Source organism: Aptenodytes patagonicus, chromosome 11 (genome assembly GCF_965638725.1).
Source record: "Aptenodytes patagonicus chromosome 11, bAptPat1.pri.cur, whole genome shotgun sequence".
NCBI classification, from domain to species: Eukaryota; Metazoa; Chordata; class Aves; order Sphenisciformes; family Spheniscidae; genus Aptenodytes; species Aptenodytes patagonicus.
This window is the reverse complement of record NC_134959.1, coordinates 19,878,099-19,939,046: the sequence shown is the minus strand read 5'-3', so window position 1 is coordinate 19,939,046 and position 60,948 is coordinate 19,878,099. Positions and strand designations below refer to the sequence as shown.

General features: G+C 39.9%; 2 protein-coding genes across 2 annotated transcripts; both read right to left on the bottom strand.

Moving 5' to 3' along the window:
* Positions 1–493: 493 nt before the first annotated feature.
* Positions 494–34,256, bottom strand: LPCAT2 (lysophosphatidylcholine acyltransferase 2). The gene is made up of 14 exons (XM_076349318.1): positions 34,146–34,256; positions 27,144–27,283; positions 25,832–26,049; positions 24,409–24,521; positions 21,193–21,253; positions 20,118–20,176; positions 18,775–18,809; positions 16,803–16,857; positions 13,423–13,505; positions 12,742–12,867; positions 11,443–11,596; positions 4,383–4,481; positions 2,409–2,550; positions 494–2,135 (listed from the first exon to the last, which is right to left on the bottom strand). Exons 1-14 carry the CDS (start codon positions 34,251–34,253, stop codon positions 1,888–1,890), a joined length of 1,641 nt encoding a protein of 546 aa, XP_076205433.1. The 5' UTR covers positions 34,254–34,256; the 3' UTR covers positions 494–1,887.
* Positions 8,722–9,964, bottom strand: CAPNS2 (calpain small subunit 2). Its single transcript, XM_076348913.1, has one exon. The coding sequence runs from the start codon at positions 9,888–9,890 to the stop codon at positions 9,144–9,146; it is 747 nt and encodes a 248-aa protein (XP_076205028.1). The 5' UTR covers positions 9,891–9,964; the 3' UTR covers positions 8,722–9,143.
* Positions 34,257–60,948: the final 26,692 nt, after the last annotated feature.

Sequence of the window (60,948 nt, the reverse complement as noted above, 5' to 3'; positions counted from 1 at the left end):
GTTAACGTGCTAGGCAAAAGCATCCTTGCCAAGGAATTAACATGTATTCCAGCTAACTGTATAGCCAGGTTAGGGTAACTCCTGCTTCTCCTTCTCTAAAGTGAAAGAAAATCCTCTCCTAATGTTCATATTACACAAAGCCATGATCGTTACTTCCTAACTATGGTTGAGATCACTCATTTTACCTGTAAATGGCAATGCTTTATTTTCCATCAGAAAACGGTGGTATCTCTCCACATACCTGCAAATCTTCTTTGTATCATATCCCCTCTTGCTGAGATAGCAGAAGTAACTCTTTGGAAGAGCATCCTACTTTTCTACCCTTACCATAAAGAAAAGTGCCATCACACTCAGAACTAAAAATGTCATCTTCAGGTTGCATTGCGTTTATCAAGGTAAGACATCATAAGGATGATTTCCGGGAAGTCCCCCCAGCCCCTTAAGGTAGACAGAGTACCCTTCCCACTGTACTAAAAAGACTTAGCTGTTCAAGTAAACTCTTTTAAAAATATAAATTTATTTTAAGCATGTGAAACATCAGGATAGGCACGATTATAAACACAGAAAGATTAAACATGGCAATGAACTTGCAGCCAGACAGCGCAAGCAATAACTTAGAGGCAGAGGTTACCATTTCACTTATGAAACCTGCTGAAAATTGGTTATTTTTGGGACTAGACATTCTAAACTTTGCTCATCTCAGTTTTAATTTGAAAATATCCTGTCATTCCACCCCTTCCAAGTTTTTATTTAGAAGTTACTTGCGTAAATACCTAGATATTTTAAATACAGTATAAAGTGCATTCAGATGAAGGACAGAAAAAGGTAAAGGCCCAATTTCTAGTGCACTAGAGGAGACTGAGGCAAAACATACTCAAATCATGGACTTAGAAAGAGCCTGGTTTTGAATCAAACTCTAAGAACACATTGAATAATGGCACAGCAATGCAAACACGGTTTCTAGGAGACAACTTTAGAGTAGATACTAACTACTAGAACTATGGCTTGACAGCATATTTGCCTTTTAAGTTTTGCAGAGCAAGGTCACATTCCTCTGTTGATAATCACTAGAATAAAAATATGCTGAAGTTTGAAATGTTCCTCCTAATGTGATCCTGAACAGTTGTTACTGTAAACAACAGTCTATTTATTTTGAAATAGTCCATTAATTCTTGGGTCTTACTGTCTGCATTTTCCTGTAGACTGTGAGCTGCTATCTTGGAATTCCAATTAGTTTTTTGTTGTTAGAAGTGCAGCCATTTCCATCTTTAACTCGCCTTTAAGCCTAAAGCTGTTTCTGTTAACATCAGTGAATCAGCACGTCTTGTTCAGAAGCTTAGGCTTTATAGTTCCCAAGTAGTTAAGGGAAATCTAAGGACAGCTAAAAGAAACTGCCAGCTTCAACTCTCAGCTTGTAACTCATTTGTGTGTCTCAGAAACTTGAGAAAGGCTATGGGATATTGCAAATTAAAACACACTGACGTCATTTTTTTCCCTTAAGACATGTTGAGGATGTAGAGGAATTGAGCAGCACCAAAAATTCCACTTGTTTTTACACAAGTGGACTCCTCAGTGTCCTTTCTGAGAGTTCACTGCAGTGCTGGAGCCTCTTACCCCTCTTAGGACATCTGTTACTTTTGTGGAAGCACAAACCTGGAAGACAGTGAACAACATTCCCAGTATTGTGATACTGACATCAAGGACAGAATAGTTACAGTAGTTTTTCCCTTACACTCAAACAGGAATAACTCCTCCTGATATGAAAGTAAAAAAAGAAACATTTTTTTTTAATTGTAACTTCCATCTCTCTTTTATATCAATTGTGCTTATGAATAGGTAGGGAAAAAAAATCCCGTAGAATTCAAAAGCTGAATTCTTTAACTCTTCTTAGTCATCCTTTTTGTCAGAGGTACTTGAGTTATCCTCTTCATTGCCTTCAGGACAGACTTTATTTCTTGCAATTGGTGTTGTTTCTGAGACTGGGATTGTACTCTTTCTAACTGGACTGTGTTTGACTTCAGGTGACTCAGTGTCATCCTCCTCCAACATATCTAACTGGTATCTCTGTAGCTCTAGGTATGTAGTAAACAACTTGGCATATTCTGGATGCTTGAGTGCAAAGTCCTTGAACTCATCTGAAAAATATAAAAAATACAGATACTATAGTGTAGCAACAGATTCAAAGAAAATTTCAGTGCTTGCTCCTTTTACTGAAGCTGATCTCCAGTTACTTTCCTCTGAAGCATCTCAGGCAAATCACACAAAGCATCCAGGTCTGTGCTTCAACAGTTTTCCCCAGAAACAGGGTATGAGAACCATCAGATAATTTCAGGGAGAAAAAAGGTAGGAAACTCTCACTGTCAATATGACTATCAGAGTGCTCTTTGTTACAAAAGTATGTAACTTACCATAGGACAGCTTCCCAGTTTCATCTGCATCTATTTCTTTAAAGAGCATAGAAACGTCAAGCTCAGGCACCCCCAGAGCTGACTGAATAATACAAGCAAACTCGTCTTCTGTTATAGTACCATCGTCATCCATGTCGAAGAGCTGGAAAAGACATTACGTGTAGAAATACTTTAGCATCAGTTTGCCTATGAACCTTCTGTGCACATCAGCCACCCATGTTAGGTTTCTAGTATTCAAGAGGTGATCTGCAAACGATGCCTGGGATTTGAAGAGATTTGTTGCATCTCAGCTACTTTCTCTTGCAAAAGATTTTATGTATTTTCTTTGGAATAAGACTAAGTAGACACTTAGCAAAGGAATGTACATGCTATAGTTGGGATTAGAATATTCTCTAATAGGAAAAGTATGTAGCAAACCTGCAACGACAAACAAACCTCACAGCATTAGTTCAGTAATAAAACTCATACAAAACTGGTAAAACCAAAACATAAACAAAGGTTTATGTTAATTGTCACCATGAGCTATGCTAAGGGTCTACTGGATTCAGCCACTGTACACTGGAACATCTTAGGTTTCAGTCTTCATTTTCATTAAGTTATGGTACATCTGCCATCAGATTAAACTTGCCATAGTTTATGCTCTGACATAAAATACCTAAATTTCAGTATATGTGATCTGTCACCCACTAAGGAATTATTGTAATTAACAAGGAATTTTGGTGACTGGAATGCAGGCAGTAGATGTACACTGATCATCCCATCCTTCCCAGCACAGTGACAGTAAGCATCTGCTATGAATCAACCCTTTGAGAAATACAAGGGATGGATGGCTGTAATTCTTAAGTATTTGCTACAGGCAAACTTTCCAATGGCAAAGGAAAGTACATTTAGTGGCAGAGAAAACAAGTAGCAAAAGGAAACCCATAGTTCCATTTTAGACTGAAACAGGCTTTTACCCACTGAACCAGTCATTTCCTGCTGAAACTGTGAATTAAAACAAATTACTAATTTTATAATCTGTGCAACTGTTAAGATACTGAAAAGTATAGTCGAGAAAACAAACCAATGAAACAGCAACAATAGCTGCTAGGCTTGCTTCTCCATAGCAATCTGTAGTGATAAAACATCCCTGAAAAAGCACAAATCACTTCGAACAGCTGTAGCGCTTATCTGTAAAGCAGCCAGTGGATATACCAGATTGCCATAAAAAGTCTGGTACTTCCCAAGTACACATCAGTACTAAAAAGTATCCAGTTTAAGATGAACATGATCCCCATATATCAATATATTGTTCAATATGGTTCATAAGAACAAATTAGTGGGTAAAATAAGTGAATCCGTGTCAAAGATCTACTAAAAAAAAGTCACTTGATCATTTTCCCATTCAGGGATTCACAACCTGGGCATCCCTGGTCACATATTGCCTGCTTGTACCTGAGATCTGAAAGGAGCTACTGCTTCTTGACTGCTTGTACTATCAGGACACCATAGTACAAGCCAATAGATGATCTTAGATGCAGCCCAATTTTGGATGTGCTAGTCCTGAATAGCCCTTCTTGATTTCTGCCCTCCTCCCCACCACCCCCCCCACCCCCCCCTTAACAACAGCGACTCTACTGAGCACTTGACCCACAAGAGGATATTGCTCCATCTATTGTCTACTTGTGACATTAAAGAATCACAGCAGAAAAACCTCAGGCGAAAAAACTGCAAGTGCTGCTGAATCATTTTTGGAGTTAGCCTGCCAAGTTACATATTCATTAGTGCCTTCACATGGCTTTTGAAACCCTTTTCTATGAAGCTGATGCCTGCAATTCTCTCCCTCCCCTTCACACTGTAAATGTCAATTGGTTTAAGAGTATTACTCGCATTTGCATAACAGATTGAAGCTATAAACTTATGATTTGAAAGCTAACAGATTTACAGTCAGTCTTGATTTGTCAGGTTTGTAGATTTACACTAAATTGAACTTACCTTAAAAGCCATCCGAATAGTATCTTCTGTGTTGGCTGGGTTACAAAGAATAGACAAACCAATTACATATTCTCTGAAGTCGATGGTGCCATCTCCATTCTGTAACCAAAATACATATGGCAGTAGTTATAGTTAATATAGCAAATCACATCAAAAGCTGTTGTATAAATCAACTATACAACATGCACTAAGATAGTTTACAACACTAGAGGTATTTGTTCTTCCTGGAAAAAATACTAACAGCTCACTAAATATATGTAATGCTAGGGCTGAAGAAGCAATATACATATTTTCAATAGCTAGGAATTGGGTATCAATTTCTATCTTATAAACACCCAAACAAAAAAGATTTAAAACAACTTACAAGTTTTTCTTTAGTATATGACCTCCGAGAAACCTCTAACAAGAATTGGAATACATGTGTTTAAGGTAACTGTAACAGTTCATGTAGCACTGGCACTTGCTAAAGTTCAGAGACCAATGCAACATCCTAGAATAAACAGGCCAACAGTGAGGCTGTTGCCTTGAGTTAATTCTTCCTAGGAACCTTCAGCAATAAAATATATGCCATTGAAAGTACAGCCTGATGATGCAGTAAATCTACATGGTCTATCTTAAGCCTTTCTTTGAAGCAAAGGCATTGCCCTACATGGTATTTTGAAGCCAACACATTGTCCTACCTTTTAAGCCAGAAATGCAATGAATTCATTGTAACAGCCTCTCTGGTAATTCCAGTTCTGATCTGAACAAACATTTCAATGTGTTAACTACAAAGCTACATCAACAAAACATTTGAAGCTTGCTTTGATGGGATTCATGATTAATTCTATGTAAAGTGCATTGTATTTGCAGATAGGGAAAATGGCAGATGCCCACTGAAATGTATGCTTAACTCAGCAGTGTTCCTGTGACGACACTGAAAGTTTCTTGAGAGTTTTGGGAAACATCCAGTCTGGGGAAGAAGCCATCTATAAGTGTTAGGTGAAAGGACACGGAGTAGTTAATGAAAGCATAGTAGAGTTGACTAGTAGCTCACAGTTTGGAACGTTCACAACAAGGGCATTAATCAAAACATTTTAAAAGCAAACAAAAGTGTAAAGTGGAGTTCCTTTTGTGGATAATGTGTGTACGTTTCAAGAAGAAAAAGATTTTTAAAAAAGTGGACTCCCTAAGTCTGAGGACAGCACAAAAACTTTTTCAGCCAAGCAAGGGAGGGGTAGTCTCCTGGGTAAATCTGTAGTGAGCCGCCAGATCTAGATTCTATTTCTGGCTCTCCTACCAACTTCTAATGCCCACTTGAGCATACCAACCTTAACCTTTCTGTTCTTGGCTTTCTACTGCTGAATAGTGGAATATGGAGCTTGCCAGTGGAGAAATGCTAAGGCCGCTCTGTAGAGCGCTTTGAAAAATCTTGGGTTCTATGAAATAGGGATTTCTGTTATTGAATTTAGGTCTTAAGATAGTCCTTGATTAAAAAAATATGTGTAACAATGGATTCAGTACTAACTTTTCTTTATCAAGCTATATATTTAACAGAATTTAAAACTGCTAAGATACAATTTTAATTAGCCTTCAAAACTAATTCAGGACTGTTTTGCATGGACAACTGTTATTTGCTTTATATTGATGGTCTAACCAATCTTTTCTGAAGACACGCAACCTTTGAAGATCTTGTACTTTAAAGGCCTGTGAATTTTAAGGAAACTTTTTAGCAAAAATATGAGTAGTCTTTAAGTTACTTTCGTGTGTGTCTAAGTGATATAACTTTTGACAGTTTTTAATCATTAGAAAAGGACAATGTTCTCTCATAAATGCTATTTTAATTACAAATCTGCTCTCGTGCTGCAGTTTGACTTTAAATATTTTAGCTACATCATAGTTCTCAACAATAACAGATCTAACTTTAAAATGTATCATTATAAATCTAAACTCTTAAAACAACTGAGGCAAGAGTGTAGATAATAATTGTTCAAAGTTCCATGGGATATTATTTTTGGACAGTTTTACAGACTGTATTCTTAGCAAAGGATTGTTCGATGCCATTAGAATATTTTTTTTAAATTTATTTTTAAAGTTAAGAATAAGTTTGACAGGAGAAGAATTGGGAAGTAAACTTTAAATAAAATAGTCTCATTTAAAAACAACTTCTGAAATCAGTTAACACAGCTTTGGCTGCACATGGAAAAATGACAAGAGCTAATAAGGGTCATACTATGTTCATTAAAGTGCTAAAACCCAGTAATCAAAACTGAGTGCAATGTGATACACAGAACTCCAGCCATCTAAGTAGGAAATAAATTTACTGTACTTGCAAGATCATGTTCTGACTAGCTTTACTAAACCCTAGGACGCTGGCTAACTTCCAAATACTCTGGCATTTTGGTTAAGGAGAAATGATAGGGTTGTTGCTTGGAAAAAGAGATGGGAGTTAAAATGCAGGAAAACATTCAATGCTTGTGTAGCACCACTGCAAACAAGCATTTGCAATAGTCTTTCTATGCATATCTAGCTGTGTTTGCAGCCTACGCACCCAAGAATATTTTAAGGAAGCAACATGAGAGCTGAGCTCCAATTCTCTAAATAGCAAAGTAGAACATCAATATTTATATATGTGTATTTATGTTACACAAAATAACCAAAACATAGCGTAACCTCAACAACCCTTGTTTTCTTTAAGGTAACTAGTTTTCTGCTACTATTTTCACTATAGCATGCTATGGTAACAAGGGTTTTGTTGTTTTTTTTTTAATATAATACAGTAAATCTTACACTTCAGGAAACAAAGTTTGCATTGTCATGAACAGTCTCCATTTAGAGTTCCACAAGGAGATTAGGGCTAGATAATCAGTTAGCTTTATGCAGTTGGCAAAGCTGTCTGCAAGACAGATGCAGTCAGTGAAGTTTAAAGTACTACTGCCCCAAAACTTTTTTCTCACTATGTAAGGCAACAGGAAAAATCAAGTGTGTGTGTGTGTGCGTGCGCTAGTCATTCCTGTTCTGATTTGCTAAGTAAACCCTGAGTCACTTAGAGGGCTACCACAGAGAAGCTACAACTGGACCACTTGAGGAGGAACTGCAGATGCACCTCTCGTGTTCATATCCAGGCTCATCATCTAAGAGGCTATTGCTGTAACTCCAAAATTTCCACCACCTGTTGCTACATGCAAGTTCTAACTAGTCCGAAAGGGAAATTCTGAAACAAACCTGGTAGGATGGTGCTCACCTAGAGGTATCACACTTGCCCTCGTGCTCAGTTTTCTATTGCTCAAGAGCCCAAATGCCAACTTTGTGCTTTTCCATTGAATAACTGGGAGGGGGGTGAATGCCATTAGGAAGGAATTGGACTAATATGAATATTTTTACTGCTTCTGTCACCCAGTTTGGTATTAAAAAGTGCAGGAGGAAAAAAGTCTGGGCAAAAGTTGTAAGTTACTTTTTCCTAAGTTGCAAGTAAAAGGCTTCTGCAGGCATACCAGGGAGGAGATTTCATCAGTTTGGAAAATACTATTTGCCAAGTGTAACTGCAAGATTTGGAAATCAAAGCTATGGAAATTTAGAAACAAAACCAAACCACAGTACCCCATTAGTACTCAGATGCCCCGCAGGTATTGTGTGGTATTTCTCAATTAGTCACTGATGTCTCCCTGGGGAGGGGCAGGGGCATGTGGACTCTTACGTCTGGAGACTGTGCTACTCCACTCCATCCTTTCGCATTCCAGTCAGCTAGTACACACCCTAGACAATTTTCTTTTAAAGCAGCAGAGCCCTGCTGAGAAATCTGCCTTGTTACATTGCAGTGCAAGAGCTGTTTTCATCAACTATGTAATCTTTGAATTAAATTCAAAGAAACATACCTTTGACAGTTCATGTTATTCCTTTTTCTTTTACTCAAAAATTGACATCTTGGACAGAACTGCGTAACTAGCCTGAATGGGACGCTGCACTCTGATAAAATTTAACTCAGATAGCCAGAGGTTGATTTTGGCTGGCTGGCTGCTATGTGACTGCATTATTACAGCAAGCTTCTCTAAACATAAATGTAGTATTTTAAGTTGTTTTTATTATAACTATAATAAGGTTTCAAGGAAAGAGAGAAAAGACTAGTTAATAGAATTGTCGGAAGGAGAAAGAGGTTGTAGAAGTAGCCTTATATAAGTCTTCAATTTTGTCCTGGCCAGCAGGTAGAACTGACAATACCACTCAGGTTTTGCTTCAGCAGACAAGCATGAAAAAGCAGAAGTAGGAAGGAAATTCAATATGATTATGTAAATTCATTGATCATTATAGTTATTGCAACTTTCATGTTTTTCCCCTTGTTAGAAATAATGGCACAACTCTCTTTACTAGCGATTGCCTTCAGGCAAGCAGAGCTTTATTCCAGCTTAGTGAATGCTGACAAATCGGAACAGTAACATCACAAAGCAACACCAAACTTACGAGCTTTGTATATAATAGTTATATACAAGCCACTTTACGTGAAGAACTAACTAAGCTTTGATCCTTCAACATATTCCTTTGCTTCAGAGTCTAGAGATAGTTTTCTGAGACAGACTTATGCAGCTGTCCAACTGACAACTTACACAAGCCCTTCATAAAAGCAGACTAATGCATGCACAACAGGAATTGCAACACTTTAAGCTGAGCTATCTACCACTAGCTACATCTGCCTTAGAACAAGGAAAAGACTACAGTTCTATAGTACAGGATTGTAGTCTTCCATGTATATCTTCCAGACGAAGCTTATTCTTCTCTGCTATGCCTTCACGAATACATGGTCAGCTGCAGCCAGTCTTCAATGGTCATTCTGATCTGTCCATCTCCATCTCGGTCCAGGGACTTGAAGGCCCGGAACATGCTGTCCAGTCGTACCAAGCAGCTAATGAAGTTGTTGAAATCCATGCTACCGTCCTCGTCAGCATACCGGCGCACAATTACCTGGCAGAGTTGTTCGTTCAGGTGGAACCCTGCAGCCTTCAAGGCATCCGGCAGCTGAGCTCTCCCAACAGTGCCTGACTGATCAGTATCATACTGCTTGTACACACATTGCCATTTCTTGATGTTGTTCCACAGGTACTTAAACTCTTCAAAGCCCAGTTTGCCATTTGTATCACTGTCCATGACGGCCACCATGCTACGGCATGTGTCTAAGCTGAAGCCATCTGTCTTCAAGTCTTGATGTCTGGAAACGACTTTGTTCAGGATGTCCCTTAGCTCTGTGGCACACACTTCCATATCATCTCCAGCCAGCTGGACAAAAAGGCGACGAAACTGTCTGATCTCATCACTCTCATAAGCTTCCACATTCGTAAAATGATTGTGAGGAGGTGGAGGTGGCTCTGGATTATACTGAGCTGCTGCTTCACTTATAAGATTGACAAGACCTCCAACAAGTCCTCCAAGATTCCCTCCACGTCCACCTCCTGTTAGGAGACCTCCAAGGCCACGTGCAAGGCTCCCTCCACGACCACTACCACTTCCTCCACTCAGCAAAGCTTTAGCAAGGAACATCGCGAAGATTTTTTGAAGGGAGTTACTCAGAGATCCAGTGCTTCTGTAACTCTCTGAAGGTGTATTGCGTCTGAGCTGGGTGTGGGCAAAACACAGCTTATCTGCGTGCTTAGACTTCACCATGTCTGTGCATGCCTCCAGCTGCCAGTTATCTCAGGTCTCAGTAGTTTCTGTCAATTGTTGATACGCCTCAATTTCTTTTTTCCTTCTCTGCATAGTTAGCTTTATGTGATTTGAGGAATCTTTTTAGAAAAAAAAAAGTAACGATGAGGCTGAAAGCCACAGAGCAGAAGTCTCAAAACACCTGTGCTCATAATTGAATCAATTTGAAAAGAGCCCGGCCACATTAGTGTGACTCAGTTAAGCTGATCTCCTTAAAGATGAATGCAGCGAAAGCTTACTAGAGTCTTGTCTGTTCTTGTAATCTTTTATGCCTTCAACTTTTTAGTGAATTGAGCATTACATTGCTAATTCTAGTCACTAACGCTGTTGTGCCAGATAGGGAAAGTGAAAAGAGTCTTGATTTCCCTTAATTATTTTGGTTGCTGCACCATATTTCTATTGTATGTACTGTGCTTCAGGACTCGGACTACATGTTCATACGAGCCAATGGTCCAAGATGGGGAGGCACAAATGAAGAAAGGATGAGTACCTAGCTCTGCTAGAGCTTCAATGCATTCAGCAATTAAGGAAATACATTTGACTCTTCTTTATTTTAGAGCTTGTAAAACCTTTTTATCTGGAAAAATCCTGAAACAGTTTTCATCGGCATATACAATGCAATGACCTGTCAAGGACAGGGGTACTGCTAAAGCTAACTTGATCAGGAAGAGTGATGCTGAGTTGGGAGAGCTCCTACAATAAGAAACAAACTCCAGCTCATAAGCACTTGCAGTACAACATGCTGCTTGCACTGCAGCACATATTGGATGCCTAGAAGTAAGATGAATTCTATGCTATGCTCTAATCATTTATGCTTCTGGTATAGTCAGAGGGGTGCATCCACAGAGCAATTTTTCTCATCTTCAGAGAGAAGTAGAAAATGGGAGAGATCACCACTGACTATGGAGGAAAGCCTAAATGATCAGATTAACACGTAGCCTCCTTTATGGCTGGAGATAGGCAAGAGGAGTCCTTATACTGTCTAATAGCACCCTTCACAAACACAGCAGGAACATACACTCTAGTCAGCTTCAATCTGCCTTAAATTATCTTCTTACAACTACATCAGTTAATTAAGCTGTCACAGTGTACGTAAACTCAAAATCTGGGGTAGGCAAAAGGAAATATTCAGCCATTACCAGCATGAAGATTATCATCTGATGGTGGTGCAGCAACTTGGTCCAAGAGATGGCTGTCATCTCACAAGCTACAAACTGACCAACCTTTTTCCATCGAAACTTAAGAAGGAAACTGTAAGAGTCACTTATCTTGCCTACAGGAATTGCTAACCAAGAAGCATTTACTAAGCTGGACATAATGAATTAAATATCCTTTTGGGATGTGATTTTTAACAAAACATTGTCAACAAGTCAGTTAACCAACTACTCACCCTGTCAAAGAGTAGAAACAGCTCTTTGAGGACATCTGAAATAGGCAGCTTCAAGTACCCCGCAAACTCCTCAATTCCAATTCTTCCCCCTTTGGAAGCACTCGCAATAGCAGCAAAGGTATCCAACTGCTCTCTGACATGACTCCATTTTAGGCTATGCAAACATGAGGGAGAGGAGATTATTTCTATACAGCAGATCTCGGACAGATGGAATTTCAGTAGGAGTCATTACAGTGTTCAAAGATGAACAATAGCCAAACAGAGCATGTGCATAAAGCATTAGAAATGCTGTACTTCCAACCTGATATTTTATGTGAAATCAGCAATTAAGGACTGCTCCCCCTGGTTATTAATATTAAAAGCAGGCAGTTCTATGCTTGGGTATATTAGACTTCCTTAGAGTAACTTCCCAAACCAAGAATCATCTGCCCAGTTACTAAGCTAATCTAGCAGAGAGCTTTTCATTACCATAAATTCAGGTACAGCATTATTTTGCTGCATCATGCTCTAGGGTGAATATTTCCTTAACAGAAGGGAATAGATCTCAGCTCTGTTAGCTAACTCTCTACCCAAACGCTAGTATTGCTACAGTCTGAGAAGTATCTGATCTCTCTGCAGAAATGCACCACTGCATCTCAGTAAGAATAATTAGGATTGACGTGTAACTATTGAAGATTGTTCCAGAGAGAGTTCTATAAATGGACATAATAGCAAATATGTAATAAGTCAAGATTCACTGCACACATACTTCAGATTTGACCACAGCCACGCCAGGTTATTTGATGGAGTTACTATATGATTAAGTGGTTCTGTCCTCAAACGCCATTGTATCCAGACAGAAAAAGTCAACACCACGAGGGAAACATGGCTGCACAGTACAACTAAGAACATTAAGCCACTGACTGAAGTCTCAGGCTGGAAAGAAGTTTTACTTCCTACCACACACTGCCTGTGTATCTCCACAAAGGCAATTTAAATTGGGCACCAAGATTACCATGAAGTGCCTAAAACAGGTACTGCTCTATCTTCCTCACCTTTTGGTGAGATAAATCCATAAAAGATTAGAAAAATGCATTTTTCCTCTTGTAACACTGCCCACAAAAATTACTTGGGATTAGTTCTTACTGGGATTTTCCTAATCTCTGATTTCCATATAGTTTATGTATGTAAGTTGTATGCATAAATACACTGTATTACACATGGCCAAGTCAGTTGTCAGGTAATTTATCCTTTTGTAGATGGCCATTAACACCTGCAGCACTGCAGTAATTATGCTGCCAATAGCCAAACTTCCCGTACTTGAGTTTCTTGCTAATTTTGGTGAACTCCACCAGCCCAGCTTCCATGGGTAAAGTCAGCTGTCCTGCTGAAATCATCAGTCTGCAATCTTCAAAAGTGTGATCAGTGACTGGCACATTCAAAGCACTGAAACAAAATTAAGGAAAAGAAAAATCAATTTCTTATATTAAAATGACTTTTAGTTGACTGTTTCCTTTTTCTTGTCTCAGTTTGGCTTTAATGCTAATACACAAAACAAATGATAATTCATACTTGCATTGCTGCAAGTAGGATAAAGTAATACGTATCATTTTGTGAAACTGTGAAACCATACTGTGAAACTACATTATGGCAGCATCATGATGTTTTAAGATTTATAGTTTTGTAAATGCAGCCCAGTAACCTTGGAGAACAAACCACCCACTTATTCTGGCCAAGCAAATAAGGGAGCAATTTATTCCAGCTTTCCATGAATTGAACATACTATGTTCCAATGTAAGACAACCTTCTTTATGCTCCATATAAAAGCAATCAGGGTGTTTCAGTATAGGAATTTGGCACCTCTTAGTGAAAATCTAGAGCAATTCCTATATATAGTACTGGGGACTTGACTAAATTGTACTTTATGGCTAGGATATATACGGAATTGCTGGATATAAAGGAAAAGTTCTCAAAGATTTTTATTTGTCACTGATTACGTACGTTGCCATGGTTTGCCGGACTCTGTTGGCAAAAAGAATGGGATCATTCTTTTCTTCCTCAGTAGGAACATGAACAGGCAGAAACTGAAAGAGATGAGTTATCCAATCAATTCAGTAGTCTCCACTTTATTAGCAACATGGACAATTTCTTGTTATTGTTTGGAATGGGGGAAAAACAGGAGGAAAAAAACCAGCCATGCAATGAAGGAACTGGACACTAGAGGTCTCAAGTGCCTTAGAAACCACTCGGGCTCTTCTGCCCTAGCCACACAAAGAAGATTTGGTCCAAAGCTGCCTCTTAAAGATTGGTAGGAACTGCATTAATATGAAAAATCAAACCCCCAAAGAAGGAAAGCATAATAAATGCATACTTAGTTAGAAAATTAAATGCTACATTGATAACAATGTGAGTCTGAAATACTGTACGCTCCTTTTCAAAGATCCTTTATAAGTTATATACTGGAATAGTGTATGTAAGATTTATACTGTTTTTAAATACACGCTGCAGTCCCACCTCATACCTGTTAATTGTATCTGTCAGCATGTGACTGATAAGTTTCCTGTAAGTTTTTCCTCCGTGATAAAAATGTTAAGGAATCTTAGTTCTGAATTTAAGTAGAGCACTAACCGGATACAAATACCATAAAATTTTGGAACTCCAAGCAGAGAGTAAAAAAACCCCAACAAAACAACCCCCTCTCCTCCCGAACCTAGAAAACACCCCAGGTATCTAAATTGCAACACATTTACTGTTAAGGATTTATTCAATGTTAATATGTAAGAAGTTGAAGTAGCATTACACTAAAAATGTACTCTAGGTGAATTACTATCTAACATGGCATGAATCGGCATCTGTTTGTTTGCAAAGCCATGTGTGTGGAAGAGTAGTTTGTTCTTTCTACTTCAGTCTACAGTGTTCGCTTGCAGCTCTGTTTACCATGCCTTTTCTCAGTTATGGTTATCATTTATCTCAGTTCTGCTACTCCCCATCCTGCAATCTTGCCCTTAAATCCTAGAATACAGCATTTCTAGAATAAGTATAAAGTGGTTCATGGTTCGTTGGAAGACACAGTTGCTAATTATGTGTCAATATGCTTCTTCAGTTATATTGCAGTTGCTGGTGGTGCACTAATACAGCAGTAACTGTCCCATATAAATGCAGTCCATCCTGAACAGCCTTTTTGTGTTTGTTTTTAAGGAATGCTGCCTCTTTATGATTAAAACCAGTACGTTTATGGAATTGGTTCTGTCAATCAATTGGTTATCTTGGGGACACAATAGCTAGAAGTTTTCTCCCCTGTAAGGACAGCAGGGGTCTAGCTGTTCACATGAAGGTTTGAGATTTCATTCCTTCTATAAGCAGTTGCCAGCTCTGTTCAAGTCTGACATATGTCCCTGCTTATACAACTCCCCTTCAGAAATCATGTAACTCTTAAATTGAGGAAGCACAGGCACACTGTACAGACACAGAAAACTGTGTCATCACTGGGTGAGATGAAGTCATAACTCTGAGAAGTTTATCTACACAAACGTGGGTCATGGTCTTGAAAGTGGCCATTACATCATTTGAGGCTGAGGTCTTGCTCAGACAGCAACCTAAATTTCTGGTAGGTTAAACACCACCTCCCTCCCCTTCAAAAAACCCACCTACAATTATTTATAAAACCAGTTTGCCGGAAACCACAGCTGGAGATGAAGAACTTGGTTTCTTGGCCTCCTGAGGTGGCATGCATGATCTCACACACACCCAGCTGCTTATCTGGTGAAGACTAGTAAGTATACCTTCCCTGTCAAATTGCAGTCCTGTAAGAAAAACTCTTCACAGCTCTTTCAGTAGCAAAAATACTTCTCTGATCCGCTTTTGACCTAGTCTCTCTTCTTACAGAATTTGCCAAATGCTTTATCTTTTGCAGCCCTAAAACTCACTGCCAGGTTCACTGTTTAATCTTCAATATCCACAGTTTGTTAGAATATGACTAGACATGCATGCACATACTCCCTTGGACTACAGGAGTACGTCACTGTTCATGCACAGTAGGCAGGAGCAGCGCAAGACTGATGGGAGTGGAGAGGCTACTTGCTCACAGTATGGGACAGCAACAGAAATGTCCACTCCTAAAAGGACTAGTCCGATTCCCTCCTTCCCCAGGCTTATCTGCCCCTTCTCTTTTTAGAAATGGAAGGGCTTTTGCATTGATGCTAAGAAATTAGTTCCACTTTGGGGACACATGCTGCTGTGAAAGCTGCATGTTTTCATGTTTCACTTTTATCTTTTAGAACATGAGATTCATTTTCTAACAGGCAAGTTTGAGTTCTGTTCTGAAGTAGGGGAAAATAAACCTTCTACTGGAAGGGCTACGTTGACTATTTCTTGCTCCCACATATATGTAAATTACATAGATACGTCCTTCTGTACAAAATCATTAGGAGAATTGTCTCTTTAGTACACCTTCTACAAATATGTTTCTACTGCATGTACTATACAGTAACAAGGTACTCTCTTAAAATGAATTTCATTGTTTCACAACAAAGACCATACTGCTATTTGTTAGCAACACTGCTTGTATTCACAAAGCTTTGCACAGCTTTGCTGAATTCTGTGTTTTGCAAATAAACAGCAAAACCTGTCTGAAATTCTTCCGTTCCTCAGGTCCCTAAACCAACTTCATCCACGCTGACACTCCTTTGTGCTCTGGTGAGGAGTGTGAAGTACAACACCGAAACAAACTGATTGCACCTCAGTTATGTGGCTCCTCGCTACTGTGTTTTGAACGTAGACGCTTTGACAGGGAGCAGTTAGACTAAGTGTACTGATATTATGAAGTGTGTATGTTGTTTCAGTTCTCATTCATCTGTCTTTGTGCTGTGCAGCTGATTTTAATGATCAAGGGAACAGGTTCAAGATACAAGGCTCAGCTTTCTCCCCCAGTGCAAGTACTAGAGTCCTTCAGTAAGCTCTTAGTTGCAGAAACCTTTTAGAGTTCAGTCTGGGAAGATGGTGAGGAAGACAAGGATACTTTGAAGGGAGCAGGGAAATGAGAAGGTGGGAAAAAGAGAAGTTGTTACCTTTAACAGAATGTATTATAATTCTTAGGTTTAACATCTGTAAAATGCATGTGGCGATAATTAGCAATGATTTTACAATGCTTTAAAAATAAAGGCATTTCTGACAGCTTTCTTCTAGGAACTCATCAGATTAAGTGATACAGCAGATATGGACAACAAGTCTAGATATATTATTCACCATGATTCTGTTCTTGTTTCTGAGACATTTGTTTATTTTTCATTAACAGTGACTAATAATGTGAATAATGCATTTATATTAAAGTATAAATTCCCTGGTTGCTGAATCTTTGTACAAAAATATTTCTAAATTCTTACCTCAACTTCTACTCTTGTGTAGAGCTGACACAGCGTCATTACACACAGCTGTTTTCTGCAGGCAAGGAAGAAAGAAGAAAAATACATTTTACTTATTTAAAAACAAAGTATTTGCATGTCAGTAGATGAAGCTTTTTAAAGCACTGACAAAAAAACAGCCAATACTGGGTAAGGTTTTTAAGTACCTTGCAGTGAAATTCCCTGAAATGTTGCTTTCAACATTTTTTCCACAGGGCTTCTGCATATACCTGCTGCTTGCTCATTGGGCAGGCAAGTTGTTGTCTGCTGTAACGCATATTAACAATACTATACAGTTCTTTGGCCAGCAAAATGTATATAAGTTACTTTATCTTTAAAGATAAATGCTTGATTTTCCAACACGTAACATTAGGTTTTCCTCCCAGTGAGGCACAAAAGTAAAAAAGTAGTAAGTGAAAGCAGAAACTGGGTCAGGAGGTTTCTGAGAAGGGGACTGGTACTGTCCCATCCTGGTTGCAATATCCAGGAAGTTTTACAAAGAGTGTGATAGTTCTGCATTTTGTGATCTGCAGGTTTGTGGGGGGGATGTTCTTCTCCTGGTTCCAGTTATTTTTGTTAAGAATCTCGAGATTCTACCCCATCCATCCCTTCTCTTCCCATGATTTTGCCAAGCTGTTCCTTTCATCTTCTCACAGGTTTTGATCCGAGTCTTCATCATCCAGCCACCAGCCTTAAAGCAGTTCTCAATTTTTAGTGAACGGGCAGCCTCCTCCCTTCCACAAGAATACCTCTGATTTCATTTCTTTCTTCACCTATTCCTACACCATCTCTCATAACTGAAGACATAGCTCCTTTTCAATCTTCCAGCATAAATCCTTCATAGGGGAAATCTGTAGTCTGCTACTGAATTTGCAATATCCGTTACTCTCAGTATGCTGACAACTGTAATGGCAGTAATAATAATAGCAAAAAATTCTTGGGAAACTAAATAAGATGGGCATTTTCATCTAGGTCAGCTTTCATAATGTCTATTCTACAAGTGTGCAGGTGCTAGGATTAACTAATGATAGCTTAAAAGGCGCTTATGACTGCTCCACTAGTTCAGACATGTTTCAAAATTAGTTGCCTTAAAAATCTTAGTCACTTAGTAAATCAGTACTACTGTACCTAGATATACTACCTATTCCACATGAAAATGTCGTGTATGGATTCTGCAAATCCACATTTTAATGAATGTTTATAAGGTGAAAAGTATTTTCCAGACATACTTTCAGTGCAGCTGTAAAGGTTTCTTAATACTTTAATAAAGTATTTTAGCATATTAGAAGGCCACCTGTGTTGAGAAATGGATCAATGGATCTGTGATAAGATCCACTGCCTAAATGGTTTATTGAAATATTTTTCATTATTTCAATGTCAGATACTATATATATAGCCTCTTCACTGGGATCTCAAAACAATTGATTTTGTTGAGTCAGGCAAAAATAAAAATCTAAAGAAGAATCCTAGATGTTAGAATGGGAAAAGATGGGGAAAATTAATACTTGTTTTGCCCATCTTCATTTAATCTCATATGACTCTTCAAATGAGATGGAGGAATGAATAAACAGAGGCGATAACATTTATTTTTTCTTGTTTGTATACCATGTAGGAAACGGTAAACATCTATGGGTTTTGATGACTATGATTGTTCAGCAAAGAAAACGAATTTCAAATCTTTCTTTTGCTCTAGTGTAATGTGCAAAATGTAGGAGAAAATTAAACAAAACGGTGGCAGAGCTGGAAGTAATGCTTCCCCATTTGCAAACCCTTTCTCTAGCCATTCATATATGAAATCTACTGCATGACAGCATTATCCCCAAGTATTTCCCTCTCATAAAAACAGATCTAGAAGAACATGTGTCTTGGTTTAGCTGAATCTGTTTGGCAGACTGTTTAGCAATGGGGGGAAAAAAATTCTATATGTAATTTTTAGCAGGATTAAGAAACTTACAATGAATAGCCCTGCCATGTCCAGGTCACAGTATCCTAAGGAAAAAAATAAAACACAGAAATGTATGACAAAACCAGGTGAAAGTTAGGAAAGCAGATAAGTTACAATATAAACCAGGCACAAGTTTAGTAAAAGCAGATGATGGTTTTATAGTCCTGTAGTGAAAATAAATAAAGGTGTCAAGGTGACTAGGATTCCTTGCCTTAAAAATCTGGAAATAAGCATGACAGACTTTTGATAATATCAATTGGGAATAAAATGTATATAGTTACTTAGATATTTTAAATCATTCATTCTGATCCAAACAGCAGAAGTAAGAAAAAAATAATCTAGTAAGACTTTCCCAGAGGGCTTCACCAGTCCCTTTAGAAAGGCACCCTCATAAATATGTTTGATTTAGTTTTTGAGGACATTTCTGCATAGGTAAGCTATCATGCTTTTTCTTTGCTTTTTTTGCTTTGCTTTCTTTTCTTATTCTATGTTTATTAGTTCCTATGTATGATTTTTACAAGGTATACTGCAGATCCTTAAATCCTATCAGTGAAATGTGATACCAATCCCCTTTAGTGGTTCATGTCGCTGTTTTGAAATTGATCTGTAAAAGGATTTTACAAAGGAATCTTTGTAAATAGCAACAATAACAATCACTTGTTTTTCATCTTAAAAACCATTAGGAGTGAAAAGTTTGATCTTTTCTGGATTTGCTGGATGACCAAATAATTAAAAAAAAAAAAGTTAACAAGTTGCTAGACTGATGTCCCAGCATTACACCTGTCAGTGAAGCAGAGCCATACGTCTGGACCCCTATACTTGGCAGAAAGTGTAAACATTTACTTGGCAAAACAAGGGAAAGCTGTGTGAAAAGAACCATCTGCAAAGCTGCCCTCCTGAGGTGCCTGAAGGAAGGGGTTGTTGGAGGTACTGCATGGCTCAGCTTTGCTTTGTTCAGAAACTTTGCAAGCCCCTTTGCAGTAAGATTATTTTGAGCTTAAACAAAAAATGATGACTAGTAGGGAAGTTGTGCACATTTTAGACTTCAAAGTACGGGCTCTGTGGCTTTGCAGGAAGTTTCTAACTTCCGCTGCAATACTTGCCCATGCTCCCTCTTACTTCAACTATAGCTAAGAAGCCCAGCAGCAAGTTTTTCACAATGAGACTAGCAACTACACCATGGTGACACTTGGGAAGCCCGGCTGCTTCCAGGAGCTCTCCAATGCCACAGCTCAGGACAATAGATTCTTCAGTGACAATTCAAAATATTTATCGTAGGTACTGTTTAAGTCAGGATTTTGACTTCCGTATTGTTAGTTTACTAGTTAGTGATAGAAGAATGTTCTGCTTACCAGCTTGTTGGGGTATCGGAGCAACACAGGTTGTACAGGGACTCGTGGAACAAAGGCACCTGCAACCACAAATTAGAATTGATTGTTAAGACTAAGCTTAATACAGCTGTTGGGAGTTTTAAGTGATTTGTGTAAGATGGTATCTGGAAGGAGAAATTTTTAAAAAGGTGAGAAGAATGGGAAATGTTCTTTTTGTTGTGGTTTGTTTGGTTTGGGTTTTTTGGGGGGTGTTGGTTTTTTGGTTTTGCTTTTTTTAAATCAGCAGCGCAACTAGCAAGATGTCAGGACAGAAAAGGGTTAGTCTCCATTTCAAGGAGAAAGCTGCCTAAGATTCCTGGACTGTTCAAACTAATTTTCTGTGTATTATCTCCCCATTGATTTGCATTCATTTCAAAGGATTAGATGCTCACAAGGCTGTTGAGCATTTCCTGAACCGTTCTCTGTTCTGATAATCTTCATAAGTAATATGGATCTGAGCATGTAGTACTGGTTTTGTAACTTTGCTACCCAAGACACTGTACAACAGTAAGAAAGGAGAACAACATGGCTTTAACTGAAGTGCCAACACAACAATCTAATGATCAGTGATGCTATCGCGTACCTTTCTGTGTTGCAAATAATCTATTGGTCTGCCTTGCTTGAGCACTAAGCAAAGAGATTTCATAACTTGGTTGCTAAGTCTTGCATGGCAAAATTTACAGGAATCTACGATGGCATGACTGTAAGTTGAGCTAAAAGAACATCATAAGTAGCATGTATTTTGGTAGTTCATGTCATAATAATCACAGTCAAGTTTCTGGGTAAATAAATTAGATCAAAACTGTACTCAGAAAAACCCCCAACCAACTAACCGTATACATCATAGGTATTTTGCATCCTACAAAATACAAAAATCAGAAAAGTAAACTGACTAGTATGAAATAGTGGGTTTAATGCCACTGAAACTTTAATGATGTAAGATATTACTACAGTGCTGTTGTGGATGATGTACCTACAGAAGTATAGGCCTTACTAGAACTACCAAATTAGTATTTCACACATTATTTTCCAACAACAATGCGACAAAATCTCTCACCTTGTTTAAATGTGATCAGGCAAGATCGGTTTGTGCAGGTGCCTTCTGGGAAAATCAGTATCTTGGATTTAAAGAGAAAGAAATACATTTATACACACACATTTCATAAAAAGATTATACTTCAGCATCAGTTACGTAAAGGCTGACTTTTTATGCAAGCTCTGTGACATGTTACACTGCATCACAAGAATTATCATTCATTTCAAAAGGAAATGAACAAGTAAGTGAAGGATGCTCACAGTAATATTAACCTGTTAACCTGATCCATCTTGATTTGGAAACAAATGCTTTGTAAGAGAGGAGTTCTGGGGAAAGGCTTTTATCAGTTCAGAAATATGATACAAAAGGCTTTAAGTGTTTCACTTGAAATGTTTAGTGTTGGTAATGATATGAGAATTGTTCCTCTGCTGGCAGCTCCTTACTGAACTGCTGAGTGTATAAACATCAAGAGTCTGGGCTGACATGAAGTGCATAAGGTACTTGAGCCTTTACAGGCACAGATGCTATCAACATGAGTCGAGATGCCAGCTGTGATGAGAAGATCACAGCTTGAGGGGTAGCAGCAAAAGGCAGAGAGAGTATGTGCATCTGTGATGCAGAGCTCTGAAGGCATTACACACCACTGCATAGCCTCTGAACCCGAATGACTCAGACACACCAAATACCCAGAAGGTTTCTGAATTAGTGTCTGAAAGATTAACTAGATTAGATGCGCAGTGAGCTGCAATGTGACACACCAAATCCAGCCCCCTATGGAATACAAAGAAGCTTTATGTTTCTCGTATCACTACAGGATCATAAGCAGCATTCCAAAAAAACCTCAGCACAAGAACTGGTCTGGATCAAAAGAGCGTTCAAGGTGTGCTCCCACTTCAGTCCAAGTGAACAGGTCAAGGCTAGATGAAAGAGGGCATCGTTAGGTCATACCCAAGAGATACAGGCTCATATCCAAGGCTGTTCTAAAGTGTGATAGAGACAGCTGCGCATACTGATTTACAGTTAGTCTCTGACTATGCATTCTGTAATGAGAAATTGTTCACTAGTGCTATGGACACAAAAATGGGTATGTTTCTCCTTAGCATATGTCATAAGCCCCAGAAAACATATTAGTGACTGACCAAAGGGTAAGTAATCATTCCCTCCTTCCCCTTTGTTTTGGTACAGGGTTGGGAGAAGCACTAATCAGAATGTCATGCTATTAATAAGCACAAGTGCTGCACAGCCTGTTGTGTTTTGGTTTTAGGCAGAGGGAATGGGGAATCCAGCTACTCCTCCTTTTCTGTTGTGCTGAGAGAATGCAGCCCAGGCACTCTGAAGAGGATATGACAGACATCATCTTGTGGTCGTTTCTCAAAAAAAAAAAAAAAAAACACAAGTAGGAGGAAGGTGTGGCCAGGGCACAGGACTAGGAATTACCCAAGGACACTCCAAGTAGTACTGCTGATTTAGTCTTGGAGATTCCCAGATTACTTGACTCATAGAGTATTTATGCTATAATATAGATCTGGTTTTTATCCCAAGCGCAGAATTGGTGTAGAGCCAATTCCCCTTTCCTCCCCATGCTGTTTTCAGCAGAGATTAGGTGTACCAGGGCTTTGTTGGAATCACTTAATCTGTAACAGTTTAGCAAATCATAAGCATCAGTGTAGTTTGTAAGCACAGTATTACAAAAAAAGCCTTCCTATCTTTGACATGTGCATATTTAAAATCCTCCATCTAACTGACAAGGTGAAAAAAATAATGGAGGCTCTAAAAATATTTATGGCAGCTTAGAAAAATGCATGTATAAGTCAAATTAAAATAGCCTAAACACTAACTAAAAAGCCTTTTGTAAGGTGCTTGCCAAGTAAAAATGATGCATGAAATGTCTAAATAATGCCATTTCAAAAAAAGTGGCAAGTGTTGGTCTTCCCTCAGGATGAGAAGCAGTTATGCTTGAATGTTCTCTGTTTCTAGAGACTATTCACAGAGCAGAGCAGTGCATTCAGGTCTAGCTGCCATAGAGATACCTGCTACCGAAGTCTGTATTTTCACTAGCCTCTTTTAATTTTCCTCAAGAGCCATTCATTGGAACAAAAGTGAAGGAAAAGGCAACTCTTCTCAGTCATTTAGGAGGTAGCCAACTATGACTAAACAGATCATGTGACTTTAGCTGCTTAACCAGTCATTTCTTTGAGGTTTTAATTTTTTACTTTAAGCAAATTAACCCTTAAGAAAACAAGTTAAGAACTAGTTCAAAACACAAAGCATGAATTTATACACAAATCCACACAGGATATCTTTGAAGAAAGGTTTTATATCACTGACTGTATTTGTCCAGCAGCATGGCAATGATACTGTAGTTGTAGTATCTGAAGGCAACATCAGACTATGGTCAATGCAACAGAAGAAAGCAGAGAAGCACTGCCAAATGAGATGTTAGTAGGTTCACAACTGTTCCAGGTTTTTCTTCTTGCAAAGGATGTGATTTCCACCCCAGCCCTCTGCCTGTAGTAAGAGCAGCAGAGTTGCTGCCTCAACATTTTTCTCCTTCCAGAGCAACCCCTGCTCCATTAGCTCTTAAGGATGGAAAGCCATCCAAGACCTAGAAGCGCAACAGCAGCTTCCTGCTGAGGAATAACCACAGGAAACAGTGTGCAGAATCAGTAACTATTGCTTTCGTGTTAAAATCTTACCACAATTCAGACCAATCTAAAAGTCTTGTTTTTACTGCATTATTAACCTAAAGACTGAACTGAGTTTCACCTCAGCTATTCTTCACGTGTGAAATTGATGTTTTAAGCTTAAGTACTGTTCATGCTGGAGCTCAGACAGCCTGGGTTACTCATCTCATCAACTGCTCATCCCCGAATCGTTGTGAGCACAGCTCTGCAATAGCTTCTCACACATGAGCTAGCTTGAGAATACTGATTCACATATACCAATCCAAGTCATCTGCTACGCTGAAGACAGCATGTTAAGACTCAATTAAGGAAAAGAGAAGGCCAGGAGTATCTGCATTTTGGAACAGCAATTGGTACTGGCTGGATTTTAACTGACAAAACTTTTTGGGCACCAGCCTCTCGTCTTCCTTTCCTAAACCAGTCATATACCTGAGAGCTGACTTCATCTTTGTACATCAACAGAACCCTATTCAGCTGGGCACTTGTGATATTATGATGCACAGTGAGTATGGAATATGAATATATGACAGAATAATAGTAGTATATTTATTACCTGTGGCCACTGGCCTCTTGATAATGCCCGCTTAGTTATCTCGGTGACCGTATTCTTTCGTGAATCAGGGTCTTGACGAGAAACTGATACAGGCTGAAGGGAACTTAAAATTGCTGTGAAAGAGAGAAAAAATTTTATTTGTCTTACGCTAATGTTTAGAAAACACCTGGGTTCAAGGCTTCCTTGTAGCAAAAACTTGTTATTCTCATACTAGGAGACAGACTCCACACAAACAGCTTTCAGACTAAACAGATAAGAGTAGTATTATTGTCCTCATTCTGCAAAATGAGAAGTAAGACACAGAAGATGTATCTACACTGCCAGCTGAGGAGCTTTACAGTAGGTATAAACATGCCAAATTCATCCAAACACATTCTGCTAATATTGCTGTTATCTTTCACTGAGCATTTCCACACGATTCTAAGGAAAAGACCTGATCGGGTCTCTGGTCATGAGCCACACTCGGGCCTAACTCATGCAGACTGCAATCAACAAGTAGTTTGAGCCTATGCTGAAGAAGTAAGATGTCCCTTTTCAGTTACAAAGCCTACACACCTTGTGAACCCCCCTCATTTTGTCAGAAGTCTACATCAGAATGTGTGGACCTATTGATACATGATGAGAAACTTGGGGAAGAATTATCTTCTATATCCCACTCCTGTGCTTTTAAGAGAAGGCCAATATATTATCAGTTAGTTTATTTCCTTCAAAGACACTTTCCTGTGTTGCCTGCCGAGCTTAGTTTTGGATTACTGTTGGCTTGTTCTTTTAAGAGTCCTACAGAGATAAGAGACATAGTCAGCAGAAAGTCTACAGCTGATTCTAGTAATAACGCAAACAGGAATTCTTTTTGTGCCAAAAGGAGGGGAAAATAATAGAAGCATGAGTCATCTGATCTTTTCCATTCTCTGTATTTCCTTTTTGAGTAACTTCTCTTTTATTCTTTCCTAGTTTGACGCCCATTAAAAAAAATCTGTAACAGTGCCTGCAAGTTTAAATTTATAAATATGGTATTTTCCAGACTGCTGTAGTTTGGGTCTGTTTTGAAGTAACCTTCACTAATCCGTGTTCTACATTTGTGGGCCACACTGTTAAAAGACAGCAGTGGAACAGATTTCTCAAGCTACCTACTGGGAGAATTTTAAGAGAAAGCCTCTAGCCTGAGCAGTTACGAAATATGCTTTCAGTATAAGGCAAATTTAAAGTGATATTTCATATCTGAAAAGAAACAGCATACTTTTAGACATTTTGACCAATTCAGAAAGATGACTTATCCCAGGGATTTCACTGGAAATAATCTGTCAGTATCTTTGGAACCTAAGGATTTAAAAAAGTCTGCCCCTAAATCACTTTCAGAGATCAGATTTTCGGCCTCATGTCAAATTGCTGACTTTTAACATTTTATTTTTTCAGAAATACTTACTGCCAAATACCGGGGTTGACAGGTTCTCTGCTCTAGACACTATTGATGGCATTCCAGTTAGGGCAGAAATAATGGCATCAAAAAAACTTGAATGAGGAGCTGCAACAAAGATTGGGGCTTCCAGTAGACTTGCTACTTTCCCTTTTACTTTAACTTGGAAACCCATTACGAAGAACAAGGTACGAGTTAGGCATGAGAGCGTTGTCTGGATCATCCTCCTTGTAAACAGAAACACAAAAATATCATCCATCTTACAGTTAGTATTTCTTTTGTACTTTAAAACAGAAGCCCATGAAAGATTTTCTAGTTCTCACCAGCACTGGGGCCATGCACAGGGTAGCAAATACTACTCACCAGGACAGTGTAGGGCTAAAGGGGAAGAAGTAGAAGTAGGGAAAGGAACATCACCTTTTCATGTTGAAACAGATTATAATTTTAAAGATAAGGCAATGTAGAGCACCTTACTAAACCCTCCTTCCAGGTACGCTATTTCTCTTGCCATATCTTATAGCATTGTAGCATAACACTATTGCGAGGGGAGGGTGGGTCATTAGCAGATTCAGTGTCCTTTTTGTAAAAACTTAAACTTAACTCTGATACTGTTTGTTTACTATCAGTTTTAACAAGTAAGATTAAATGACAATGTTCCCTTACTGGAACATGTTCCCTCAACAGGGTACATGTTCCCTTCATGGGACTCTCCGTAATCTCTCAGCCTTGTTAGAATTCAGTTCCTGTGTCATCTCCTCCTGTGTGCAGCTGCAGTGCATCGCAACTAGAAGGGAACTTCATTACTATGAGGTCGGAAGCTGAGCAATTGAAACCCAGAACCCACAGAGGCAGCTGTAAAATACTCCTTCAAGGGCAACGTAGCTAAGAGAGGAGCTGTCAAAGCTAATTTTGTCATAAATTATAGCACAGCAGGAATGACAAAGGCTACACAGAAACTCAGCCTATGTAATATTACCAAATACTTTTCTTAATGAGTTTCTTTTCTCAAATTTTCCTATCAGTATTATTACTAAAATAAGTCCTGTCTTACAAATAGTCTATAAAGATTTTCATACAGATTTGTTTTAGCCTCAAGACAACTGAAAATCTACCTGTTTAAAAAGCTGCACTATTGTTGTAAAACACACTCATCAAAAAGTTGCTTCACCTAAATCGGTAAAACTAAGATTTCACTGAGGACTCCTCTTTAATCAAAAGGAGGAAAGGAGTGTGTGGGGGGGAAGCTTTAGACCCTGGCTTTGCGTTATTTAAAAAAAAAAAAAAAAGCACAGAGTTTTCACAAGTATTGGTCACTTTTTACCTTCTCCATCCTTTAAGTGGCACAGATCCTTTTCCACGGTGACGGAAAGTTGCAATTGATGCAAACAGCCATGCTAGCAGTAAAATGAATGCAATGCATATAGCACGGAGGGGTAGCAAAATAATACCCTGAAGAACAGTCTAGAAAAAAAGAGGGGAAAAATCTTAAGAAATGATATCAACAGGAATGACACTGATATCAGTGGTTATATTATATAACTACTATTATATTATATATATAACATTACTGCTATGTGATTTAGCAAGGAAAGTGTTAATGATTCCAGTGTTCATATGGGGAAGTCAGTCATTCACAGCATTTCATTTTCACTTTTGGGTTCCCATTTCAGGTAGAACTGGAACATCTGAGTATTTGAATTTTTGGCTCGGATGCTGTTAGACAGAGAGGGTAAACAGAGTTTGTTGGCTTTAGTTTATACCTCGACTTGGTCTGCCGCATACAACCAGCTCAGATGAGTCTGCCCAGCTGATAGATATCTCCACTACAGAGCCTTCTGTAACTAGCTGCCTGTCTAGAAGCCAAGTGGGATTGTTAAGATGACTAAAATGTAGTCTTGCCCTTTCAAAATGGCAAATCTTGTGTTGAGTCACACTATTGCTGCAAGTGATCCTCACTACTACTGCTTGGAGTAGTGCACACACAACACAATTTCATTTCCCCTAGTTGGGACTTAAGCAAAATGGAGTTTTCAGTAAAACTGAACCTGTGTGGTTTAAGGCAAAGGTTCAGACTTTACAGTGCTGTTGAAGCTGCTGTAGCAGCTCTTGACTCATTGTCTTTGGAAGTAAACATACAGCAGAACCCTTCTGATTATGAACATTAACTTGTTGCGTCCTGTTTGAAGCATCTTGGATATTAACCTCTGTGCTAGGACCTTCTTCAATTTTTCAGAATAAATTGAGGAAGCTTAGTTCCCTTTCCTCTCTGCAGTCAGGAAACTGTTACTAGCTTGCTTTAACTTGAAGCAAAAGAAACTATTGATAGAGTTCTGCTATAGTCACAGATAGCTAAGCTAGGTAGCAAAACTAGTATAAAACAGATCCAAGCCAACACAGCGGTTCACCACTTCTTCAGTTCTTCATATGTATTTGTAAAAGGAGTGGGGTGAAGGAGAAACACTAACATGCCCTGGTTGCGAATAATCCTCAAATATTACCCCCAGCCCTCCCTAAGGAAGTTTTAGCTTGCATTTTTTTGTGCACGGCTCTGGGAAACAGGTGTATTGGCACAAGGTTGTTAACAGGCAGCTGTGGTACTGGGCAGGGCAGGAAGAAATTCTTAATTATTTTACCCCAGTAAATTAGGTTAGAAACTATATCCTGAAGGTTGGCCTTTATGGTGCAACACAGCACTATGCAGATTGAGCAAGCTCAAGTCCGGGAGGCAGGTAAGCTGTGTTAGCATGCGGAAGTCATAGCCTAGCATTCCTGGTAAGCTAGTAAACGGTTCAACTCCTTTTGGCACCTAATCCAGCTCAGCTACCACTCACTGATGAGGATCAGCGCTGTGTGCATACATATGCACAAAACAATATACACCCAAGCAGAATTGTAATAGTGAGTATTTTTTTTATCGGGCTGTTTCTGAAAGTCCCTCAAAACTTAGTATGAGAGTGCATCAGTGGTCGCAGACTGACAGCTCTACCAGTTCAGAAGTATGGTAGAAGTTACTGATGGAGAGTTATGCTTATGCTTGTGAGCTTTCTATTTTTTATGCTTTACTTTTTTTTTTTTTAAGAAAAGCAACAGCTGAACAACAGTGTTCCTCTCAAAATCAGCCTTTCTAGTCAGCTCTTTAGCAATGACTACTTACTGTACAGGAAAAGTAAGGCTTTTACCAATGAGTAAGTTTTACAAAATAGTTTGCAACTTATACACTTGAGCTATGATTATTAAGCAACACAATGGATTTTAATTTATCTCTTTTCTTCAAAAAGGAACAAATGTTTGTAGTACATTTGGGATATAAGTATCTTTGAATACTATTTATCCAAGTCTTTAATGCAGTGTCGTGGTTTAACCCCAGCCAGCAACTGAGCACCACACAGCCGCTCGCTCACTACCCCCCTGCCCCGGTTGGATGGGGAAGAGAATTGGAAGAGTAAAAGTGAGAAAACTCGTGGGTTGAGATAAAAACAGTTTAATAATTGAAATAAAATAATAACAATAATAATAAGAAAAGAATATACAAAGCAAGTGATGCACAATGCAATTGCTCACCACCTGCCAACCGATGCCCAGCCAGTCCCTGAGCAGCAGCTCCCCCAGCCAGCTTTCCTCCAGTTTATGTACTGAGCGTGACGTCCCATGGTATGGAATGTCCTTTTGGCCAGTTTGGGTCAGCTGTCCTGGCTGTGCCCCCTCCCAGCTTCTTGTGCACCTCCAGCCTTCTCAGTCGGTAGAGCATGGGAAGCTGAAAAGTCCTTGACTAGTGTAAGCACTGCTCAGCAACAACTAAGCCATCGGTGTGTTATCAACATTATTCTCATGCTAAACCCAAAACACAGCACTGTACCAGCTACTAGGAAGACAATTAACTCTGTCCCAGCCAAAACCAGTACATGCAGTAAGTTGGTTCTAATTGTCCTTTCATCAACATGGACCTTTCCCTCCCCACCAAATTCCTTCCATCTTCACATAATGTCCTCTTACTGTCCTCTTATAAATATTCAGGAGAGGCTCTGGCCTCTGGCTTTAAAACCTGTGACACTGACGAGGATTAACAGGAATTTTGGGCCTTTGGGACTCAGTTCTGTGCTACAAAAGGCACAGTGACAACAGATCAAACACGACAGTGGATACACAGTGTAAATTAGGATAAGGATGAGAAGGAGGTACATGGTGTTGCTGCTTATGTTCTGTAAGCACTGCCACATAACATGTCTCTAGGAGAGATCTGAACATTCAGGTATGACTATTTCCTTCTTGAAGCATACAATGTTTTTTTATAGAAAAGTTGTATATAACTAGCTATGGAATTTTAACCATAACTTCATGGACAACAGGAAAAGGGCTGCTCTGGATCACAGAAATGGATTCAGTAGCTGGGTATGAGAGATTTGGCCCTGGAGATCTATTGCTGCCATTCTCTTTGGTGCCAGTTGTGGCAAATCTGAAAATGTCAGGTATCAAGTTAAACCAAACAAGACTCCTTTCTTGTCTGCCAAAATCAGATGTGTCTTTTTTTCTCCATATGTGTCCTCTTGTACTATGACGTATAGTCCCAGTTCAGCATTTCAGCTGTATTCAGTTATGCAGAACGGGCAGTGTGTTTTGACTTAAAGTAACTTTTTTCTTTATGAAAAAAAGACTATTTATGCACTGACCTACAATGAAAAATAAAGGATGCAATAGCAAAAGCAAAAAAAATCCCTTCCTCAAAACTTTAATAAATTCATTAATCTATTTTAGGCAGATGCGCAGGTGGTACTGATTTGCTGATGCAAGCTGTTGGCTTTCTAGGTCACTGTGTAATGAGGCAGAGTTGATTTCTGCTTCATCAGCTGCAGAGCAGGGTAAGAAAAGGACAGAAAAGAGAAAGGTCAAGGTAGGCTAGAAACAAAAAAGTATAGGAGAAAAATATACAGAAGAAAATACAGGTTCAAAGTTTAGTAACTACGAAGTAGGATCAGAGCCACTCCAGCTTCTGTATACAGTAATCACGAAGGGGGAATTATTCTGAGTCATCCAAAGAACCTTTTCCCACACTTGGAATCACCTGTGTACTTTCTATTTAAGGTACCTGCAACAACTGCATAGCCTGTCACTGCAGTTGTTGCAGACACCTGCAGTAGTCCTTGCTGTCCAGGTCACACTCCCACAGCTGACTGACCCTTAAGCAATACATGGGATTACACTGTCACTGATGTCATGGGGAAGGGGAAAAGGAGGTCTATCAGAAAGCCACAGAATCTAGTCTGAAATTTTGTTCAACTTCAGCTGCTGGCAAGTTGTCTAGGAAGCAGCAGAAGAGCAGGCTGGGGACCAGAATGAAGCCCAACTCCAACTGAACTCCCCTGACATCTGAAACTGTGAGCAGATGGACTGTCTCCTAAAGCAGTACATGCATAGCGAGACAGGGTCTTCCATGAGTGTCCAGAGTATGTCACAGCTCTCTGCCAGGCAGTCTAGCTGCTTACTTCCATGCAAAGGGTTAAAAATAATCTTGCTTTTAGCGTGCTGGTTGTGCCACTACATAGTTTACCATTACATAAATCCTCTGAGCATCTCTTCTGAATAAAGAAAAATCTAGTCATGACTTAACTAGTATTTGTGCTTTGCAGTGCAGTTCAGAAGTTAAGAGGGCAAGTGAGCAATCAGGATGAACAGAACTAAAACTAAAAAATGAAAAAATCCCAACAATGAATTGCAGCCAGCTTCAGTCAGAGGATAGAAACCAAAAGTATTTGAACAACTGTTTTAAACTCGTTTGGCACATGCAGATGTTTAGCACAGCACAATTGATCCTTGTTTTGCACATTCTAAAGACAGACAAAAACCTCATTGGCTGGTAAACTATTAGCAATACAAGGACTGGCAAAAAATTGTAAAATCTTCTCACTCCACTTTTCAGTCTGGCTAGAGCCTATTTTTATATTTGAAGCTGAATGAAATGCAAACAGCTAGCCTGTCTGAGTTTCAAGCTCCATTCATCAGGGGACAGCAGCCTTTACATTCAAGGAGTTCACCAACATATGAAAATCCAGCTTTGGGCTCCCAGAGAGGGTTTTGAAATTTTGTCTGTTTTTATCAGTGTATGTTAAAGGAACAGTATAGAATAGGGGGAATATAACAAAACAATCCTTTAAACATGAAAGAATGGAGATACACGACACTTGATTTAAATGGAAAGAGAAGGGACACGTCCCTTTTTTGAAGTTTATAGTAACACTGATAAGGCTCTGATTCCAAGCTGGTCCGATACGCAGTGCTGGGCAAGAGAGGAGCAGACGTTTACAGGACAAAGTAGACAGTAGGAAGTATCCTAGTCTCTTTGACTATAGGGGAAAAAGAACAGAAGGGAGCAACACACAATACAAAATGGGTGTCTCTTTTGTGTCTGTCTTCTTTAAAATTCTGTGACTACTGCAATTTTGCTTCAAAGCTCACTAGCACCGGGCCCTGACCCAGCCAGGTGCTTTTCCTTCCAGGTGCATTGTGGAGTTATGTATGGAGTGTATCTTGCTTTAAGACGTACCATGTTTTTCATTCCTTCCTCCTGAAGGAAAAAAAGTAGGATATATTTATTATAGCTAAAATGGTAATTGTAGCTTAAAATAGCAAGCTTTTGAAAGTAGTCTGTGCATCCTCTACAAAGAACAGCCAGCACAGAAAGCTGTCCATTTCTGGAACCTCATTAAGAAACTGGTTTCTTTACCTCGGGGTTCATGCCTACAGCTACTGATTCAGATGCACTTGAAATGTGTTTCAGGCTGCTAGTAAAACATAGGGGATAAAAGGATTTGAAATTGTTTTCCAGGTTTCTCACATTTCCTCCACCCAGCTACCTTCAGGGCAAACAGTGTTTATAACTTGAGGAAGAGCTATATGAAACATAAAATATTTAGTTGCAGATATTTATAATAATCAGCAGAAAATGCTCTAAGTTCACCTACACAGTGATGTACATCCTCATTGTCCTCACTGAGATGTCAGTTTGTGTTTGGTTCATCAGCTCAATTTTTAAAGACAATGTTTTTAAAAATCAAAGGCCAGAAATACTGTTTGCTTTCTTAATTGTAAAAGTACCCTGTACATCTTGTGTGTGCTTGTACACAAGCTGAACTAGGACAGTATTCAGCTCAGAAGCCTAATTCAGTTCACCCAGTGACACCGGTCAGTAACCCAGTGGAATTGGGGATACCTTTTTTGTTGTCCACACTGCAATATGGAACCAAGAGATTAAATGCGTCCCCCCGTCTCCCCCCCGGCTTAAAATCAGCCTAAAGTGAGTTAAGTGTCTGAAACAGGATTACTGTAAAAAGTTATTTTCTGTTTTAGCTTATCCTATCAGCGAGAAGTTATCATCTTCACTCTAGAGCTGAGGCATCTGACACAATGGATAGATGGACAGTATTTCATTCTTGCGATTCAAACAGGATGCAAAATGGAGTCAAACAGGACTCCTGCGTTCTCTAGGAGTAATGTGTTAACCTGTAACGATCGTGCAAATCTTTTCAAAAGCTTGTTGCAAATCTTGTGTTAGAAGTTTAAGTTTGAAGTCGATAAGCCTGTGTGTAGAGCAAGCATGCAGTTTGTGGACTCTGAGGAGCGATGGCTTGAAGAACTTCATTTCAAAAACAGTGGACTTTTTTACACTGAGCACCTTTTGCATCTTTGCTTTGACCATTTACATAACCTATTCATTTTCTGTTCTCTAAGAGAGAGAGCAGAACACTCTCTAAAAGAGCTTCCTAATCTAGTCAGGAAGCAAACTCTGCCGTACTTGGGAAGGAAGTATTCTTACTAGATGCCTTTTCCTGGAAAAGGTAAGAGCTGTAGATGTTCAACTGAGTGACAGGTTCGCTACTGTCCCTTCACGGCTCGGCACTGGGGTGTAACCGCGGTGCTGCGGCGGGGCCGGGCTGCAGGGTAGGCCCCAGCAGCGCCCGTGCTCCTGTCAGACAGGAGAGCGGTTTCGGCGGAGCAAGCGGCAGTTCTAAACGGTATTTATTCACACAGTCGCATTCTCCCATCAGAAGGCGGTCTTTTTAAAACGACCATTGACCTTCCCACCGCACTGGTGACAATCCCTTGGTTCAGAGCGGCGAAAGTAACGCTAGTTTAGACAAGTTGGCAGAAAACCGCGCCCGGCGCAGCACAGCCAGCCTGCGCTGGGGGTGACAGCCTCCCCCGCCGCTCTGCCGGCTGGGCTCCCGTCCGCACTGATGCGCATCCGAACACCGGGCAGCACCAGCCCGGCCCCGGCCCGCCGGGCAGGGTGCGACCCGGCGCCCTCTCACGCGCGCGCCGCCAGCCTTACCCGCAGCTTGTCCCCGGCGCTCAGGCGCCCCGGGTGGACGAAGGGGTTGGGGACGGTGGGCGGGCAGAAGGACTGCTGCCTGGGCAGCGGCAGCACCCGCTGCGCCATGCTCCCGCCGCCGTCGCCACCCCGGGCGAATGCGCATGAGCCGCCGGGGGGGGGCCGCGGCACGCGGCCCGGCCCTGCCCAGCTCGGGGAGCCCCGCCTCGGGGCAGGGCCCCTCAGGGCAGGTGAGGGCGGGCTAGGCTGCCCTTGGCCGCGCTCGGTGCAGGCGGCGCCGCACCCGCCCCGCCGTGCGTCTCCTGAGGAGGCGGTGCTGAGGCGGGAGCTGCCAGGCGGAAACCCGAGGGAGGCGCTGGGGTTCCTGCTCGCTGCCATGGCCGGGCAGCCCCGGGAGCCCTGCCCGGCCTCTCCTCCCCCTCCGCGGCTGCTCCGCGCTGACCATTGTCATGTATGCCTCTTATAAACATGACAGCGTCGGTCGCTGAGGCGATGTTTGCTGTGTGATGTCGCAGTTGCGTTGTTTATAAGCACTGACTACTCAGGATCAACGCAGTCTGTTATCTGAGAGAGAAAAGAGGCAAACGCAGTCATGGCATACAACTGAAGTAGTTTCTAGGAGAAGGATGCATTTCCACCACTGCAGAAGGCTGATACGGAGACTCTGGTCTTGAGTAGGTGAGGTCTAGAGATCTGCTGCAGCCTTTCTTCACGTGCTGGGTTCACATGGGATCTCTTCCTGCACGTCTGCCCTGTAGGGATGTGCCACGAGCTGCCTCTGCAGAGACAGCTGCTGCCCGAGGGCCACCTCAGGTGGGCAGGCGTGGGGGGCAGTTCAGGCTGAAGAGTGCTGTAAAACACACCGTTCTCCAGCGCCTTCTGCCAGTCATGCACCTTCGAACGCAAATGCTGCTGCTTCTGGTTTCAACCCAAAAGGAAGTTTCAGCCTGACCATATCGAGGAAACATGCTTTTCAGGTCTCACGGTAATCCACTACAACAGTGGGGGTGAGCCACCAGTCTCTGCCTGCGCAGAGAGCACTGGTCTAAGACTACTGGCTCCTGGCCTCTTACATGACGTTGGTTCTGATGCTTTGTTTTGTTATGGAGCTTTTCCCTTTCTCAGATCTGTCCTTCACAAGAAAATATTGGTACTTCCTAACACAACATTAGTCTGTATGTTGCTGGACTGTTTGTATTGCTGTAACGAAAATAATTAAACGTCTCATGGTTCAGTTCCCAGTTTGACGTGACTGCTTCCACAAAGATATCATCAGAATTAATAAAACAATTATTATAAAATTATTACTTGTGTTTTGCAACTGCAGGTGCTTAAGGAGTAATCATAATGATATATTTGGGCTAACTGAAGCCTGTGTATAATGGAAGCTTGAGGAGTGTAGGATTTCCCTTGGCTGGTTTCCAGGGTCTCCCTGTGATTGCCAGTCCTTGCAAGCAGGACTGTGCTCTGAAAAACCCGAGAGCTGTGTACAAACCAGATCAGCATAATTGTCACAGAAAAGTAAGCCTGGGGGGAACTCCAGAGGAGAAAGAACAATTCTACCTCCATCATTCTCGACAGGTGATTGTACAAGGTCTTCTTAAAACCCCATGACTTTCCTAGCTGATCTGTGCCAGCACTTCTCTAGTAATATCATGAAATAATTTTTTCTGTATCTGAGCAGAGTCTTTCTCATTGCAGCTTATATCCATTCTCGGTAGACATAAGAACTGTTTGCTTTCCTCTTTGCAGCTACTTTTTGCATGCTTGTATAGTGTTATGATTCTTTCAAGCCTTCGCTAGACTAAACAATCTAGTGTTTGCAGGTTTTCTTTCCTAGGTCATAGTTTCTAGATATCTGATCATTCTTAATGCTTTCCTGTGGCGTTTTTCCAGTAAGTCCACACCTTTCTTGAAGTACCCAAACTGGAAATACTACTCCCTAGGAGGACTGACCAGTGCTACTGAGTAGGCAGGAAGGATTAATTTGTGTCTAACACATGTTATTTATAAACCTCTATATAGTCTCTGCTTTTTTGTCACTAGCCTGACCCTGTAAACTCATACTGCGATTCACAATAACACTTAGATCCATTTCTGAACGATGACTTGTCATTTACAATACAGAGTTCTAAGAAATACTGCATTTGTCCTTATCAAATGGTGATAGCGATCTTATCTCTAGAACTGGGAAGTACTAAGACGTCTGTTTTTACAGACATGATGCTTTGATTATGTAGAATAATGTTTCTGGTGACTTGTATGTTTGTTAAAAACAATGATATTGATTATAAATATTTTACTCTTCTAAGGCTGATTAGCTATAGCACCATCAAAAAGGCTTAACATCGCAGGCACCAAGGTAGAAAAACTGCAAAAGAAGTTTTAATGTTCAGAACACGTGAGAAGGTGCGATCACATGCAATTCTTTTGTCTAAATTGGTGTCAGCATCTCTTTTGAATAATAATTCCTTTTTAATCTGTGAATCTGTGGTAAATGAACCTTGATCAATGGTCCACTAACACCACCACCAAGCTTTTGTGAAACTGATGTCTGGAATCACCTCAGTATCTTTCCTTCACCAGAAGGTGCCTATGGTGCCAGAGACAGGCATTGAGGGAACAGTAGCATCAGCTTGCTACTAATTATTTTTCTAGGTTGAAGTTACAGCTTTAGTTCTGCAGGTCACTGGAAAGAGGTATGCTTTCCCTGAAGAGCTTTACCCTATATTGTCTTGATTCTGCCTAGAAACTGTAAGAATAGTGGCTCTGGAGCAGGTGTAGCTTCCATATACAATCCAGGTGAATCATATTAGTGATACATGAAAACCCAGTAAACATTTTCGTAGTGTAAGACAGGGATTCTTCTTTCATATAAACAGACACAGCTTTATAGTTTTTAATATCAATTACATATACAGTTTAAATTGGACTAAGATCTTTGCCCATCATAGCTGCCTTTGGGATAGTTTACTCTCTCTTCCTGGCATTTGTAAAAATATAGTCCAACATATCTTCTTATCATAATGATTTTAATAAAGCTATAGTAATTTCAAGGTAATTCCAGTATATATTAATTCTATAAAACGTGGAGTAGACAAAACCATATACTGCAGAATATGAAATCCTTGCAAACATTTTTTTAAAATCTTCTGTCAGTAATTCCTAGCTGAACCAGAAGCTAAAAGAAGTTGCCCTTTTTAGCATTTCCCTATTTAATTCTTCTGATTAGGGCTGTTTGTCTTACCTTTATAAAACACGCTCACAAAGGCATTTTTTGATACAGGAACTGAAAACCTGCTCTGTATTTGAATTGCTCCCTGCTTGCATTTGACAAAAATCTGCCATCTCGTGGCCACAGTCGTGTAATACTGCTGCACAGAAAAGTTCGGGCAGCATCATGTTAACTGCTTCTAAGAAAAACAACGACCTTTCCTCAAGGACTAGCTACAAAACTTCTTCATGCAAAGTACCATTCTGATTTTCCTCTTTCCTTCTGCGATATTAAATGTGAACTACTTGTGCAAAATGGGTGTGAGAACAGAAATGGATTCCCAATGTGTTTCATAGAATCATAGTGTTTCCATTGTCAGTTCAACTTCTTTCTTTCTTTCTTTCTTTCCAGGCCATGGTGCCCTAATGCCGGTTCAGCCTCTGCTTCCCTCCTGGAACAATGCCAACTAATGTCTTCCAAGAGGAAATCTAGGCGCAGCTGACAGCATGTTCTCTCCAGGGACCAGTGCAGCTAAAAAGTGTAATGCAAGTCACATCAAGTTTGTCTTTCTCCACCCGGGACAGTCTTCCAGTGTTATCCTGGTAAGCCATATACCCTCAAAGGTCTTTGTGCCTTGGCCATGCAACATGCAACCTCAGTATCATGCTGTGTAAATGGCACTGTGGCAGGCTGCCACAGGTGTTTTGAACTAAAAAGCCACAAACATTTTTGATAGCTGTATCTCAGAATCAGAAAGGCATTGTGTGGGGCTCTGAGGAGATACAGGCTTAGTGCTAAGCAGTGTGGACATACTTGTCTTCTTATGAAGTCCACAGGGATAAATGTGGTCTGTTGTGCAGACAGTATCAGCTTCAATAGTAGACAAAATACTTACTGTGGAAGAGGAATTAGAATCACCCTGTACTGTTTCAAGATCTGTACTGATAAAGGACAAATTAAATGACAGACCTTGGGGGAAAAAAGATCCGACTATAGAAGGTAACTGAAACAAACATTACTTAACAGTCTTTAGAACTAATATCTTTTTAGTATTGAATAAAAAATGCCATCTATGGGAATGTTCAATGGGCTGGATAACACATGGTGTAATTCATTAGGGCTCCATCAGTCAATTTCAGTCTGCTGGGAATCTAGCTCTGCACTCCCCTCAGTAGAATTTATTGTTTTAGTGTGACTTCAAACAAGAAAAGCAGTTCTGGACTGTTCATTTCACAGTGCTCAGGTACTTGTGGACTGGAGGATGCACTGACTGGCATACATGTATCCAGCCAAGCAGGCACACATGTGTGCATGCATGTATACACAAATCCAGACATACTTTCTCTTTTCTTCTAAGACAGTTGCAGAGATACATGTATCTTGGAGTTTTCATTTAACGTTAAGTAGAACTGAAACACCCCTAAAGCTAAGCTTTCTCCTGGGTCTTCCTAGATGTTTTGTCTTACAGCAATTTCTTTCTCTGCCTCTTTCCCTTCTTCCCTAAATGTTAGACTTTCTGTGCTAGTGTTACATCCCTTATATTGGTGCACATAGGGTTCACACAGTGTTTGCCTGGTAAGTTTCCAAATTATTTGCTCCACTTGAGAGTTGTTTCTAGCTGTTTTTATTAGAGGGAAGTTGCTGTTCCCAGTCTGTTAAGTATGAGAATCCGGCCCATAGGTATAGATAAAATAGTCCAAGAATATGTCCTAGGATGCTGCACCAGAGAGGAAAACTTCATGCTAAGAGTTCCCTGAAGCTGCTTCTGCTGAATTCCTTTCTCTTTGCACTGCTTAACAGACAGAAGGCAAGTAAAATCAGAGGCAAGAACCTAGTCACTTCAGTTGGCAAGTCATACCTGATAATGACCTCCACAAAGGGGGGTACTTAAGGAAATGCTTAGCTTGCATGTTGTTAGTCCCAGCGGAATAAGTAGGACTTGTGTTAGATTTTTGGTCCTAGACAGGCAGATAGATTGCTGAGCTAGCTCTGTTAACAAATTAGGAAAAAATAACATTGGGTCTTGCTGATGCTGAGTGAAAATAAAGGTAGTATTATCTCAGGGAATCCACTGGGTATGTCCCCTTGGAGAATCCTCCTGTTAAAGTTCCTCACCTGAGCTGGCTGCAGAACTGGACAACTTGACAAGAATTTCTCTTGTGTTTCTCTGGGTAAGGAAAGCTCTAGACTGATGATAGGGGATCTCCCAACTCCCAGTGCTTGCAAACTGGCACCTTCCCTGATCGTTGAATTTCACTTGAAAACAAAAGAAAAAAGTAGATTTACAAGAAAAAGAGAGACTCCAGTGAATTGTGTGGGAATGAGATATAAAATTAACTGGTTTGTTTTTTCCTTTGAACTGAACCCAGGAGCCTCAGTAAAGTTTACCCTATTTAAAGCATTAATTAGGGAGCTGACTGTACATAAAGATAAAACAGAACTCTTAAAGAAGTCTCCAGGGACTCCAAAAAAAACAGTTTTGTCTACATGAGGCAAAAGAATTTTAATTAGAAGCAACGGAATTGAAGTGAACTGATATGAGCAACAAAAGGAGAATTTATCCCACAATGTATTCAGGGAACATAATTGAATGTTCACTAGCTAAGAGTTATATACTGACTGTTAATGAGCAGAAATGAATATGTATTATTTCTTATTAAGCTGGAAATGTATGGAACTAATTGCATTTAAATATAGTAGCTATAAAGCTGTGTTTATTAAGTGTCACTACTAAGAACAGGAAAGACAGGTGAATTTGTATTCTCTACTGCAGTATTGTTTTAAATATTTATTACGCTAAGTGGTATTAATACATAGCTTTTTGTGGAAATGGTTATTATGTTGTGCTGGTAGGACTCGGTGATGCCTTCATTTGGATAGGATTTATGCTTTGTTTATTATAAATTAAGGAAGGCAGCATAACCAAGACAGAAGCTCTCAGATTACTGTAAGACAGTGTTATTCTTGCTTCTCGTAATGAGAGTCCTCTGTTACTCATGATCAAATGGCACTTGGCTTCTTGATATTATGGCTTGATAATAATCTCAGGAGAGAGTTTTGGTAAAGTGTCTTTGTTGAAGAGCTACAGGAGAAAGCCATCTTGTTATTAGATGTGGTGATAGAAGAACAGGATTAATTTGTATTAACACAGTGGATGTGCTGTGCATGCATCCAGGAAGGGCCTATGCCTGCCTGGAAAAGCCTACAGTTATGTGATACACTGAGCCTAAGAGGAAGCTGGTAGCGGATAGTGGCTGCTTCATCTTATGAGGGAACGTAGAGAAGCACATGGGAGTAAGAAATCACAAAATTGTTTAGGCTGGAAGGGTTCTCTTAAGATCATTTAGTCCAGCCCCCCCAAATGTTAGTAAAGGGTGCATGAAGAAGGGTAAAGCAGAGGGAAGGGATGATGTACCTGGCCAGAGACTTAGGGCAAGGCATGAAATGGAAACCCTGGTGTCCAACAGCTGGTGCTGACCCTTGCTTTTTCTCATCTTTGGAGTTTTCTGAGATGAGGGGTGGTGGCTTTGCCTGAACATTTTATGGCTTTTACCATGATTTCAATGGTCTTTTGGGAAAGGAGAGGGACAGGAGAGGGAGAGGGAGAAGGAAAGGAGCAGCATTACCCTGAGTGGGTGCAGAGCAGCAGGGAAGAAAGAAGTCCCACAAAGAGGAAGATCCTTAAAAATAACTTAGTCGAGGTCTGATGGCTTCCCAGTGTTGAGTTAGCCTGTTTTCTTCTGGAGCTGCTGTGGAGTGCTGGACCAAGACACACCTAGTCCTGACTGTGGGAACTTCACTGGGGTCTGCAAACAAAGTTGGACTTAGACCCATGATTATTCATTGCAGCTGAAAGGCCACCTCTTCTCCTGCATGGCAAAAATAGATGTTTTCATCCTACTGCTCCCTTTGAAATTGCAGGATATTTTGGGAGTGCAGTCAGGGAGGATGAGCACACCTTTGAGCTAGTCTGTGCCATTTGGCATCAGTGCTGTAGGCAGTGATTTTGTGGAAGTTAGATTGCTGTCTTCCTGCTTAAATGGAAAAAATACCTTGTTTGGTCTGATTTGAATTTAAATTATTTTTAATTTTGCAATTTATCCTTTTCTGATAAAATTCTTATAGATTATTACAGTAGCCAGTGGTTCTACCTTTAGTAATCCAAATTTATGTTTAGTAAATGTACAGATATGCTTTTACTACAGGATTCTTTAGTAGCAGCAACAACTGCACGTTCATTTTCTGAAAGATTGCAACATTTTTCCTGTTCACAAGAGGGCGATAAATCCCCAGTCATTTTTTTCTGGCCTCTTTATTATGAAATGATCAGTATGTTACTGCAAGATGTCATAAAAAGCAGCTTGCTGTCAGATAACTCGTATATATATATACTGATGTGTATAAAATATTGTGACTCCTTTTGTTTTACAGGATGTTTAGGCTAGGCTCTGTTCATTTCATGCCACTGTAGATCCTATTGTCAGTAGAAACTAGATGTGGAAAAGTTACTTATAATATTCCCCCCACTACAAGTGCAAGCGTTTTCTTCATGGTACACTTACAAGTATTAAATTCAGATGAATGTCAAATGCCTCAAATAATGCGATTTTTAGCATACTCTTTGGGAGAATTTCCCATAGCCTAAAGGTTCTTGTATATGTTTATTTCTTCCTCATAGTGAAACTGTTTCTTTAGTAATCAGAATTTTCCATTTCTTAATTTTAATCCTTTGCTTCAATTAAAGTACCTCTCCTCTTGAGCCTCCTCTTTAAATGCAATGTTATTTCATCTAAATACAAGGACCACAACTTTAAGCCTTTTTGTGCTGATAATATCAGTATGGGAAGCTGCCATTAGCACAGTGATTTCTCTATTTGTGTAGGCAATTTTATAATTTATTAGTACACTATTATATTTTTAAATATTTAATTTATTCACTTTCACATCCATTGTCTCTCTTAAATAGCTTCTGTTTTGCATTGTATAGTAAGAATAATTTCAGGAGTTTTACATGGAATAAGGAATAAGGGAAAGAAAAATGAACAACTGGTTCAGTATACTAAATTATTTTATATCTCTGTTGATGTTACCTGAGTTCACTCCAGCTCCTGTGTTTGAAGGAGCTGGATTCCTTCCAGCTCTGAAGTTCCACGACCCAGCCCATGCAATTTTTAAGCTGTCAGTATTAGAACAAATTCTTAATAATTTATGGTATAGTATAGCCTCTGAAGAATGTTTTCACTCTGTGTCTTAATATGAAAAATAAATAAATGGCCAAAGTCTCTAGCAACGCACTGAGGCATTTGCTCAAGGTGTTAGTACAGTGTCCAACTGAGTTTAAGAGCCTCAAATGATGTGATTTCCAATATATCCCTTAAATAATAAGACAAGTCTATGATCCTTGAGGCTTCTTCTACTATCTGAATGGCGTTCTGGGGCTGTCTCAGATGGCTGAGACAAAAACACCTTTATATTGTCTTTCAACAACTTCAGCAGTCTTTGGTTGCAGAGATTCAGTCTTGCCTGGCCCCTTGCCCAGTCTCTGATTAGCTGAGGCCTGTGGTAGGATGGAGCTGTTAGAAAGCAGGGCTACCCTTACCTTATTTATTTTGATATTCTCTTGCCTGTAACAACCTTCACAATTCACCTCCACCCGCTCCTCACCACTGGTTTCTGCAGGGGCTGCACCAGCGCAAGGGCAGAGTTGTCCTTGAGTGTAGCACCAGTTCTCCAGCACTACTGGCAACTGTAATGCAACCAGGAGCGTGACTGGGCAACAAGCAGAGCTTGGAAGAGATGCAGATTGGAGTTTTTGGGAGAAAAGCTTTATCTTGCTTAGGTTGTTTAAGTGACATTAGAGTCTGCTCCGTTCCTTTCCTAATCACCAGACAAGGTCTATGGCCTCTTCACTGTTTTTTCTCAATGCCAAAGCCAAAGGGTTTTAATGGGCGTCTTGCCACAGCCAGTAGTTCCTAGGTTGGGAGATCCACTTTAAACACAAGCTCCTTTGCAGAGATTTTCTCAGTACAGTCAGGCATTTTGGCTATTTTAGTTAAGACCAAAATTATATAACAAAACCATGTGACTGTGTCTGTTGCTTCACCATCAGCTTTCCTCTGGACAGCAGCAGAGTTCTATGTGCTTCATTAACGTCTCCTAGCTTATTTGGCAGATGCAGCCCCAGTTCTGCTATGCATCCAAGGGTATGAAAGTCTTAATAGGGCAAATTCAATTGTAAATATGATACGCCTCGCTGTAATGTATAACTCATGTGTATCCAGCTAAGGAAAACAAACCCTTCTTACCACAACTCCATCCATATGTCAGAAAGATACTTGAGTCATGTTTCTGTTATGTTATTTAAAGTTTTAAGTACACCACAATAGTAGGAGAGCAAGTATGCAGACGGGCTAATTCTTTTTATATATTTGCAAGAAATAAAGAGGAGTTAAGAGTGAAAAAGCAAGAGCAAGTGAGGCATTTCCAACCAACTCACTAACTGTGACTCAGCTTAGGTATCGGAGGAAAGTAAGACATTGGTAACTATAATTAAGGGGGGAAAGAAAAGCATGCAATAAACCTTTTTTATCTAGCAACTGTAGGAAGATGTTCTCCAACTTCAGATAATTTTGTTGAAATCTATGGGCTTCTTACAGTGGGTAGGATGAGAAAATCATCAAGAACTTGCTTTAGCAGTAGAAAGCTGAAGATTATGGTATCACTGACTGAAAAAAAACAGTGGGAAGCCCAGGACACGGTGTGGGTTGTGTCAAACCATGAAGTCCATTTTACCTTGTGTGTTGATGTAAGTCTGGACATGACCAAAGATTGTCAGTTCTGTAGCATTAACAGATAGCTGCTTTGCTCAAACAAGTGTCTGGATGCCCTTTTAAGTGCTATTACTGAAGCCATCCTAATGCTGTTAATAAGACAGGTGTGGCTGCAAGATTTTAAGGAGAGCAGCAACATTCAGGTGTGTGAGCTCAATTAATGCTAATGTAATCTGCCCTGAACCACACTGTCTTTTCAAATGCTGCAGATTTGTTGAGCTGGGTAATTTAAAGCAAGACCAAGTATTCATACTGTTTGGCAGTCAAGACCCATGAAGACCATGGCAGGGTCTCTTCTACACAGGTACTCACAGATAAGGTTGATAAGATATGGGGAGCAGCCTAGAATTTTGCTATGAAGTACGTAACAGAGATGTATTGTGGGCATTGGAGTATAGATTAAAAGAAATATTTTTTTAGAGGAAAAGGACAGGAAGAGTAGAAGCAATGACAGCCTTGCAAAAAAGGAGTGAACACTAGGGAAAAGGCTTGATATAACTTGGTGATTTTCAGGGACCTGCTGCTAGTTGTGCATTAAGAATAAACATTCTGCTTTTTCTGCTGACTATAGCCAAAGTTGGTGGCAAGCCAAAAGGCAGGGGAAGCTCTGAGGAAGAGCATGCCTGTAACAGGGAAATTTCAGATGCTGAATACACGTGCTTTGCCCAGGTGTTGGAACTCCTTATTTCAAAGAAGGTTTGAGTCTGGAAATGTGCTTGAAGATTAGAAACACTGCCTAAGCTCTACCCAGCTGGCTTGGAGAAGCTTTTGGACACTGATATGCAAGGCAGGTTCAACAGACTGGGATTGGGCCTTGAACAGTAAAACAATAACCTCTTTTTCTTCTGTGGAATCAGATCACAGATGCGGATGTTAACAAAGGATTATGGAGCTGTAGCTCAGTTCTCAAAAAGATAAATGGTGATTAGTTACAGAGACATGTGAGCTTACTTCTTCCCAGCAGCAGAGGGGCATGGACCCGGAGGGGCTGGGTGTTGGAATTTCACCCATGCTTCACTGGGCAAATGACAGCAACTCTGTGCTGGTTTTTCAGTCTCTAGTATGATGCAGTTATCTTACTGAAGGGATTGAAAGGCATAATCAATTGTAAAATGCATTGAAACAGAAAGCGCTATCTCAGTGCAAAGTGGTTTTATCTACTGCTGCACACCCAAAGGATTTAATTTTGAGGTGGAGACGCGTTTCTTAATGCCTGTGATTTGTACTGAAACAATTGGAAATAACAAAGCCTTGGGTTAGTGGTGTTGGAACCTTGTTCTTTTTGAGGTCAGTGGCAATTCCATCACTGATTTCAGCAGGAAGAGGATCAGGCCACTTTATCAGGAAGCATTAGGTAAATACAAGAGTTTCCAAAACTAAGGATCTGGGATTTTTGGAAGGCTAAATTATGCGGTGCCAGTCCTCGCCCCAGTAGTCCAGTGGTTCAGTATAGACACTTTATGTCAACTAATTACTCAGGGATTTATTAACTTGAAATTTTAAGGAAACTGCTAGCTTCATTGCTGTCTACAAACAAAACGTGCAGTGAAGAACGTTTGAATAGCCTAGGGATTTCGGCAGAAAGTGAAGATAAGATAAAGTATGTTAATTGAACAAAGGAAGGAAATTTGAAAGGATGTGTGCCATTAAAATGGATCATATGATCCATGAAAGAAGTTACAAATAAATACAGTGCACCACTGTTGTGGAAATCGAAAAGTAACAGTAAATGGGGAGAAATCAACAGAAAGAAAGAAAGATAGAAAACCTCCACAAAAACAAACCAAAAAAGACCTTGTGGAGATTTACCTCAACATAAATCTCATTTAAAATGTATTGATATTTGGGAGATGGCTCTGACAGTTATGAAGTCAAACAAGAAGCATGGCTTTTGCTCTGAAGAATTTCAGTGTGTATGGATCTGCTAACAATTTATATATCAAAGCAGTCACCAAATGGGCCGGAGAGGCAGAGCAACAAATCATTTCCAGAAGCTGCCACTATCAGGATTTAAAAGTAATGTTAATCTCAGTGTTGCTACAAAAGAGAATATTAATGTCTGTATTTTAAATAAAATCTGATTTTGATTTTGGTATGGGGGCTTAGAACTCCTTGGAATTGGTCTTGGAAAACCAAGTGCTCTAGCCATGTCAGCTGGAGTCTTTCGACATACAAACGACAGAAATCTGGAAAGTTTTCTAAACTATATGTACTGTCTTGTTAAATCACAGTGCAGCATTTCCTCTGACCATTGAAGACCTGTATAGTAAGTAGAGCTAACAGACAGGTACACAGGTGACTTTCTTATTAAAAATCAGAATGTTCCTCATTTATTTCTGATGTTTTTCTAAAGGATTTGTGCTTCCAGATGATTTTATGCCTTTGCATTAATTTCTTATTTTGGGAAGGAAGATCTTTTAATAATGTTTAGCATCAGCCTCCCTACCCCTGCAATTTGCTGCTCTGGTAAAAGTGCTGTTCCTCTGCAAAAGCTCATAATGTGCTGTATGAAATGTCAAGAATGATAAAGCAAAACAAAGAACCTCTGAAGGAAAATGTGCTGCCGTGAATATCTGAAATCTACTGAACCACTGCTTTATTATACTTAAATTTCAGTAAACACTTTTCTTAAGAGCTTGTGTTTCAGTAGGCAGGGAAATGTGTTTTCTATGCAAATAGCAATGTTTGCCTTTTCTTTAAAAAATGTATTCTCACCGCAGTGGTAAATCCTACAAGCAGGCTAAAACACAGTTTAGGCCCTGAGATACGGAATAAAGTCTCTGAAACCTCTCTCTGTGCTTGTTGGATTGCCATTTGTGGCCATAGAGCAAGAATGCCTTAGAGAACTGATTTTCACAGTGTTTTTATGTACGTTCAAGTTTCAAAAATAAGAGAGAAGCGAGGAAGCCAAAACCTTCAAAAGGGCGCTAATAAGCTCATTTTGCCCTTTCCTTGTTTTATGTCTTGCTCCAGATTTTATAGCTTCACTCTTAGCAGATATGGTATGGCACAAGATTTATTTCTAAATGCTTTCTACTAAGGAGTGATAAGCACTCAAGTTTTTCCATAAGAATGCTTTCTATTCACCTCTTCTTTGATAGTGTTTTTATCCACTTACTTTACCCTGAAGTATCACTTAGAACGCTGCTCAGAGGTTGGCAAGGGTTAGTGTAACCATTAATGCATTAAAGTTGGATGCTGGAGGTGTTAATGCTTTGCTGCCAGTTATGTTTCAGTGCTAGCTGTCTCTGGTGTCAAAGGACTTCCTTTCCTAAATGCAAGGCCAGCATTGTCCTTGTCTGAAGTCTTCCTCAGTAACTCTACTAACTCTCCCAGTCACCACTTTTAGTTTCCCAAGAAATCAGGCTTAGAGCCTTGAAAGTTTGAAAATGTATCTGTAATTGTTTTTACAAATGTTTGCAAATATAACTGGTTTTCCTTGGTGGTCATTTCAACACGTTTCATTTGCATCTCTTGATGGCCAATTTAGGAACCAAGTGGGAAGACAAGTAAAAAGGATAGAGTGTAACAGGCCCAGTTTGTGACTCCATCCTTTGCAGAGATATCACTTGAAAAAATTTTCAGAATGAAAGGCAGAGCCTCCACTTCTGCTTATGCTTTTGTACTACTCTTCTCCACATAACATCTGAGAGTTTTTGTGTAGTTTCTCAGGTGAGACAACTGCTACAACAACAACAAAAGACATCTCTTTTTCTCCTCCTTCTTTCCAAGGAGGAACATTGTAAGGGAGTAGTATAATAATAATAATATTGCTACCTGTATTATATTGAGTGCTGTGGTGATTGCTTAGTTTTGCATGAGCTAGAAAAAGGCTAGAGTTGCAGTGTTCTTAAGTCTGCTGGTGATTTATTTGGTGAGGTTGGATCAATTCTCAAGCTAGTTTAGGAGCTCTGTTTCACTGTGGCTAAAACTGGCAATCACAATGCTTATCCCTGAAAGCAAAGTTGCTTGCTTTTACGCAGACCTAAGGCACACCTCCCTTTCATAGAAGAAAGTAGTTTAATGAAGGAAGAATGGAAACATTGGAGAATTCTTTGATTGTTTTTTGAGATTTTGTTTTCCTGTTCTCTATTTCAAAGTAAACATTCTGTCTTTGCATGAGTAAGTTGAATTCTATGTCAAGACCTCTGAATATGCTTGGATAGCTTAAAATGAAGAGGCTATGTCATAGCGTGGTTGAGCACGAAGTTTGTGGCCGAGTTTAAATGCTTCTGAGGGGAGAATAAACACGTTTAAGGAACTTTGAGATAAAAGGCCAGGGATTTTAGCATGCACAGTTGTGCAACAACGTTCCAGCTTGTTGTGCTTCATTAAAGAGAAAAAGCAATGTGAAGAATTACCAATGTCCTGTGACACAGTGGTCTAATCAAATGCCACTGAGCAGATCCTTGGTACAGCATGGGTTGAAGTCTTAACGGAAATAAAGAAAAAGCTAATTGCTATTTTGGGCCACACTGTTGCATGCTGGGTTGATTGCCTTACCCATTTGGGAATGTCTTATCTAATAAGCTAGAACATACTGCCACAGGTGCAGAAGTTCCTATCGTGTTTTCTAGAGAGAAGTCCAATAAATAATTGTACAATTTCTACCAATAACTCTGAATGCTGAGTACTCTGACCTTGTCCTTCTGAAAGGGAGACTGTATTCTGTTGTTCCTATGTATTCTGCAAAGGCAGGGTCATGACACCAGCTAGATTCTTTAGTGCTGCTGGATTGGAAAGCTGCTGGCTTTTGGGCTAGCACTAGTAGTCTACCACTAGCTGCCTGTAATTGCACCAAAATTAAGAAGCTCCATAATTATGAGGAGTACAGTCATGCTTTCTTCTACTCTGCCCTGCCTGTTGCTTGCCATAAAAGTCTTCGGGGGGGTGGGGTGGGGGTGGGGGGGGTGGGATTAGCAGATGCCTGTGGTTGCTCTGCAGTTCTTCAGAGAAGGTGGCGTTCTGGATCTGGTGCCTCTTCCTGTGCCAGCTCAGACTCTTCAGCTCCACAGCAAACTCCCCAGCTCCCAGAAGTGCCCCACGAATTAATTAGTTCATGTTTATAATGTGCCTTGATGTAGAAAGTGTTGTTACTATTACTTAAAGCTCTTGAACTACTCCTTGGTATAAAGATGCAAGACTAACAGGTTTTAATTACAAAAAATATGCTGAGAAACACAATCCCATTGTCTGAATTCTAGTGAGTTTTTCTTTGTGGTTTCCTGTTGCCATCCAGTTGGCTTTTAAGAATATGTGATTTTTAATTTTTTTTTAATTTATTTTTTTTAGAATGGATGTTGCCTGATGTTAAAATATTTAGATTTATTCTGATTTTATTTTTAATTGCACACAGAGCTGCTTTGACTGAAAATATTTAGACTGACGAAACCCATGCCAGTAGACTGTATTTATATTTGTGCTCAGCTCTTCAGGAAATTGCTTGTCTGTCTCTGTTGCTTGGCTATAATGCACTTAATGAAAACAGCTTTTTGTTGTTGTTGTTGGTTTTTAAAGTAAATCTAGTGTAGAGACTTTGGAAAGAAAATGCTGCTGACTTCCCAAATAATTATAAGAAAGTGTAAATCAATTTGTATGTAGGCTGTATTATTTCTCATTCATTGTACTGCTTTGCGTCAGAAGCCTTGGAAAGGTTAGAAGTAGGCTTTGCTGCGGGCAAATGATGTAACTGATAAAATGAACAGGAATTAATATGGAGTAATTGAGAGTCTGTCTGTTGTAAAGTTATTCATTCCACTACCTGTCCGTCACATGCAATACTGCAAGTTGATGAAAGCAAAAGCATCTTTTTACTTCATCCTCTAATGAGGAATCATTCCCTTGACTCTGAGTCTCACTGGAGGTTGTCAAGTCCAGACCTCATAGGTGTTTTTGCCTGAAAAGATGGACACAGTAATAAGGTGGAAACACTTTTTAAAAAATTAAATATTAATAGTTGCGTTATTTAATTTATTCTAATTTAACTTGTGAAAATGTGAAATTAACCTTGTCGAATGCTTTGGTTCTAGGAAGACCAAGTAGTTCTAGCTTCTGCTTAGGACACCAGGGTTAGCCTGAGTTAGTGAGTATTATAAGACAAAGTTGCCATCAACGAACTAATGTGAAGCGCATTTTAAGAAACACATCTGCAGTCAATAATCTTGAAGGGTAAAGAGCGTTATGGACAAATTCATTGAAAGCATATTTTATATTGGATATGAAATTCTTGTGCACATATATAAACAGCATAATTCTTGGGCTCTGGAGGTCTGATACAGGGCTTTGGATAGACACTCAGCTACCAGGGTTTGTATGTTTGCACATAGTTCGTAAACAGCATGATTTGGAACCCAGTCATGTCCTGTGGTTTCCTCATATCCTTCATGTTGGACGAAAAATAAGCTGTCATTCATGGCATTGTGGAAACAGAACTACTTAAAAAGACAGTCATTGGATGTGGTAATTTTTCTGTTGTTTATAGCCTTTAAATCAAGGGTTGTTGCCTATCTAAAAGTGACTGTGATAGATGTAGTAATCAGTGGCTGAAATTGGAGGGGACGTTTAAGGAGATCAGGCTAAATTATCACAATGTTCCTTCAAGAGTAAAAGCTACAAAAGCAATACTGAGCCTCTGCGCAATCAGAATTTGATGTACCACATTTATGTTGAAATGGGTATCTACTGTTCTAAAGCACTTTGTGGGGGGAGGAGGGGGCCTTTACTTCAACCCTCCCTTCCCCAAATTCAGCATGAAGACTGAGTTATTTTAAAGTGCCGTGCAAATTGGAAGGAAGAAAAGAACATCCCTCCTTTATCCATAATGCAGTGCTGTTGTGTTTAATTCTAGGTCAATGTTTTTTCCCCTAATAAACAAGAGAATCTTGCATTTTGATGAACTAGAAGTGTGTTTGTGAATAGCCACCAGTACTGTGATACAGATAAAACCTGGTCATGTTAATAGTATGCACCCATCCCATCAGGGAAATGCAGAGGTCTTGCCAATATAGATTAGATCGTGATGGATATTAGACAGTAAGGGAGAATAGATTAATCTATATAAATGTCAAGTATTTAGTGGTATTCTTCAGCTCCAGATAATGAAATGCCATAGAGGCACAGTTAAATTTCTGTTTATTGACAAACAGCTGCTGCAGTAAAGAGCCTGCCAGGAGCATGGTCTATGTTTTGAATTGATTTTATATCCTGATAACTCTCCATAGTTGTGTGAAACATGCCCAAGTGCTGGAATGGAATTCAGTAGTTCTGTCTATAGTAATAATTTATCTGTTACCTTGTCTATGATTATTCCTCTTCCGGTGATTCCCCCCCCCCCTTGCAAAAAATAGCAGAAGGAAGGCCTCTGCTTTGCCCCTCTAATGACAAGGTAGTTCATCTCAGAGTTTTGAGCGGCTTGACTATTTATTTTATACTGTCAATACTTTGTTAATATTTCCATAATGCTTGAAGCTTTGGTATCTGCCTAAGTGCAGTAGCAGCTGTGAAAGCTGTTTGGTTGAGAAGAAAAAGCTGTACTTTGAGTCCAAAAATTAATGTTGCTGCCCCTCAGGATCCGACAGTGAGTGATTAATCTCTGTGGAGATGAATCACGTGGCTGCTTATCTCAGATACCCATTTACTCTACCACGTCCCTTGCTCTCTTTCTATGGTAATCCTCACTTATGGCCTCTATACATTTTGGTTAATCCTGTGAAATTAGTGGCCAGTAGCTCTGTAGTTTCATTGTTAATCCGAGACTGGATTGCACTGCCCTTCCTCCTTTGTCATTCTCCAAAGACAGGGGTGTGAGTGTGCAGCAATCATTGCTCCTAATTGGCAGGATTTCTCACTGTATCTACTCAATTCTCAAGCACACAAAGATTTTTCAGACTATATTTTCTCTGTGATGCCATAGTTGTGCCATACCTTTTATTTGTAGAGGCAAGGCCTGCCTAATTTCCTGAGCTCCGTGCTGAGAAGTTGGCATGCTAGTCACATGCCAAAATCTCTAAAAAATGACTTTGCAAAGGAAATTTTAGAGTTAAATAAACAGTTTCATGTGTTGAATTATACTAGAGAATTGCAGTAAGGTGACCTGTTAAAATTACAATCAGGTGTTACCAGTTTAAAGAACAAAGAATTTAACAATGTGCATGTCTGGAAAAAAATACAGATAATGGGTTGGAATATAAATAGTGCGTGGCTGAGATACTGCTGAGACGTGGGCCAGAGCAGAGGTTTACTGGCAGCACACTGTGCTGCTATAAAGACGATCTTTGCTCTTCAGACTGGCAGGAATTGCTGTGGGGGACTTACCTCCTACAATGAGGAAATGCCTTGAACTGGTCTCAATCACTCCCCACCCTCTCCTGGCTGAAGGCTGTGCGGCTTTGGATGACTTTCCTCCTTTGGCATGAAGGGATGCTCACTAAAATGCAGAGCCTGAGGGACATGGGGAGGAGGGAGGGACAGACAAACTCAAGGAAAAACCTTCCCCTAAATGAGTACAGAGCATATATATAGCGGAGTGTATATGAAGATGGTACAACAGTTCTCCCTCTCTTAAAGAAATACCTTTGTAAATGCATTTTCACACTTATTCCCAACAAAATATGCTTTCCTTTTGATGTTTAAATACCCTTTATCTTTTTGAATAGCTTGGTATTACTCCAAAATAACTGACACAAAGAGAACAAAATCCTGCAAGCCTCCTGCTTGGCAGTCTCTTGCTCTGCATTGAGGACTCGGAGGGATACAGCTATTTTCTGTGCTGCCTTTGGTGCACAGGCTTGTTCTGGGGCCATGATTTTGCTGTGGGGGAGGAGTGGGTTTGGGCTTGATGAAGGCGCTTTTCATTAGTTCTCTCTGAACGAGCTCCATAGGGTGGCTGGTGCAGTGATTCATTTTAGCCTGCAAGTGGCATTGTTTGTCCGGTTACTGGGCTCGATAGTCTAGTTTATCTGAAACCTCACCTAAAGTGAAGCGTTTCAGAATAGCTCTTTCTTTTCAAATGTTTGTCTTTGACAGCCTGTTTGCTGACTCTGGAAATAAAATCAAACTAGAAGCAATGTTGTGTCAACAGCAATAACTCTCCCTCGGTTTGCCCTAAACCCATCAATTATTGTAAAGCCACTTTTTGGCACTGCAGAGGCTTTTCTGTCCGTGAACTTCAGGAACACTTCTAGTTTACGCCACATTTCATAAATGCCCTTCTGAATAAGCTGCCTACCTTGGGATTGTACGTAGGGGTCTAGTAAGGATGCAGCCTATTCCCAAACTTAGGAGAAAGCAGGACTCTCTAAGCCTCATGAACTTTGGTTATATTATTTCCACCGTAACTTCTGCAGAGGCTTCTTTGGCATTTTCAGTGTGCCATGTGGTGTCTACAGCAGCTCTGCTCGTGCCACAGTTATTCAGGTCATAATCCATTATGTAAATATAATTCTTAAGAATTTTAGCATTGGCAAGCAAGGGAGCTACATCTTCTATGAAGATACAGGTATTAAAACAGCATCTTTGTTTCTAGGAGCTACTTCTTTACCTGCTGCAGTTAATTTTACTCATGTATCTCCTCAACGAGAAAATGGAATAGAAATGCTGAATAGTTTGCTAATCATGGCATTCCAGATATACCTGAAAACAACAGTGCATTTCCCATTGGTCCATTTTGGGTGATTTTTCACTTTTGAAAAAGTAGAATGTATTCCCACAAAGAGTGTGAAACCCAAGAGGGCCTCTTTTCTCATAAAGTTTTGATTAGGAAATGTGGGAAGGTGGTTCTCCTATGGGGCTGTATTGTGCTGAGGAAGGGATATGGAGCTGGGAGTCTGGATTCTTCTATGGCTTCGAGAGATCTTTGCACTTATATAACAAAGTATTTAGTTAGGATTCATGGTACACTTACAGACAAAGCGTGAATCATTAATTTTTTACGTAGAGAAACTAGGGCCAGTTGAACACATGAAAAAAGCTGAAGTTAATTTAAAAAATGAGCACCTAAATGGATGTTGTAACATGTGTGTTCTTAAGCCCTTCCGGTTCCATAGAGCATAGCCTTTGCCAGCAGTGATTAAAATGCTAATGAGGAGGAATGAAATATTCCGAAGAGAGATGAGAAAGGTGAATTAGGCTTGGTGTTTACCTGTAAAGCTTAAAAAGGTGAGAAAGAATGTGTTCCCTTGACTCTAGACCGCTTCAACTTCATAAAAGAAAAATTCCCCATGAATTCAGGACTTCAGTGCCTGTGTGTAACAACCTTTGAACAGACCCAGTTTTCTCGGGAACACTAAAAGCTGCCAGTGTGCCCTAGAAACATAATATATTTTAGCAATATTTATTATGATGTTAGTTTTAATTTTCAAAGACTACATCCAGTTTTGCATAGCTAGAATTTATGGAGCAGAATTTTTCAAGGACTAGAATTATTTAAAAAGAAATATTTTCATTTTTCACGCACAGAGGCCCTGTGAGGTTTCAGAATCCACACAGCTTTCAATTTTAGGAGTATTCTTTCCTGTGTTTTCAGGAACTTTTCACATTCCTGAATCTAGTTATGGGATTTTCCCCCTAATTGAATCCTGGCTTAAATGCTGGAGTCATGCATTCTGTCAATTAGTGCAAATATGTTCTCCGAACTCATTTAGTGGGTGCAAATAGTTTTTATTTTGTGCTGTCTGTAGCACTGTGTCTCCAGTGTATTTTGTCACGCTCATGCAAAGGATGCTGGGATGTTCATATTTTTAAGTTTTCCAAGAAGGTCACAGGAGACGAGCTATCCATTGGGAAAGTTAATTGCGCAGTACCAGTCAGAAGTCATGCTCAGCTGGTGTTCAAGGTGATTTTCTGATGGTGGTCGAGCCATTTTTTCTTGGGGTTGCCCATTGTGTGGTTCCCTCTAGTCAGTGTATCACTGGCGGAGGCCACGACTGGACCAAGGCAGTCTCGGGTGCTAGGTGTGCCATAACTGAGCCTGCTTGCAGACATCTGTGTGGCTTGGAGAGATGGTGGCATAGAGCTATCGTTCTCTTAGGGAGGGTTGCGAACAAGTGTATGGAATCCTTTTTCTCAAAAATGGTGGGTTTCCTTCTTCTCTGTGAAAACAGCAAAGCTACCAAGATGGGGTCCTTGCCCATGTGCAACCTGGGGAACCCAAAGTGCTCAGGCTGTTGGCATCATCAGCTTATGGAGGCTTCCTTGGCCAGTTTTCTGGGCCACCTTTGCAGCCAGTGTTCATTTTGTTGTTTTGGTTTTTTTTGTTTTTTTTTTTTCCTTCTTTCTTCTTCTGGTTTGGGTTTTTTTTGTCAAGAAAACTGAACTTCTGACATACAGTCCCAAATGCAGGGGCCTGTCTTGGTAGAAAACTTGGCCTCAGTCGGGGGGGGGGAAATGTTTATTTTATGTTGTGGGAGGTTGGTACTGCACAACTGAAAAAAATGTGCCCAGAACTTCTCTTAGTGCTGCCTTTTCTGAAGGGTGTCAGGGAAGGAGCTAGCAGTTGGAAAAATAAGGGTATAGACAAGACCACAAAGGGATGTCAGATTGGCCAGGCAAGCTTCCCACTTTGTCTGGTCAAGAGTTTGCCTGCACAGTTTTACCCTGCCTGTCTAGTTGTGTTTCCTGTCATAATATCTTGTGAAAACTGATGAAGTGTTTTTGAATTGTTTGATTATTAGCTCTAGCATGTTGAAAGACTTCAACAGGTTAAAATCCACTGCAATGTCTATTTCATGGGAGACTAAAGATCTCATAGCATTATAAGCAATCCATATTTAATAGCTTTCTGGATGTATTGGTGAGTGTGGCTTTCAATAATTTAATGTGAAGAATTGCTGACACAGTGGAAAAATCAATTGTATTTATTGTACTGAAGGTAACCTAGTAAGAATGCCATCTGCAAGCATCTTTCAAATTGGGTTGGTGTACAAGTACATTGTTATGTCTATGTTTGGAGAGATACCAGATAAAGGGACTATGATGAAATGTTAATATTGCTTTAAATTCGAGATTTTATTCTTCATTTCCCTGCTAAAATCTGTTTGTGCCTAATGTTGTCATCTTTCTTTGGAAGAGTGCGCACCTTGATCCAAAACATCAGGAATGGTGAATCAGCTCTTTACTACATTCTTACCCACAAAAGTCAGTGGGGATTCCTGCGTGAAGAAGAAATACAGATTCAGATCCTGAATAGGAAATGTGAAGCTCTGGAGTTGTCACTTCTTTAACAACTTCATTTGTTTGCAGCTTCATATGAGGGTTCTGTAAATTTCTAGGGTTTAAATTTGCTAAATTTTTTAAATTAAATGCTTGGTTATCTTTCAGAAAAGCATGTTTGCCACATGGCAAGATGGACTGTTTTTATAGTAGACAAAGTGAAGAGTACTTGCTGAGAGCATAACCCTATTGTGATAAGCATCAGTTTACCCTGAAGAGAAAATAGTTTTAAAAAGGATGTGAAGTAACTGTGTTTTGACGTCTTCAGTTTAATGCAATCTCTGTGTGTGTGGTTATGTATAAAACTTGCCAAAAACAACATGGCCAAATGATGTGGCTAGACACCTGCTGGGCCTTTGTGGGGTTAAGCAGGAGGTGGTTACCTTGGTCTAGTTTAGGCTCATCTGCAATTTTTTGGCTCCTAAATATTTTAGAAAATATGACCTAAATCCTGATGTGCTATTGATTTCCTATGCCTGTAACAGATTTTCTGTGAGATCTAGATAGAATAAATATCTCACCCTATTCTACCTCATTTCTCCAGTTTCTGCCACACTTTGTCTTGTTTATTTTAGACATTATGACCTCTGACATAGGGACATGTCTTGCTGTCAGTTTGCCATGCATTGCATACCAAATGTCCATTCTCATCTGTGAACTTCTGCTTAATGCAGGTATACAGTATTTTATGCAAATATAAATATACATCAATATCTGCACATATTTATTAGGATAAATATATAATAAAATAGTTGGCATTAAAATTCTTATGTGGCCTCTCTGGCTCGAATACATATGGATGAAACTCCCTTATTCTGAACTTGGAATCAAAAGTAGAAAAGAAGAGTCTGTGTAGCAGGCATAGTAACTGCCAAGGGGGTGCCGAGATTTAAATGGAAAAGCTCTATTTAAGCTCATGGTTTCACTAAAAAAAACAGGAAATCAACTACAGAATCTGCTTGCAACTTCTACCGTCTGATATTTCCCAATTTTTCTGTCCATAGTACAGAATTTGCATGCAAAAATAAAGAGTGTGTGTAGACAAACATATCTGAAGGTGACATAGTCTTGTTTCCTAGAGTGGGTTTGAACTGATGATTTACAGGTAATGGTGAACTCCTCCCTGCCAATTTCTTCTTTTGGTCTCAGTGTCTAGTTGTTTATGTGAGAAACAAAGCTGAAAGAACAAAAGAGTAAAGAGGTGATTAAAGTGCAGTGAAACCAAAACAAAATCTGTAAAGGCCAGGAGTGCTTTGATATATTATGCCTTTCCTCAAAGGACTTGCTTGAAGCAAAAGCCAAAGCAAAACCTGAAAGCTGAAGATCTGTTAGGCAGGTGCCCTACCTTTTGGATTGGAAACTTATTCCCTTTTAGCTTCAGGAAGTTCCTAGATTCAAAAATACTGCATGAAAGTGAGAGGAATTGGAATTTACCTGTTTGAGCATAGAATCAAGCCATAATTGTACGCACATAATCAGTGATATAAGATAAGAGTTAGAGGGCTGAGACAGTGCTGTGCAGTACTACATAGGAAGGCATCTAAATGTATGAATGGATTAAAGGCATTATTCATTAAGAAGGGAGTCCTACAAATGAGGATTTTTAACAGGGCATAAATAGAAGTGTCTTTGACCACATGGGAAACAACAGAAAAAGGATTTTCAGGGTAGGTCCTCCTACTTCATACTTTTGAGCTGTTGAACAAGAGAATTGTTAGTGGTCTTGAAAAGTACATGTTTCTTAATGGAAAAGGAAAGCATGAAAATGCAAGAATTTAATGAGCCTTGCTAAGTCTTCAAATAGTGAGAAATCACTCACTCTCTTTAGAGGACTAGGTTTAACAGTTAATGTGTTGACCACAGAGAGAAAGCAGACTGATTGTCTTCCTTTTGCATGCAGGACTTGCCTCTCGGTAAATTGCTTCAACTTGGTTTGCCTAATACAATAGTCAGCTGCTGTCCTGTAGCAGTGAACCCTACTGTGGTGGGATTCCAGGTAAGTCAAATTAAGGGACTTGAAAAGGAGAGCAACAGAGAGAGGCAGTGGCCAGAATTGCCTGTTATAAGTGCAACCACAGAAGAAATGATGTGTCCGTGGCTTAACTAACTGTATGATGTGACACTGGATGGGAGACCTGTGGTTGAATTTCCTAATTCCTTGGCTAGTGGTGATGAGAAACTTTGTACAGTGGAGGTGCTGGGTCTTCATCATTGCATTGGCACCCAACTGCAGAATGTGAAGCTGCTTTCTAGCTTCAGCCCTTTTGGCAGCAGTATTATGGCTGCTGTAATAGGCATAGGGAAGACAGAATAAAGCTGTGAAGCAGTCCAAGGTTAGAGCAGTGGTTAGAAACATGAAAAACAAGCCCACTTGGATAGCTTAATATTGTGAATTCCTGTCTTTTAGGACGGGGAGACCACCTCCAAATAACTCCAGGGACAGACTGCCAAGCTCCAGGCTAATGTAAATTAAAACAATTACCCTCTTACAATTTTAAGTTTATTTTGGCAATGCTAGCAAATTCTTAACAGCAAAGCGAGTTAGTCACTCAGGAGTAGTTCTTGAGAAGTCCCAGAGGAAAGCACTGGGCAGTAACAGACAGCTGAAAGCTCAACGGTTTTCTGTTTTGTCACCCTCTGGTTCATTGTGCAGAGAGTCTGCGGCAGGGTTGGCAAGGGAAATGCAGACCTGTAGTGATGTGAGGCCTTTTATTCTTATCTCCCCTTTTTCAGAGTTGCTTGCTGGTTGTTTGGTAGAGTCTGCGCATGCGTGTGGTGAAGCTGGCTGAAGCTGAACTTTAGGAATATACTAGGAGTTTGGGGATTTGTGAAAAGAGGTGAAAGAATGATCCAGAGATTGTATCAGCAGGCAGTGTGGATACAGACCTCCCAGTGCTGGCTAGGCTGACCAACCTGGTAGTGTTGGTAGAAGCTGCTATGGCCTGTTGAATGGTCACACATTCAGCTATTGCAGCTGTGGAGAAATTACTTATCGTTTGAGCAATAAAACCAATATACTACTGATTATTTTGAAATTCTTCACTGTTATCTCCACTAGTGCTACCAAGGAAGAACACTGTGCAGAGTGAATACTTGTACTTTTATCTCACCGTATTGTCCTTTGCTCAGAATGTGATGTATTTTATGGAGAAGGGAAAAACGGGTGTGATGTGCTAAGCAGGTTAAGGTCGATTAGCATTCAGGCAGTCGGACTTAGGTGATCGTTGTAGGTCCCTTCGAACTGAAATATTCTATTCCATTCTAACATTCATATGAAATCCTTAATATTAAGCAAGATATTGTAATATAGTCATGAGCTATTTCTGTGTGTGTATCAGTGTACACATACAGGCATATATTTAATACCTAATTTAAAAAAGCTATTGTATATACTTCGTAAAATTATATAAATGAATTTCATAGCCTAAGGCAGTTCAAGGCTAGAAGAGGCCATTGGTTCACTTAAGCCAATCCCCTCTTGGTCCAGGCCAGGGTTTTTTTCCCAAATATGCTGTATCAACACCAGAAATAATACGTCTGAGTGATGGATGTTCTCCAAAAAGGCAGGGAGTCTTGATCTGAAGACATAAAAAAACCCCAAACAAACAAAACCCCCCAAAAAACCTCCTCTCACTTCTTTGGGTAGCCTGGTACACAGGTTTATTGTTTTTACCACTAATAGAGTGTGCATTTTTTCAGATTCGGTTATTTTCTAGGCAATGGTTCATGCCATATCTTTCTTCCTTAGATTAAAGAGTTCTGAGATAAGAACAGGGTTTCTTAATATTTGTCTCAATTAAGAAAAGACTAACTAGAGATCTTATTAAAGAACATTTTTAATATAATGATGAGAATGAATGAGTGTTGTTGAATTGTCTTGTTTATACTGAATATCATATACCTGGAAAATTTGAGCCCATTTATTTTTGCAAGTAAAGACTTGCTGTTGTAATCAGGTGGGGGAAGCCATGTACCCAGCTTCCTGGCTAGATGTGCATGAAATCATGGCTGTTTGTGTGCAAGTGTAAATCTCGGAACTGGACAATTTACCTTAAGATGCCATTTTGCTCTCACTTCAGTTTAAAAAGGCAATGGCAGAAGGAGATGTATTTCAAGTAATAGCATGTGACTGACAGGCTCGGTATGCAGAAACCTTGCTGCCAGCTTTTGAGACACCTCCAGTTCTGCCTGACTGTGCGATTTCTCTGCCAGAGTCTCAGAGTTGTTGGTTTTGTTGTTATTTTGGGGGGTTTGTTCCAGTTTTATGTTTTTGTCTTTACTACAGTTTCCTACATTGAAATACCTTAGTACTTAATGAGCGTTTTACATAACTAGTCTGGAATAAGTCTGTTTCCCCTCGCAGGTATAAATTTCTGCATTTGCAGCGATTCCACAGAGCCCAGTGCCTGCTCATTTGTTGGCTTCATCTCTTCCAAAAGCAGAAGAATGTTCATTCACCTAGTCTTTGCTGCTAAAAACATGCATGTCTGGGTTTGTAAATAGAAATCATTTGTCCAAAATGGGCCCAAAGGACCTACTTCCTCCTGATTTA

Coding starts and splice junctions, on each gene's coding strand:
- LPCAT2 (XM_076349318.1), bottom strand. CDS start 34,253: ATGGCGCAGCGGGTGCTGCCGCTGCCCAGGCAGCAGTCCTTCTGCCCG. Junction 16,858..18,774: donor ACATGGCAGGGCTATTCATT/GTAAGTTTCTTA, acceptor CCTTGCCTGCAG/AAAACAGCTGTGTGTAATGA. Junction 12,868..13,422: donor GTCCGGCAAACCATGGCAAC/GTACGTAATCAG, acceptor ATTTTGTTTCAG/TGCTTTGAATGTGCCAGTCA.
- CAPNS2 (XM_076348913.1), bottom strand. CDS start 9,890: ATGTTCCTTGCTAAAGCTTTGCTGAGTGGAGGAAGTGGTAGTGGTCGT.